We start from the raw sequence: 72,089 nt of genomic DNA, 5'->3' as shown, positions 1-72,089 counted from the left end.
TAATTAAATTAATTGAAAATTTTGATTTGATTAATTATTAAAAAAATTTAATTTGATTTTAATCGAATTAGACATTTCAACATCACTTGAAATACTTGTAATCACACCGAGTGTTATAAAAAAACTATAAAATTATGGAAAAAATCAAAATAAATTTTAAGACATAACACATTCTCTTTTTAAGGTTTTTTATAAGTTTAGGATACAACAAAATAATCTTAATATGTTTAAATAGATTAATAAAATAGTCAATTAAGAGCTACTTTTAACAGACAATGTACAACTACTTCTAAACGTCATGCCTTTTTGGAACAAAATTGTGTCAACTTTCGTTAAGGTGCTATTTAGAAAGTTATCTAATAATTGAATTTAAGTGTAATTATTTGTAATTATACAAGGGTGGTATGTTTATATAACTAGTGTAATTGGCGGGTCTCATCGAATTGGATATAATTAGAGCACCCAAATTACACTTTTCATTTCTTAGGAGAAATGTGAGAATTGAAGTAATTACATAAGTAATTACACCTAGATTCAGTTTTTTTAAATCATACAAATTATATTATAAGCATGAACACGTATAAATGTTTAGGATAATTATGACAAAAAATTCTTTTATTATAAATTCTAAAAATAATTATATTATAAAAATAATTTTTATATTTTATAAAGTTATAACAAAAAATATTATTTAAATCCTAAAAATTCTAAAGTTATGGTAAAAAATTATTATTTTAAAAAGAATTTACATGTTGTAAAAGTGATATATTTATTTAAAAAATATTATGGTTAAGAAGTACGAACATAACTTATTTAAACCAGATTATATATTATAAAATAATACACTTATTTATAAAAAAATTCCTAAAGTAATGACAAATATAAGAAGTGCTATGAAAGTCTTGGACAATTTTAAAATTTTTTTGTAAATGTTATATTATTTTTACTTAATTTATTTATGTATTATGAAAATGGACACAACCTACCATAAATCTTTTTCCAAATTAAGTTTATATAAGTTTTTATAATTAAAGCTACAAACTATTTAGACTATGAACTCAAATATTATAAGGTCGATGCTAATTATGTAAATAGAAAAAAATTCTTGCACCTTATCGTAGGGAATAATAGTATTTAAGAGAATGATGTTAGACACAAGTACCAAAGATAGCTCGTGAACTTTTTAATTTAAGACATTTAAGGTTTCGAAATGCGGTAGAGAAAACAATTTTGTTCCAAAAAGTATTTCTCGTATTAACAACATCACCTTAATATAACATAAAAAAAGAGATTAGATTGTACTAGTATGTTGCATATTTCATAACTTCAATCATAGGTGGAGTTTCAAAGAGTATATGGAAGAAGGAGATCTTGATAATTTTAATAATACATATTCAAATTCGAGGATGATAAACTCGATCAAGGACCAAAGATGATAATAAGGAGTATGTTAAATATTAAAGAGGAATAATCCTACAAATATGCACTAGAAAAAATAGATAAATTGAATATGTTTTTTTTTGCTATTTTTATTAGTAGTTGTATTATAACTACTTTTCTAGACTAATATAATACATATGATGATTTGATTTTAACTTTTATTACTTGCTTAAAAATTATGTTTATCATACTAATAACTTTTTTATAGTAATTAATATTTTTAAAATTATAAATTATGTAATTGTGTAATTACAATTTATACTACCAAATATGATATAGGAAATTACGATATAATTACACTCTGTTAGTCAAACACATCTAAAAAATTACAATTCTTTGTAATTACAAGAGAACGTAATTACTAGAATTACTCTATGCTGTCTAGACAGACCATATACTTATGTCACGGGCTACAGTTCAAAGCCCGTGACCGTCGCACCAACTGTATCCGATGGAGGTCTATCGTGTAGATGGGGATCATTTGGCCCGCAAGAATTGGCCTGACTCGGTAACTTGTTGGAGAAGCCTGTCAGATTGAAGCCTGGTTGGCCCGATAATGAAGATATGACAACTTAGGCTATTTTGGTGTCTAATCTTAAAAGGTTGATAGAATTATATATTGTAAAGATTAGATTAGATTTGATATGACATATATTGTAAATCTCATGATTTAAGGGATATAGTTAATCTCGTCCGTCGATGTAAATGTATCTTGACTGTCGGTTTTGGGGGAGCTCAACTATAAATAGAGAGCCTCTCTCTCATTTGTACTCACTCCATTTATTGTTTCATTATTCTTTGTTAATAAGAGAATATAGAGAGTATTTACTCAAATACCTTGTGTGCATTCTTTCGATTGTTCTTTTGTTGCTTCTTTTGGCATAAATCGTTTCCGCTATACAAATTGGTGCCTTGGAGGAATTCTAAAGGAATCTTCACTTGAGTAAAGGTTTACTTAGGCGAGTTTGGACGAATGGATCGCAAAAGGTCACACAGATCGTGAGACGAAAGATCTAGCCTCATAACACTTAAATGACACAATTATTTAAAGTGTTGTGTCATTCCAACACAATTATTGTAATGTAAATATATTCTAAAAAATATAAATAAAATATTATTCAAAATAAAATAGTTAAACTAGAAATATCAAATTCAATTCCCATTTTTGACATATAACATATATAAAAAACCCCACTAAATAAGTTTAATCTAGTGAGCTTAGTACTTAACTTATTTGTTTATTTAGAAAGAATAACTTTTCTATATTATTTATGAAAATTTTGTAGTGGAATTTAATATTTCATTTTCTGCATACCATAGTTTAAGGTTAGATTTGGATCAGCGGTGTGTTTGCTCGTGGTTAGTTTCAAAATATCGATGGCAGTGAAATTAAATACTATAACGATATTACAGCCTGAAACAAAAAATAAGCTAAACACATTGCACTGTCCATTCAAACCCACCCTAAACCTTGCCAAAATAAGAAAAAAGCAATAAAAATTCTCAATCCAAGTTCAAATCAGCTGTTATTTGGTTAATTGTTTAGCAAAAAAGGAAAAAAGAAAAAACAGTATTACTTGCAATTATTATGAACATTTTTTTGGAAAGGAAAACGTTTGGTCAAACTCCATGATCTAATTCGGTATCCAATATTCTGGCTTTTGCCAGATTATTTACCATTCAAACTCATCAATGTCCTAATTTTAGCAACAACCTATATAATTCACTTTTGTCATAAATTTAACTGTCATGTTTGTTTCAAGACATAAACTTATCTGTCCTTTGCACTCATTATAGATCAACCACCTTCTATTTTCTTCTATCTTCCATGAAAATACATACGTATAAAGGAACCCCAAGCTTTCCACAATTGATTCAATAAACATTTCCATAGCTCAATACAAGTTTCCAAGTAATTTCTTTTGCTGCAAAAAAAAAAAGGAGAGATGGCCAAGGATATCAGATACATGCAAGAATTGGGAGAAGTGGCGCCTTCCCTTGTGATATATCACCACAAATCTTCGAGTTGTCCAAGATTGGAGCCTATAGCCGAAGAGGAATGTGGCAACGTAGAGGTGTTGAAGAAGAGGGTGTTTGTTCTTCTTCCTGTTTTGCTTTCTTTGTCTGTCTCTGTGTTTTTGTATAGGTAGAGAAATTGTTTTTGTTTTTCACCAATATTATGTTTTATTTGTACACTTGGTTTGAAACTCAATAAAGTTTCAATTTTTTTTATATGAATAAATTACTAAGCCGAGATAGTTCTGGAAACCTCATCATTGGCAAGTATCTTGAACGTATTTGTGTCGATAAAATACAATACCATACTCTAGGTATTGCAGCTGAGCACCAAGCAAAAATACTCAAACTTTCCTAGATCCCTCGGTGAAAATGTTGCATTTAACTGATAAATCAGATTATCAACTTCTTTGTCATTATCATATATAAATTTGCTGAACTTGTGCTCTACTTAAGTTGCAACTAAATGAATTTACTATTAGTTATAAAATAGAGATTAACATTCAAAGAGTAATACATTATAAATCAACAAGTAAAAGAAGTAATTTAAGTTCAATTCACTCACAAAATTATAATTTTGCTTCTACACTTCAATCAATATCACTCTTAATTAGTTGTAAACTGATAAACAAGAACGACCCACTTGCAAAATATGCATTTAAAATAAGTCTTCAAATGGACAAGTTAAGTGCTCTCACATCAAATTGAAAGTTTTGATATAATTCCTACTTGGCTTGATTCTTATCGAAAATTCTTTAATAATGTGCCGTTAAAAATATTTAAAGATAGATAATTAAAATCTTAAATGATTTTGATTAAAATATACCAATTAAATAAAATAAGTTATAATGACCTGCTAAATGTTTATTAAATTGCAACTCACATTATATTATAAAGATAAAGAATATTACATCCCGTAAAAGCCTTATACAAGACATTATACACGGGGTGACAAACTCTCTTATGCCAAATTTCAGTTGGTACATTGGAAGAGACATTATGACATATAATATCAGTTGAGCTAGTAGTAGCAATAAATAGGCAACAAAAATTCTCTGTCTTTGTACTTGGAAAAGCATTAATAATAGCACCTGGACCTAACTGGTACAGTCCATTATGCTCAAAACCTTGTAGTAGCACCTTTCTTAAAGTTAAATCCTTGACTCCACAACGAGTTAGATAGAACTAAAAAACACTTGATTGTCCTGTGCAAATTAAGAGATAGAAAACAAATGTTTAGTTATTTAGTAACACATAGTGTTGATTAACAAAAATTTAGCCCAATGATTGTTTGTATTTGCACTAACAAAAATAGTCCATTGAGCATTGAGCATAGCATAACAAGAGTATCAAATTCTAGAAATAACTTATGCATCAATTCTTTATAGAACAAACTTTGATTAAGATGACCCCATTCACGTCGAGACAGTGGCAAGTGAAAAGGACACCTCAAACAATAAGACAATTGTCAATAAGCCTAAAGGTCATCCATAAGCCCCTTTTAAAGACGACCTTTGAACAAGCATATATCATCTGCCATCTGGGTCCCTAAACTTCATTGAGAACATAAAATTGTTGGTCACCAAATATCATGTAGATTCAACTACTTTATACTAGAGGTGTCCATAGTCGGGCTGCCTGCCCGCCCGACAACACTGCCCGCCTGACTGACAACACTTGAAATATGGGAGGGTTCGGATAAAAATATAGGCCTAAAATATGAGTTTGGGCAAAAAACAAGGCCCGTTTAGAAGCCGGGCCTCGGGCACCACTTTTTTGGCCCGGGCCCAGCCCGAATATAATTAATATATATTTTTTATTTTTATTTTTTAATTTTAAAATATTTTTAAAATACTTTTATTTTTATTTTTTTTATTTTTAAAATATTTTTTTGGTGTTTATTAAAAAAATGGGCCAGGCCAGGCCAAGCCGGGCTCGGGCTTAGGATTTTTCTCGGGCCGGGCTTGGACAAAATTTTAGGCCCATATTTTGGGCCGGACTGGGACCGAGCTTAGGAGGCAGGACGAAATTTTTTTCTGGGCCCGGCCCGGCCCATGGACACCTCTACTCTATACCATCAAGTCAGGATAAATGGCAGAATCTGTCCCATCACAAGCATCCTCGTCCTATCCAAGACATCCACCTCACGCATTCCTTGATGATGGTTGTAGCAGGCCAATTTTGCCCAGCCTGCCAAACCAAACAAAATAAATAAAAAACCAAATACAACAATCCATTTACAAAAGAGGCCCAAAATACAAAAATCCTAGCCCAAAAATTACAAGCCCACAACCTAAGTTAACTCAAAAACCTTGAAACCCTAAGGTTCTCATGTGCTCTGCACCCTTCCTTTCGCTCGTGCCACGTCAGCGCTCCTCATCCCGAGGCCTGACACCCTTTCTGCCACCGTTTCACCAAAGTAGCAAAAGATCTGCTTCTCTCCTCCGTTGACCGAGTGCCGAACCTGCAAGAGATGACCAAAAAAAGGAACACAGAAACAACAAGAGAAACAGTAGCAGAAACAAAAGCAAACAGTAAAAAAATAGTAAATATAGCATGTATCATTCGGCTATAAAAGCCAGCATAATGTATCTTTGTTTACATACGAAAATTGAATACAAAAAAAAAACAGAGATTGAATAATTGAAAGGAGATTCTTTTATGATTCTTATTTTTTTATTCTTTGAATATGTTTTTTTTTACTTGTAAAAAAATAGAAATAAAAAGAAAAGAAAAAGAAAAAATGACCTGGCGCTCGGCCTTCTAAGGTCGCGGGCGGTGAAGCTTCCGTCACCAAAAAGGAAAGAAAATCGAAAGGTTTTCTCTATTTCTAGAAGGTCGGGTTTTGGCTTTGGCATTTTTTACTCCAAAATCGAGGTTCTGCGTTAAAAAAGTAAAAGGGGAATTTTTGGGTCTTTTCGGCCATCGTGGATGGTACCGCCGTCGCCGGTGACCGACGACCGTCACGGTGGTCCGACGGCCGGAGTAGGGGTGTTGTTTTAGAGAAAAATGAGACTTTTAGTTTTTTTTTAGAGAAAGGCAGAAATGAGTTTTTTTTTAAAAAATTTGGTTTAAATAGATGTATGAAACGACACCGTTTTGGGTCGGTGCTCATTGACGCCAAGAGATGTCATAAGCGCCAAATTTAAGGAGACAAAATTCACGTGCCTCCTTCACATTTTCATGTTATGACTTCTCCATGGCCTTTCTCTATGTGGGGCATAGATGCCATTGGGCAGATCTCACCAAAAGCTTCCAATGGGCATCGATTCATCTTTATGGTCATCGATTACTTTACCAAGTGGGTAGAGGCCACTTCTTATGCCAATTCACGAAGTCGGCAGTCAGTAAATTCTTGAGAAAGAAATCATATGTCGGTATGGAATGCCAAAAAAGATCATATTTGACAATGGATTAAACTTGAACAACAGTACGATAGCGGAGGTCTGCAGTCAATTCAAGATTAAACACCACAACTCGTCACCATATCGCTCAAAAATGAATGGTGCGGCAGATGCAGCCAATAAGAACATTAAGAAGATCGTGGGGAAAATGACTGAGACTTATAAAAATTGGCATGAGAAGTTACCATTTACCCTTTATGCTTATCAAACGTCTGTCAGGACCTCCACTGGGGCAACGCCTTTCTCATTAGTTTATGGAATGGAGGCAGTTTTGCCCATTGAAGTCGAGATTCGTTCTCTCCGAGTTTTGTCAGAGTTGAAGTTGGATGAAGCAGAATGGATCAAATTCCGATATGATCAGCTGAAATTGATTGAAGAGAAGAGGTTGAAAGCTATCCGTCATGGTCAAATGTATCAAAAACAAAAGATGCGAGCTTACAACAAAAATGTTCACTCCAGAGAATTCCATGAGGGGGACCTGGTATTGAAAAAGATCTTTCCCATACAAAAAGACTTCAGAGGAAAGTGGATGCCAAACTGGGAATGACCTTATGTGGTAAAAAATGTCTTTTTTGGAGTAGCGTTGATTTTGACCGAGATGGATGACAAAAACCTACCTAATCCTATTAGTTCAGATTCAGTAAAGAAATACTTCACTTAAAAAAAAAGGCGCATTGAGACCAAAGGGGTTTTGAGTTGAAAACTCAAGAAAGGACAATTCAAATTTTGATCGAAGACGGGGCATGTGGTAGTCTTGTCCTCTCCGAATTAACAATAACGAGGGATGTTACATCTTGGGGCGTCAACAAAGTACTTTAGGTCTTCTAAATGCGTATCAAATTCAAAGGCTCCTCGAGAAGTTAGTGCGAAGAAGTTCATGACATGATATCTGGGGCACTTATTTTCATCTTACTTATTTTGTATTTTAGCAATATTTGCTATTTTGATTAATCCATTCATTTCGAGCTTTGCTCCCAATAAATTTCAATCCTATCCATTGTTACAATCTTTTTCAAGAATTTTTACATTGAAATAACGATTAATTGACTAATAATATTCAAGTAAAAGGAGTTCTTCATATTGTTCTAAAAGTTTTCTAAATAGTACAAGGACTCGAAATAGGACCACTAGTTAGAACTAACCAAATTTAAGAGTTGGAAACATTTGGGAAATAGTAGTCTAAATTGTGATTATTTCCTCAGATTTTCTGTCAAAATACCAGCTGAACAAGAAGGCAGGGTAATATGTCAGTGATAAAACCTTGATGAACAACGAAGAATGTCAACCTAAGCATTAAAAGGGGATCATCCTTGAAAAATGACATTCTGCATTCATGCAAATATCATCCATACACATTTAGTTAGGAGTATTTGATTCATTCTAATCAGGACATCCTAATCGTTTGGAATAAATTGGCCCATGAAATGGATTCTACAGGTTATGTTTCCTAGAGAATGGTGTAACAGATCAGTGAAACCTAATCTTATCTCCCTAAAGTTGCAGTGTAACAGATTAAAGATAGCGAATCTTATTTCCCTGAAGTTGCAGTGTAACACCCCTTACCCGTATCCAATACTGGAATAGGGTACGAGGCATTACCAGAACACATACACTTGTAAACGTATTTAACCGAGTTATAAAATTTCATCTAAATTAAAACTTTCAAAATTATTAACATGATTTTATAACTCTTCACAATATATCCTCAAAATATTATAATCTTAATAAATATGGCCTACGAAACCCGATACATACTCATGCAATTCAATGCTTCATTTCCATTTTATTCAATTCGCAATTTCTCATACTCATGCAATCATATCACTAGCAATTTCCATTTAATTCACATACAATTCAATGTCCTTAAGTTTAACACTAATACGTATTTACCATTTAACTTAATGTTTATCGATTATACCATTCATTAACACATTTATGAAATTCTCAATTTTGCAATGAAAATATCACTTTAGCTTAAATAACAACATCATCCTGGTATAAATACACTACCACATATCCATTTACTTTAATTCTTTTAGGCCCATTTGTCACTTACCATCCTTAATCAAATTAAGGAACAGTTATGGAAAATTGAGTACTTCACTTCCACTTTTCCATAGTATAACTATGGTCTTGCATATGATCACTTATCACTTTCCGAAGCCATAGCACTGCCACGGTCTTACACGGATCACATTTATCACTTGTCACTTGTCCCTGATCAGATAAGTGTAGCTAAAGCTATCACTTATCACTTGTTACTTGTCACTGATCAGATAAGTGTAGCTAAAGCTACCACTTATCACTTGTCACTTGTCACTTGTCACTGGTCAGATAAGTGTAGCTAAAGCTACTACTTATCACTTGTCACTTGTCACTGATCAGATAAGTGTAGCTGAAGCTACTACTTATCACTTGTCACTGATCAGATAAGTGTAGCTGAAGCTACTACTTATCACTTGTCACTTGTAACAGCCCGGTTTTGAGTCTAGTCGGAATAGTGGTTTTTGGACCATAAATCTGACGAGGAAAAATATAATGGCCTAAATTTTCAGAGGTGTCGGAACGGTGATTCGAGAGCACTAAATTTGACAAATGGGTAGAAAATATTATTAATTTAGTGAGTATAAGTTAAATGTGAAGTTAGAAAAATTTTTGAAATAGTGAATAGTGCACTAGAAATAAATATTAAAATAATTAGAATAAAAAGCGAGGTATCGAGACCTCAGAGATTTTAAACCGATCCATTAATATTTTTATAAATATTTATGGAGTGTTAAAAAGTTAGTATTAAAGTTTCGTTAAGAAATTTTAAAGTTCCGATAATTAATTGAACAAAAAGGACTAAATTGTAATAAATGAAAAATTATGGGAAATGATTAAATAGCTTAAATGATAAAAGGAAGAGGGCTTAAAAGGCAAATAGACCCAACGTCTATTTGGGCTGGACGGCAAAGGCATGAAATCAGCAACAAAGTCAGGAGAATTAAGGGCAAATTTGGAATATTGCAAAATTTACTTAATAAAGTTAGGACCAAAGTGGAATTATCTAGATTTCTCTTTCTTACCATAAAATTTTTAGAATTTTTGGTTCAGCTAAATAGTACAGTTTATTCTTTAAATTTTCCCCTGTTTCACTGTCTGATAGTTCCGATCACTCTTCACTAAAAATGAATTATCTAATTGTACAGAATTCAGATGATGTTTCCGTTTGTTTCCTTTGAAAATAGACTCATTAAGGATTCTAAGAATATAAATTATAACTCATAATTATTTTTCTTAAATTTTTGATGATATTTCAAAGTCATAACAGGGGAACCCAAAATCATTCTGATATTGTCTCGCAAAATTTATTATATCTCATAATTTACAATTTCCTTACTTACATCGTTTCTTCTATGAGAAACTAGACTCAATAAGATTTAATTTCATATTTTATTCACCCTCTAATTCAATTCCCACAATTTTTGGTGATTTTTCAAAGTTAAACCACTGTTGCTGTCCAAAACTACTTTAGTGCAAAATATTGATTTCCATTTTGCCCCAAATTTCACAGTTCATACAATTCACTCCTTGCTCAATTAACCCCTCAATTAGGCTAATTTTTCTCAATTATTACTTTACCTAGACATTATAAGTTATTTCACAAATATTGAAATTCAGAATTTCCACATATAACCCTAACTTCAAACTCTTTTACTATTAGGTCCCAAACATTAACTTTCTATTCAATTCTTTCAATAAAATCAGCATATGAACAATTTAAAGCTCTAATTCCATGCTAAATCATCATATACTTCCAGCACATATTCATAGCAACCTTCAACTTCTTTCATAGAATCAAAAACTAATGAATACAACAAGTGGGCCTAGTTGTAAAAGTCACAAAAACACAAAAATTTCAAGAAATAATCAAGAATTGAACTTTCTTGCAGTAAAAATATGAAGAAACAGCTTAAGGAAACCCTTCTATGGTGTTTTAGCTGATGAGAATGCAGAAAAATAAAGAGAAATCTAGATAATTCCACTTCAATCCTAGCTTTATTAAGTAAATTTTGCAATATTCCAAATTTACCCTTAATTCTCCTTATTTCCTTGCTGATTTTGTACTTTTGCCGTCCAGCCCAAATAGACCTTGGGTCTATTTGCCTTTTAAGCCCTCTTCCTTTTATCATTTAAGCTATTTAATCATTTCCCATAATTTTGCATTTATTACAATTTAGTCCTTTTTGTTCAATTAATTATCGGAACTTTAAAATTTCTTAACGAAACTTTAATACTAAATTTTTAACACTCCATAAATATTTATAAAAATATTAATGGCTCGGTTTAAAATCTCCGAGGTCTCGATACCTCGTTTTTTATTCTAATTATTTTAATATTTATTTCTAGTGCACTATTCATTATTTCAAAAATTTTCCTAACTTCACATCTAACTTATACTCACTAAATTAATAATATTTTCTACTCATTTGTCAAATTTAGTGATCTCGAATCACCGTTCGACACCTCTGAAAATTTAGGCCATTATATTTTTCCTCGTCAGATTTATGGTCCAAAAACCATTATTCCGACTAGACTCAAAATCGGGCTGTTACATGCAGTGGAACAGATTAAAGCTATAAGTTACAAATATTATCTCCCTGAAGTGGCAGTGGAGTAGATTGAAGATACAAATCTTATCTCCCTGAAGTTGCAGTGGAGCAGATTGAAGATAGCAAATCTTATCTCTCTGAAATTGTAGTAGAGCAGATTAAAGCTATAAATCTTATCTCCATGAAGTTGCAGTAGAAAATATTGAAGATAGCAAATATTATCTCTCTGAAATTGCAGTAGAGCAGATTAAAGCTATAAATCTTATCTCCATGAAGTTGCAGTAGAAAATATTGAAGATAGCAAATCTTATCTCTCTGAAGTTGCAGTAGAGCTAGGATCCACGTGTTTTTGGAGACTAGAGTATAATTGCAACCCTAGTCCTTCCGCTTTTCAGGCGGTTCCCAATGTGGTCCTGTCCCATTTTTTTTGATATGACCATTTTATTTTATTTTGTTTTCACTTTGGTCTTTAGACCAGTTTTAAAAATGATGCTTGAAACGATGTAGTTCCGGGCAAACCCGATCCAACCTGACCTGACCCGGTAGGTCCTCATGTTTTCTTTTAAATGGTCTATTTGCGTTTTCAATCCTTCCACCTTTTATTTATTTTTTAATCTAATCATATCTATTTTTTATATTTAAAATTTTACCATACAATTTTATCTTTGCTTTATTTTGGTCCCCCTGAGAAACGGTGTGCATAAGGACAGGGAATATTTCCCCGTTTGGTCCTCTTTCATTCGTGTGTTGCAATTTAGTCTCATATTCTTTTTTTATCCCGATTTCTCCCATAAAAATTTATTTAAGTTTCAATTTAGTCCTTATTATATAGCTTCGACCCTTCCTAGATTATTTATTTTTATTTTATTTAGTTATTACTTCTTTGTTTTTAATATTTTAAATTTTTTATTCTTTCTTTTGTCGTGTATTCATTTTTATTTTTTATTTTTCTTTTTGCCTTTATTATTATTAGTTTTATTTTATTTATTATTATTTTATTATCATCAATATATTTAATTTTTTTACACATACTTATTATACACATGCTTTTATTGGCACATTTTATTATTATTGTCATTGTTATTTTTTATTTTTTATGTTCTTGTTATTTTACTATCTCTTTTATTATTTTCGATATTTTCATGTTACGTCCATTTATTTTGTAAACATGCATCTCCCATTTTATTCCTATGATATGATTATTATTATGATTATATTATTATAGTCCTCCTTCATTTACTTATTATTTATTATTCCAATATTTTACTCACCTAGCCATTTCATATTGTTTCATTATCATTATACCATACGTTATATTTAAACGTTTATCCATTTTTATATTATGCTCGAATAAGTAAAATGCCTATCGTTAGTGTTATGTTCGTTTTTTAGCGCGATGCATAAAAAGGAAAATTTAAACTGAGGCTAATGTTCATTATTTGGGAATTAGAAAAGTCATGTTCATAACTTACGGAATATGACTTCTTTCTAAAACCGAGATAGTTGAATATCTATTAAAAAAATATTTTAGTGCTTGTCCTCGTTCACGAGGATTTAAGGCATTGTATCCTAACTTACGGGACATGATATCATTTCTTCTCGATTAACTTGAAATAAGTCATTTTTCATAAAAATGAATTTAGTGATGTTTTAATAAAAGATCGTATTTTAAATCTCTTCAAATTTTTAATTTTCGACACGAAAGACATTAATTAATCAACTAGGCACCAATTTTGGGCATTACGAGGGTGCTAATCCTTCCTCGTGCGTAACTGACTCCTGAACCCAATTCTTGAATTTCGTAGACCAAAAATTGTTGTCTTAATCAAACCATTTATTAAAACGATCAAGTTACGAGGTGACCCGATCACACCTCATAAAAAAAGATAGGTGGCGACTCTCATTTTCATTTTTAAATAAAAAGTTGACTTTCAAAAAAAAGGTTTCAACAATGGCTTAATAGCAAGTCCAACATATTAATGGGAATCCTCGCTTATAAATACCTTTAGGAACGAGGAATAAATGATCAATTCTTCTAATATACTAAATTTACATTCTGTCAACTTATCTTCAACTCTCAACTTTAGTAGATCTCTTCACCTTAACTCTCTATAACCTACAGCTTTCTATCTCGACACAGTGAACCGACATCCACAACCACTACTTTTTCCTCCATATTTTCTCGTTATTGTATTATTGTATCAACAATAATCTTATCAATTGGACTTCAATTGTAAATCAAACGAGTTTAGAGACAAATTCTTAAAATTAAAAATTGAATGTAAATATAACTAAACCTATTTGTTTTGATTTGTTTAATAGACACCGTTTGTGCTTCAGTTTTAAACTTTTCTTTAGCTGTTTAAGGTTTATTTTTAGATGATTGGACCATCTGTTTCTTTGTTAATTCCCAGTTTAATAAAGCTAATTAGCAGTAAATTAAACGTCGCAACCGTCCTACCCAAATGGATTAGTCACTGCTTTTACCATGGCTGTTAACATGGGTTTTTTATATACAAAATTAATTGTATTAAATGTGTAAAATGAACGAAGTTGGGTTGAGCGTAGAGGTGTTCATGGTCTAAGCTTAAGCATGATATTAACATACTTTATATTTATTCAAACCCCATCTGGCTTGAAATATGGGCTTAAAATTTTGTCAACTTTTGTCTATATTTACAAAAGATTAACTCAAGCCTATTTTAGGCCCACTCATTATTTTTAAAATATATATTTATTTTATTGTTTATATTAGAGTAGTATTATATATTCAGTATATGTTTATTTTTTTAATGTGTTCTAAATTATATAATAAAATAATATAAACTTAAAAACGGGTCAGGCCGGATTGGGCTCGAACTTCCCAACCCATATTTTAAACAGGTCTAATTTGTTTGCTCAAACCCATTTTTCAGGTCTAATATTTTTATCCAAACCTTCTCAAATTTCGGATAAATCTTCGGGCCTATACCCATAAACAAGTTTAATTGAGAGCACTGTAGTGTAGAGATAGAATTAATTAAAAAAATAAAAATAAATTTAATTAATTTGATCTTGTTAGTATAAAACACATCCAAGATATGAAACCAATATTGGCATTCAATAAACTAGAGTGAAACTTGATTCAATCCTAATTTGTACCAAAATTGTGGAACAAAACTATTATTGGCATTTAATATACTTTTAAGTAAATATTATTAATGGCCAAAATGTCAAAAATAAAGGCTTATAAATCAGAAAGTCTCAAAAAACTAGAGACCATGAGAGATTTGGATTGGTTAAATGAAAACATAATTTACAAATTTGGAACATTCCAAAGAAAGTTTACCCAAAATCATTGACCAAACACTACCCATTCTCACATATTACAATGCTCTATAGAACTTATTCATCATTTATCTCCCCTTCCATAATCATTGAATTCTTTTCATCTTTTTTGCTTGTCGATTTCAACGCTTCTAGGAATGAGCTCAAAATTCTTAAACCTTTCGAAGCCTCAGAGAAGCAAAGCAAATTAGAAGCACAGGGTCTGAAACTCCATTTTTCAAGCAACGAATACGCATTGGAGAAGGTTCATAGCAAGAAATAGAAAACTGTGGACAACACCACGGGAAGGTAAAGGAAGATTTTCTTAGTGAAAACTGACTCATTTTCACACCCTTCTTCAACAATGGTCTCTAGCCTCGGATAAGTTGAAGATTTTCTTATCGAAACGTGGCGTGCAGGTGCCACTGCACCCCGGTTTTGCTTGCATCCCTTCTCTTTCATCATCTATAAAACTTGATTAAAAAAGAAAAGCTGTTTTTGACTATGGGCTTTGATGGTTGAAGGAGAATATTGTTAAGGATCTCACGAGGATACTGATTCGAGGAATTGAGGTGTGGAGAGCTTGGAGATCAAAGTATGGATTATATAGGGAAGGGGGTTAAGGGGTGTTACGGTGCTTAAAATAAGGAAAGATCAACGAGCAAAAAAAAGACTGGCAGTTTGTTGGCAATAATTTAGACCAGAACAGACACCAATGTTTAAAGATGGAGATTAACCCACGTTAGCAAACCATGTACATTCTAAAGTTGACCCTTGTTTTTTTCCTCTTGTTATAGCAAACAGTCTTTTCTAATTTTCCAAAAGACATTGAAAAAATATCATTTCGTACTTGGCACTTCTAATAATCACGAGATACAGATTGGATTTTTCTCACCAAAGTTAATATAAATGTATATAAAAATTACTTATTATGACCAGACAAGACAAGACATGGAAAATTCCCTATGGAAGAGGCAATTGGATGCCTTACTTCCGCCATAAGATCACTGGTCCATCCCCCTGTGATTGTGAAGACCAATCAACCAAATTTCGGCCTATAACTTATGGATAAGGATTAAGAAGATAAAAAATGGAATTTGAAAGTAAAAATATATGGTTTATACTTAAGAGTTCATAGATATTGAGCAAAGCATTTCGCCTATAAAGATTATTACCTATCAATAAACCGTCAACAAATTTGTTCTAGCTACGGTCCACATTGCCTTGGCCTGGCCTAGCAAATTTCGACCGAAAAAGTCATAAAACAGTCTTTTCAAGTTTCAACGCGGTACGACTGACAAGTCTTATCAAGTTTCAACGCGGTCTGAATGAGACAAACAAATTCGGACGGAGGCAAATGCAGTGTATACAACTGCACGTGTCTAGACAATGTGGTTAATTCTGGTCTCTTTCAAGGGCTATATACAAGTAAAGATGATAATAAAATAATAAGTCAGACAAATGAAACGCAATCTTGTTATTGGATAAGGCCATTGTCAACTTAACCTGAGTCCTCTTCTACCGGAAAAAAGGGCTATTTTAACGTTATTGTATTCAATGTAAAGGAAGATTCAAAGAGAGTTATCTATTTTGCATTCACTTGTCACAACATATAGCACTGTCCTGAAAATATTCCTTTTATTGATCTATTAACATGTATAACAAGCTTCTTTGTAACTAATTCAGAAAGGGAATAGCCTAAATGATTTACCGGATTATGGTTTGAAATCACTAGCTGTTTTGGAGTTTAGAATGTCAGTCGGAATTTCATCAGTCGAATCACCCTGAATGGTTTGTTCAGTTCCATGGTAAATAACACGTGTCTTCTTAATGCCTGCACGTTATAAAAGCGATGTGTCATACAACATTTCCAGAAATCTGAAAACAAGGGAATATCCAGGGAGTCGAATTGGCAGCTCTTTAACATTTGGTAAAAGGAAAAAGAATGCTAGATAATAGTACTTGGATGAAAGTGTAGAGAATTCGAAGTTTTTGTTTATTACTTGTTGAGCTTTTACCTTTGAGACAGTAGATGTAGAAGCGTGAAAACAACGGCAATGGTAACCGAAGAAGAACCGATAAAGACATATGCAAGACCAAGGAAGTCATTCTTTCCCCCCAACCAGCTTGTTGTTGAAAGAACTAGCTTCTTTTTACCACCAAAACTGTATGTGTTGTAGTTGTTCATTAGGTGGACCACTACAACATCATCCACATCTAAATCCTTTTCGATTCTCCCATACAATTTTCGGAAGCTAGGGAGGGCAGATGTACGCATCCATACAATAAGATCCTCCTGATCGCTTAGCTACAATGCATTCATTCACCGGCATCAAAAGAAAGTGCAAGAAAACCAAAAGCCAAAAGATTATTTCATATCTCAAGCTCTAGCTGAATACTTTACTCAAACCAAATACTGTATTAACATAATGAAAAGAAGAAAGCTTGTTATTGAAAGATATTTGCTAGTTGGTTGTATTCGAACAGGTATGTCAAGTACTGAATAAATAATTTCGGGCTAGACAAAAGAATCTGCAAGACCACAGTAGAATGTCTCAGGAAAGAGCTAATACTTACAGGAATTCTTGGGTTCAGCTTCCCACCACCAATCAGTGTACCATTTTGGAAATTGAAAGGATATACATTCTTTCCAAATTTGTGTTCCCGGTCACTCTTCCAGGCAATGTTCTTCCTGTTGACCTTCAGTTCTGCTCTATTACGGATAAATGTAAATGTATCATTAAATAAACTCCATGCTATTAACCCACAAGGAATGATAGGCCGATCATTGTTGACCTCTACAGGTTGACATGAACTTATGCCATGTTGGTTCTGTCCGTGTAAGAGTTGCTTGTCGCTTCTGCTTTTGACATACCTGGCAAATGTTTAGACCAGTGAAGTGCAAACAGGAAAAATAATGAAGATTAAAGCAAGAAAATTTTGATATTTGAATAACTTGTAAATAACAAATAAGTAAACAACTAAGGTAAAAAGGGAAAAATAGTAAGCAGGGCCTCAACCATGAATAGTTATTTTAAGGTCAAAAGTAAAAGGCAACAAGCCCCTATATAGTTCATTTAAACAATATGAGGGAAATGGATCAATTTATCAATGTTGATCAAGCCAAAGCTTTAAACCCATCAAGTGAAAGATTCGCACCGACGGTGGTTCTGATAATAATTATCAAGCTGATAGTAAATGTAAATTGGAGCTTTCATGTACTTGGGCACCTACAAAGAAATGTTTGATGCAAAATAAGGGTTAAAAAAGGCAGTCATATGCAGCTTAATAACGACCTGTATTCAACTAAGAATAATGCACCTATGCTAGCACTGATTAGATGTTTCTCTCAGCATTCCACAAAAAAAAATCGACTCACAAAGTATATGGAACAGAAAGAAATACTATGTAATAGTTCAATTTCCCTTCCTTTCCAACGGACTCCACTTCCACAGATAAACTGGTTTTAGTTCCCAGTAAATTTCAAAGTCCAGTGACACAAAATTTCACTTTTCCTGGAACTAGACACTTAATTCATGATAGTCTGTGCTGCAGTATAATGCATTGTGATCACATAGAATGAATGGTTGAAGGTATAGCTTGGCTAGATTTTCATTTTTCACGGTGAAGGTATAGTCAATGCAGAAACGAAGTATCACCTTGAAAGAAAGAGAACAATTCTTGGGAATTGAGTCATCCTGGATATATGAAACCTTATTGATTCTAAATGGCTCAGGTACACATCCTATATCATATCGTTCCACGATTTCAACAACCTACCAACCAAGAAAAGAAGTATAATATATAGCCAGATGAGATAACAAGAGCTAAAGAATGGGCAATTACACTATGAGAAGCTCGCAGAGTAACAAGGCCAACAGGAATGAAAATGAAACCTATAAACAAAAATGTCATAAAGACCTGCAGAAATGAAGATGAAACCCATAAATAAAGCTAGGTAATAATCAACATTAATAAAAGTTAACATCATAAAATGCAAGTTAAAATATCAACCAGAGATTAAGGAAATTTTTGGATGCTAAAGAGTGTAGTCGTGCTCTCACCCATTCTGGAGTAAGGACAGGTTTGCAAGCTGGAAGATTCTGCTGAGTGAACAGGTAAAAAGCTACACAACAACCATAACAAGACCAACAAAATATTAATGAGAGAAAGATTTGATTGCTTGGTGGACTAAACAGGTAAAAAGCTGAAAAACAACCATAAAAAGATGATTGTGGACAACTTTGCTACCACTTCATAAAATGGAGTACTTCTTATACGAAGTCAAAGTTGTAATGCAAGGCAGACCAAGACTTATTCTCATCTACATATCATTCAACCCTCCGCAATTAGCATAACAATCGATGCATAACGCATTTCAGATGTGCTTCAACCGCGAATAGTCTAGCATATGACTATAATTTTTAGCTTAATGGCAATTATGGAGAAACAATTCAAAGGACACACCATCATTCCACCTGCTGCTCTCACTGCCACAACTCCCCAAGAAGAAACTCAAGTATGCGAGGAGAGCCGGTAGTGCACATACAGAGACGGCCACTTGGATCGTCACATTTCTTTCTTCTGCTTGCAACTATTTGTAGACAATTGCTAACAATGCAGGTAGTAGATATATGCAACGAACAAATGAACTAGTATTTTGTATCAGCTATGTTTATATTTATTCATATGTACTTGAAGCTTGAGCAGATAAATGAAAGATAGGCAGGCATGTGCAAGTACAGATCTCTCTCTCTCTCTCTCTCTCTCTATGCATGTGTGTATGTATGATTTAAATAAAACCAAAAGCAACACATTTTAAAAGTAAAAGCTTCAAATACCAATAAAAGAAAACAAGAGTTAAAATAGCCAGAAAACCTGAATCCCTGTCTCTTTGTGTTCCTCTATCGGTGTCTGTCATTTCCGAATCTCCACGGTGATGCTCTACTACCACAATCCTTCCAGCAACCTTTGAAGTTTGAATTCCTATATGGCATCAAAACAATAAAACCAGTAAAGCACGAACCTTTCACAAGCCAAACCAAAATTCAGAAACCTCGTTTCTAATTGCGTTATATGCACTTTCATTAAAACTCAGTATTAGACAAAAGGTAATTTGAACTATATTCAACATTCATCATCTTGATTGTTCATTTCAGTAGCAACCTTTCTCTGAGCACATACCTTATACCAGTATTAAATGTTAATTCCCACATTCTATTTTCCTTCTTTTTTTAAGTTTCCTTGCCTAAGTCACCAACCCTTAAGTATTTCTCTAATTAAACTCAAATAGATACTAATATTATCTTAGCCCCTAATCTAATATCTCTTATACGACAATTTCCAAGCAACCAAACGGAGCATAAAGTTACAATTGGTAATCAGATAGCTTCACCAATCCTCAAAATCGAAAACTCCACAGTAAAGGATAAATGAATAAATAAGAAAACTCATCTTTTAAACTACATTATGCTTTATTCAGTAGGAATTCATTTGCACCAACGTTTTGTGCAAGAGCTAAGTAGTAAACAATAAAAAAAACATTAACTTGTTTTCACATTCCTTTCCCTTGCATTTTCTCGTTAACCAAACAGGAAAACAGAAAAATCGTACCGAGAGAGTCAACTAGAGAGAAGTGGCGGCAATGTCGATAAGCCCAAAAGAATGAGCTTGAAAATAAGGAGGGAAGATTGAATTATACGAAAATTAAAGCGAAAATTTTCATTATTCTTTAATTGAAGCGGAAGGTGAAAGATTGCTTTGATGAGGGAACTGGAATCTTTTCAATCAAACATTGTGTTTTACAACATTCACGAGGGAAAAAGCGACAGTACCAAGCAACCGAAAACTAATATAAATAAGGTTAAACTATAATCAATGTCATTAAACTATTAGTAAATTTGTGTTTTGGTCACTCGACTTTAAAATTTACAAAATGATCACTAAACTATTTAAAAGTTCTTATTTAACTTATTAGACTGTTAAAACCGTTGCCATATGACATTATCTGTTCACACTTTCTACACCAATCGAAACTTATCTTTCCTCTTCTCTTCTACAATTTAGTTTTTTTTCATGAAACAATTTTAAACGTCATGAATCTGTGAATTAAAATTCACACAACTTTATTTTTTTATGTTCAACACTAGCTATCAATCAATTGGATTTAATAAATGTTATTTTACTAGTCAATGGGTACTGATCATTAAATTATTACTTGGAGCTCATTAGTAAGACTTTTGAAAAAAAAAACTTAATTGCCTTGTGACTTAAATAAATTTTTTTGAATAGATCCGTGACTTAAAAAAAAGCTTCCGGATGGTTTAGTGATCATTTTATAATTTTTTAAGTTGAGTAACTGAAATATAGACTTATTAATAATTTAGTAATTCTAAGGTAGTTTATCTATAAATAAAGGGAGGGAGGTGAAAATAAAAATAAAAAAATGATTTTAAAAATATTCTATGCAACATAAAATATGATTGAAGGTGTGTTAATGAGATTGCTATGCATGGGGAAGTAAAGAAAATTTTGTTAGGAATCAAAATTTTTATTATTTTTAGGGGTTAGAATGTAATTTTATTTTTATTAACTTAAAATTTTAAAACAACTAAATAAAAAATTTTCAATTTTAACGTGCACGGGCCTGCCAGCCACCTATATACGCCACTGGCCATAAAGCCGCCAAATGCTCTGTAGTTAAAGATGCTTTCCGCTCAATGATCAATATATTTTCTTAGTTCTTTCCCTCTCCAATTACCACACATTCTGATCACCCAAACAAGGCATTTCGGCAGCATCTTCTCCTCTTCTGTTAAACCTATCCCAGAAACGTCATCTCCAGTCTCCACAAATCCATGCAAGGTTCATACTCCATGACCTCCACCAGAACCCAACAGTTTCCTCTCATCTTATCGATTCCTATGCCAACGTTGGCCTCCTCAGCCTCTCTTTAGTTCTAACAGCTTGTTCTTGTTAGCCGGAAGCCGAGTGCGGGAAAATGGTTCATGGGCTAGGAAGCACCGACACGGGGAAAATCCCCTCGTACTCGTACCAGTGTCGTACTGGTGTCCGACACGGACACGCCGCCGACACGGCCGGATACGTACCAGACACACCTTGAAGCGTGTCAAAAAAGGACACTCCCGGACTTTACTTTGGCCTGAATCAGAAACAGAAGAAAAAAAACCCATATACAAGAATAGAACTTTAGTAAACAGATAAAAAGAACTTTAACATTTAATCGTGATAATTTATGGGATTTTTAACATACCTGTCTTCTTTGGAGTCGATTCGCTTATACGAAGATGATGATGCTGGGGTTTTTTGCAGAGAATGAAATACTGAGGCAAAGGTAAGGACGGTAAATGAGAAGGGAAAAAAGGGGTAAATGGGGAAGAAAATAAAGGGTATGTGAGTGTCTACGTAAAAAAGAAAAAAATAGTTAATGTATTATATAGTTATAAATTTATAATGGGGTAAGAAAGTAAAAACAAATTATAATAATATAAAAATAGTGAAATTAAGTATAATAAAAATATATGAGACCCATATAAATTAGATTTAAAATATTTTTAAAAACTAATTTTAATTATAAATTAGTAAATATATGTGTGATCCAAATTCTTGTTAAATAAAATAAGATATTGTTTATAAATCAAGTTAAACAAAATATATTTTTTCTAGAAGATGTAGTATTTATTAATATAATATATTTTAACATAAAATATATATATAAATAATAAAAATATTTTTTTTATTGTTGCATCTTACCGTACCCGTGTCCTCATTTTTTAAAAATTACCATATCATCGTATCGTGTCGTACCCGAATTATATGTCCGTGTCCATGCTTCATCGTTCATGTGCAGTTGGCAATATTGGGTTCATTTGAGGTTGTTGGTGATGCTTTGGTGGAGTTTTAATGGGGAGTTGGTGAGTTTGAGCATAAGGTGGTTGATGAAAAGCCTGTTAAGGATTTGGGTTGGAAAAATTTGATTTTGAAGCTTCTCAAAGAGGAAGTGTGGTCTCTATTATTAATTTGTTGAGGGCAGGTGTTGATTTGCATTCATTGAGTGCAAGAAAAGCTGTTCATTGTTGGGTTCTAGTTAGTGATTTAAGTAAGGATTTATCTGTGAATACCGCTCTGTTTTCAATGTACTCAAAACTTGGTAGTCTCGAAGATGCAAGGTTGTTATTTGAAAAGATGGCAGAGAAGGACCTTGTACTATTATACATAGTACCATTTTAGTCCTTAAACTATTAATAAAAGGAATTAACAAGAACTAAACTTTAAAAGAGTTACTATTAATTATTTTAAAAAAAATGAAACTTGTTTATTTTATTTGCACTTTTAACTCCAAACAAAAAATTTATAAATTTCAACTTGAAACAATAAACAAGATTCGAACGATATAAAAATACATATTCTAACCGTTAAGATATCGATTCAAACGATAGCCAAGTATATAATTTGATTAACAATTTAATGCATTAATTCGATAGTTTTCTAGTTGCGCACTTCTGAGCAACAACTTAATATTTATTCTTAGTAAATATAATATTTATTTTCAGACAATAATTAAACATGCAATTTCGAGCAACATTTTAATACATTTATTCGGATCACCGCATTATGCACAGAATGGACTACCCTGTTTATACACATCGAACAACATCATATCTTCAAAATAAGACAACATTAATACTACATATAACATCAAATTGGATAGCTTACACGACATATGACATTTTTTAAATAGTAATTGTTAAATTTATTAAAATTTATATTTTTAATTTTTTAATGATTTAAAGGTTAAATTACATAAATTAATTTAATATAATACTTATAATAAAGGTTACTAGCAAGTAAAAATAATGTATGCTTATGTGATGAGAAATGATTTAAACCATAAAATGTTTGTTCATAATTCTCGAGTGTGATCATTTTATTGTTTAACTTATGCACAAAAGATAATGTTATGTATAATGATATTAATTATTTGATTGCTATTATTTTATTATATTAAGTGATAATATAATAAAATAATAAATGACGAACTCATGTATAATATATATATATATATTAGTGACAAAATTATCTCTCACTAAATACTTATTAAGTAGTAATGTTTCATGTTATCATCATTAATGTCATGATTTTATTATATTAGATGATTATATAATATGTCATTTAACACTCTTACAATATAGCTTCCGTTATTTCATCATTGACTACAATGACGATTTTTATATAATTTGATAATGCCACAAGTTGTCACTAAATACTAACTATTAGATGACGTTATAAGTTATCGTCATCATATTCTCAATAATATATGATGAAAAATTATACATTGTCACTATTAATCTTTACCGTCACACCTAATGTACTATTTTGTGTCACAAAATATAAATAATAACATAAATATAATTTGCAATAACAATATTTTAGGCACTACTAATAAGTAAATTTGTTATAGTGGCTCTCTCAAACCATCGATCTTTGTGAATTTTCACACCATCCACGGTGTGAATTGCCCTCACTCTAGTGGCTCTTCGTACCCCTCATGGGGTGAACCACAAACACATTGTTTAACTTTAGTTGTAACAAGTTGTAATTGGATGAACAATTGAAAGAATAAACATAAAAGTTGGTTAGGTAGTTAAATAAATATTATTGGCTTGCAATTCTTCAATCAGTATGAATTAGTATTTATTTGAATTGTGCTTAAATAAATCTTTAATAAGCAATCAAATAGGCAAAGATCTTTAAGAAATAGGCTTCTATAAGAACTAAGTATCTTTATTTAAGGTAACATGACTGCACATAAATTCTTCAAAAAAAAAAAGTCATTACTTGATTGATATTTAACATGATCTAATCCATTAAATAGCTGCTTATAATCCTTAGAGATATATAGAAGAAAACAAGATTTTTTAGTCAAAAGAATGTCGAATGTCAAAATATGTCAAGTTGTCCAACAATCCACTTGCAAAGCGAGTTAAACTAGCTTTGTATATGAAACATGCAACTAACAACAAAGACAAATACAAGAGGGCAGGCAAGGGGTTTAGCCCTAAAAAATGAAAACTCACATTTTAATTCTTTTATAAACGATGAAATTAGAAAGTTATATATATATATATATATATATGATAAAAGTGCATTTTACCCCTCAAAAAAATAATTCCTTCAAAAACGATGAAATATAAGTTAATATATAATAAAATTATACTTTGATCTTTAAAAAATTTTATAATTGATTTTATTCTCTAAAATATTTTAGATTTGCTCCTATCTAACAAATTATATAGGAGTCAACTATCTAAACCATTTCAAAAATGGTACCCAGTTTTCAATTGGGTTTGCATAAAAAAAAAATTGTGATGATACCATTATTGGCATTCAATATAATTTTTAAGTAAATATTATAAATCGGAAACTTTCATAAACTAGACTAACGAGACGTTTGGATTGGTTTAATGAAAACATAACTACAAAATTTGGAACATTCCACAGAAGGTTTGCCAAAAATCATTGAGCGAACACTACTAATTGTCACAGATTACAATGCTTTATGAACTTATTCATCATTGATCTCTCCTTAAGCATTGGATTCTTTTTTTTTTTTTTTTATCTCTTTTGCTTGTTGATTTCAATGCTTCAGGAAATTAGCCCAAAACTCTTAAATCTTTCAAAGCCTCGGTGAAGCAAAGCAAACTAGAGCCACAGGTTCATGCAATAAAACCGCATTGGAGTTGGAGAAGGCTCATGCACAACGCGTCACATCCTTGTATAGCAAGAAATAGAAAACCGTGGACAACACCACGGGAAGGTAAAGGAAGATTTTCTTAGTGAAAATTGATTCATTTTCACACCCTTCTTCAACAATGGTCTCTAGCATTGGACAAGTTGAAGATTTTCTTGTCGAAACGAGACGTGCAGGTGCCACTGCACCCCAGTTTTGCTTGCTTCGCATCTCTTTCATCATCTCTAAAAGTTTATTGAAAAAAAAAGAGCTGTTTTTGAGTGGTTTTTGAGTATGGGTTTTGGTGGTTGAAGGATAATATTGTTAAGGATAGAGGAATTGGGGGTCTGGCGAGGTTGGAGAGCGAAGGAGGGATTTATAGAGGAAGGAGAATAAGGGGTGCTACAGTGCTTAAAATAAGGAAAGATGAAAGAAAAGACTGGCAGTTTGTTGGCAATAATTTAGACCAGAACAGACACCAATGTTTAAAGATGGAGGTTAACCCACGTTAGCAAACAATATACATTCTAAAGTTTTGACTCTTGTTTTTTTTCCCCTTGTTATAGCAAACAGTCTTTTCTAATTTTTCAAGAGACAGATTGAAATATATCATTTCATACTTGGCACTTCTAATAATCCATGAGATATAGATTGGATTTTTCTCACCAAAGTTAATATAAATATATATATATATATAAAGATTACTTATCATGACCAGATAAGACAATACATGGAAAATTCCCTAAGGAAGAGGCAACTGGATGCCTTACTACCGTCATTAGATCACTGGTCCATCCCCCTGTGATTGTGAAGGCCAACCAACCACATTTAGGCCTATAATTTATGGATAAGGATTAAGAAGAAAAAAAAATGGAATTTGCAAGTAAAATTATATGGTTAAGAGTTCATAGATATTGAGCAATGTATTTCACCTATCAACACACGGTCGACAAATTTGTTCTATCTACAATCCACATTGCCTTGGCCTTGCCTAGCAAACATCGACTGGAAAGGTCGGAAAACAGTACAATACTGATCGGTCTTTTCAAGTTTCAATGCAGTCTGACTGAAACAAAAAAATTCGGACAGAGGCACATGCAGTGGATACAACTGCACGTGTTTGGACAATGTGGTTGATTCTCTTCTCTTTCAAGGGCTATATACGAGTAAAGACGATAATAATAAACCAGGCAAATGAAACACAGTCCTGTTTTTGGATAAGAACATTGTCAACTTAACCTGTGTCCTCTTGTACTAGGAAAAAAAGGGGTTTTTTAACGTTATTGTATTCAATGTACAGGAAGCTATTCAAAGAGAAAGTTATCTACTTTGCATTCATTTGTCACAACATATAGCATTGTCCTGAAAATATTCCTTTCGTTGATCTATTAGCATGTATAACAAGCTTGTTTGTAAATAATTCAGAAAGGGAATAGCCTAAATGATTTACTGGATTATGGTTTGATATCACAGGCGAATCACACTGAAAGGCTTTTCCGGTTCCAGGTAAATAATTTGTGTCTACTAACACCTGCACAGAAAAGTATACAAAAGCAATGTGTCATACAACACTTCCAGAAATCTGAAAAGAAGGGAATATATCCAGGGGTGGAATTTGCAGTAGATTAACTGTTGGGGATGAGGAGGAGCAAAGGAAGAAAACAGAGAACACAGAACAATGAAGCAAGATGCAAGAAATATTTTTACTTGCTCACAAATGTGCAGCAAGGGAGCTTATGGCTGATAGCTCATTTTGCTCATTCATTCAACTAGAAAAACAATACATTTATAGCCAAATACATCACCAAATACTACCTACTACCACTAATCATACTTTGAAACTAGTAAACTTAACTTGCACACAAGCTGAATATGTCAATCAGCACCTAAAAATATCAAAACAGTACCAACTTAGTTCATTTTCAACTAAGTAGCTTAACAAAGTAACTAAACAACCTTGCTGTTACAGCAAGCATACATGCTGCAGCATGTTTACAAGCTGCATGCACTTAACCAAAAATATAACAGCAGCATGGTTGGCCAATTTTCAACACTCCTCCTTGGACTCCATGCCGCAAATACCAATCATTCATCAAGTTTTTTGAACTTGGCAGTCCTTAGATGCTTTGTTTCAAGCTGACTCTGCTCAAGCAATTCATTTTCAACCTTGGCTTCATTCTCAACCAAATCTGACTTACACGCTTGACTATTCGAGTCTTTTGTGCCAAAGATTTGTTCATCAAATGGAGTCTTCTCCTCCTTCACAGCCTTGGTTGACAACTTGCCTTCAAACACATCTTGCCTTGTTTCTTTGTTCATTACTGTCCTGTTTCTTCTTGCACATACTCCCTCCTGCTGTAGAGTGTCTTCAGGCACATACTCCATCAACTCCTCCTCAGCTTATCCCAAGCTTGTTTGGGAGTCTCACAGGGGTGAGATGTTGCTGTCTTTTTTACAAGCAGTCCTCAAAGATGACAGGCTTTTAACAGCTTCTTGTCTTTCTTAACAAGCAGCAGAAGCAAAAACAAGCCCTCAAAGACTTGGGCTCATGATACCATTTGTTGGGGATGTGGAGGAGCAAAGGAAGAAAACAGAGAGCACAGAACAATGAAGCAAGATGCAAGAAATATTTTTACTTGCTCACAAATGTGCAGCAAGGGAGCTTATGGCCGATTGCTCATTTTGCTCATTCATTCAACTAGAAAAACAATACATTTATAGCCAAATACATCACCAAATACTACCTACTACCACTAATCATACTTTGAAACAAGTAAAACTTAACTTGCACACAAGCTGATTATGTCAATCAGCACCTAAAAACACCAAAACAATACCGACTTAGTTCATTTTCAACTAAGTAGCTTAACAAAGTAACTAACCCCTTGCTGTTACAGCAAGCATACGTGCTGCAGCATGTTTACAAGCAGCAGGCACTTAACCAAAAATATAACAGCAGCATGGTTGGCCAATTTTCAACATTAACATTTGGTAAAAGTAAAATGAATGCAAGATAATAGTATTTGGATGGAAGTGTAGAGAATTAGAAGTTTTTGTTTATTACTTGTTGAGCTTTTACCTTGGAGACAGTAGATGTAGGAGCGTGATAACAACGGCAACGGTTACCGAAGAAGAACCGATAAAGACATATGCAAGACCAAGGAAGTCATTCTTTCCCCCCAACCAGCTTGTCGTTGAAAGAACAAGCTTCTTTTTGCCACCAAAACTGAATGTGTTGTAGTTGTTCATTAGGTGGACCACTACAACATCATCCACATCTAAATCCGTTTCGATTCTCCCATACAATTTTTGGAAGCTAGGGAGGGCAGATGTATGCATCCATACAATAAGATCCTCCTGATCGCTCAGCTACAATGCATTCATTCACCAGCGTCAAAAGAAAGTGCAGAAAACCAAAAACCAAAAGATTATTTCATATCTCAAGCTCTAGCTGAATACATTATTCAAACTGAATAGACTGTATTAACATAATGAAAAGAAGAAAACTTGTTATTGAAAGATATATGCTAGTTGGTTGTACTGGATAAGTAATTTCTTGCTAGACAAAAGAATCGGAGAAAGGACAGTAGAAAGCCTCTAGAAAGAGACAATACTTACTGGAATTCTTGGTTTCAGCTTCCCACCGCCAATCACTGTACCATTTTGGAAATTGAAAGGATATACATTCTTTCCGAATTTGTGTTCCCAGTCACTCTTCCAGGCAATGTTCTTCCTGTTGACCTTGAGTTCTTCTCTATCACTAATAAATGTAAATGTATCATTAAATAAACTCTATGCTATTAACCCCCAAGGAAGGATATGCTGATCATTGCTGAACTCTACAGGATGACATGTAATGGTGTCATGATACTTACGTCCACGTAATAGTTGCTGATCACTTCTGCTTTTGATGTACCTGGAAAATGTTTAGACCGGTGAAGTGTAAACTGAAGAAACAATGAAGATTAAACCAAGAAAATTTTGAAATTTGAATCAAATGTAAATAAAAAATAAGTAAACAACTAAGGTAAAAAGGGAAATATTGTAAGCAAGGCCTCAACCATGAATAGTTATTTTAAGGTCAAAAGACTGCCAAATGTAAAAGTAAGGCAACAAGCCACTTGATAATTCATTTAAACACTCTGGTGGCAATGGATCACTTTATCATTGCTGATCAAGCCAAAACTTTAAACTCATCAAATGAAAGACTCCGCACCGTCGGTGGTTCTGATAATAATTATCAAGCTGATAGTAGATGTCAATAGGAGCTTTCATGTACTTGGGCACCTACAAAGAAATGTTCGATGCAAAATAAGTGTTACGAAAAAACAGTGATATGCAGCTTAATAAGGACCTGTGTTCTACTAAAAATAATGCACCTATGCTAGCATTGAATAGATGTTTCTCTCGACATTGCACAAAATAAAATTGACTCACAAAGGATTATGGAAAAAGGATAGAAAGAAATACTATGTAACAGTTCAGTTACCCTTCCAATTAACTCAAATTCCACAGATAATAACTGGTTTTACTTCATAGTAAATTTCAAAGCCACGTGATGCAAATTTGCACTTTAACTAGAAATAGACACTCAATTCCTCATAGTCTGTACTGCAATGTAAGCACTGTAATCACAGAGAAAGAATGGTTGAAGATATAGCTTTGCTAGACAAAGATTGAAATATATGAAACATTTCCGTATTAACTATACGTCGAACTTACTACACCAACTTAAAGTTATATTTGAACACTTTAAAAGGAAGCAAGATTTTCACACTGAAGACATGGTTGATGAAGAAAAGATGTATCACCTTGAAGGACAGAGAACAGTTCTTGGGAATAGAGTCATCCTGGATATATGAAACCTTATTGATTCTAAATGGCTTAGGTACACATCCTATATCATATCGTTTCACAATTTCAACAACCTACCAAACAAACAAAAATGCTTATTCACATGTTCTAAATATATCAATGGATGTTTGGAAAAGAAGTATAATATATAGCCACATGAGATTACAAGAGCTAAAGAATGGGCAATTGCACTATGAGAAGCTCGCAGAGTAACAAGGCCAACAGGAATGAAAATGACACCTATAAACAAAAATATCAGAATGACCTGCAGAAATGAAGATGAAACACATAAATAAAGTTAGGAAATAATCAGCATTAATAAATAATAACAGTTAACATCATAAAATGCAAGTTAAAATATGCGCTAGAGATGAATGAGAATTTCTGGTACTAAGAATGTTGTCATTGTCATGCTCTCACCCATGCTGGACTAAGGACAGGTTTGCTGAGTAAACAGGTAAAAAGCTGTAAAACAACCATAACAAGGTCAACAAAATATTAATAAGGCAATATTGATTGCTTAGTGGACTAAATAGCAAGTCACCAGAAACCAAAAAAGAAATTAATCCTAAATAAGAAAATAGAAGATGATTGTAGACAGCTTTGCTACCACTTCATATAATTTTAATTTTTAGTTTAATGATGATTATGGAGGAACAATTCAAAGAATACACCATCATCCACCTGCTGCTCTCACTGCCACAAATCCCCAAGAAGAAAAGACTCAAGTTTACATGCATAGAAGGGGAGCCACTAGTGCAAGTGCAGAGACAGCCACATGGATGAACACATTTGCTTACCTTTGCTTGCAAATATTCACAGACAAATGCTAACAATGCAGGTAGTAGACATACGTAAAGACACAATAGACTAGTATTTTGTATCAGTTCTGTATGTTTATATGACTTCACATGTACTTGGAGCTCAAACGCATAAATGAAAGATAGGCAGGCATGTGATTTCATCCCTCCGCATCCATCTAGGTGATAGCACATAAGGATCCGTGTATGTATGTATGTATGTATGATTTAAATAAGACTAAAAGCCAAAGGAAAACAAGAGTTAAAAGTACAGACATGAAACCTGATTCCCTGTCTCGGGATCTTCCTCTATCAGTGTCCGTCATTTCTAAATCTCCACGGTGATGTTCTACTACCGCAATCTTTCCAGCAACCTCTAAAGTTGCAATTCCTATTTAACAACACAACAAAAAAAGCAGTAAATCACAACCCTTTCTATGTGTTATATATGCACTTTTACTTAAAACTCAGCATTGAATCTCCACTATAATAAAAGATAATTCATTTCACTTGCAATCTTTCCATTTTCTTTCTATTCCTAGATCACAAACTCATAAGTACTGCTCCAATTGAACTCGAATAGACATTAATCTTAGCTTAGCTTCTTAACTAATATCTCTTATTCTGCAATTTCTAAGCAACCAAACAGAGCATAAAGTTACAAATGGTAGTATCTATAATAACTTCAGCAACTCTCAATCTAAATCTCCATCCTAAAAGGATAAATGAATAAATATAGAAAAAAAATCATCTTATAAATTACATTAACCTTTTTCAGTAGAAATTCTTTTGCACCACTAATTTGTGCAAGAGCTAAGTAAAAATCCAATTTCAAAAAAAAAAACAAAAAACATTAACTTGTTTTCACATTCCTTTCCCTCCCATTTTCTCGTTAACCAAACAGGAAAATAGAAAAAAAAACTCGCACCGAAAGAGTCAACTTGAGAGAACTGGCGGCATTCTCGATAAGCTAAAAAGAATGAGCTTGAATACAAGGAAGGAAGATTGAATTGGAATCTTTTGATTCAACAAAATGAAGGAGAAAATGTGTTTTACAACATTCACGTGGGAAAGCGACGCTACCAAGCAACCAAAAACATAAATAAATAAAGGATTTTGGTCAAGTTTCATTTCCTTTTTCAATATTCTTCCATTATTTATTAGTTCCATTTAGTTTAGAAAACTTAAAGAGTAGCTTTTGAAATTTTCAAAAAAAAAAAGGATTTTGATTTTAAATAATATTCTAAATAATCTTATCTTATGTTAATAAGATGGCCATATAGCCGCCAAATGCTCTGCAGTTAAGGATGCTTTCTGCTCAACGATCAAGACATTTTCTTAGCTCTTTCCCTCTCCAATTTCCACACTTTCTGGCCACCCAAACAAGGCTTTTCAGCAGAATCTTCTCCTCTCTGTTAAACCTATGCAAGGAACAACGCCATCTCCCACAAATCCACGCAAGGTTCATCCTCCATGGCCTCCACCAGAACCCAACAGTTTCCTCTCATCTCATCGATTCCTATGCCAACTTTGGCCTCCTCAACCTCTCTTTACAACTCTTTGATTCCATCACCAACCCAAGTTCACACCTTTACAACACGATGTTAAGAAATTTAGTGACTTCGGGTGAATATAAAAGGACTCTGTTGGTTTACAAGGACATGGTGGTAAAAAAGTCCATCTGCCCTGATGAGAAGTCTTACCCTTTAGTTATAAGAGCTTGTTCTTGTTTGTCAGAAGCTGATTATGGGAAAATGGTTCATGGGCAGTTGGCAAAATTGGGTTTTGATTCATTTGAGGTTGTTGGTGATGCTTTGGTGGAGTTTTATTGGGGATTGGGTGAGTTTGAGCATAAGGTGGTTGATGAAAAGCCTGTTAAGGATTTGGGTTATTGGAAAGATTTGATTGCTGAAGCTTCTCAAAGTGGTAATGTGGCCTCTATTATTAATTTATTGAGGACAAGTGTTGATTTAGGTTCATTGGGTATAGGAAAAGCTGTTCATTGTTGGGTTCTAGTTAGTGGTTTAATTAATGATTTGTCTGTGAATACTGCTTTGTTGTCAATGTATTCAAAACTAGGTAGTCTGACAAATGCAAGATTGTTATTTGAAACTATGCTGGAGAAGGACCTTGTTGTGTGGAATATAATGGTCTCTGCATATTCTCAAAATGGAAAACCAAAGGAATCACTTGAGAATTTGAGGTGCATGGCAAATTTTGGGATTAAAGCTGATATGTTTACTGCTATTCCTACTATTTCCTCTATCAGGCAGTTGAAATCTATTGAGTGGGGCAAACAAATGCATGCTTATGTGACAAGAAATGGTTTGGACTATCAAGTGTCTGTTCACAATTCTCTTATTGATATGTACTGCGAATGTGATTGTTTAATTTATGCGCGTAAGATTTTTGACACTCTAACAAACAAGACTGTGGTTTCATGGAGCTCAATAATCAAAGGATATGTAAACCATGATCAGAATCTTGATGCTCTTTCTCTTTTCTCCAGGATGAAAACAGATGGCATTAAAGCAGATTTCATTACAGTTATCAACATCTTGCCTGCATGTGTGAATATAGGAGCACTTGAACAAGTGAAATGCCTTCATGGATACTCTTTGAAGTTCGGTCTGAATTTGCTGTCATCTGTTAATTCTGCACTTCTTATCAGTTACGCAAAATGTGGATGCATAGTTTTTGCTAGAAAGCTTTTTGACGAAGAAAAAATTGATGGTAAGGATGTCATAACTTGGAACTCAATGATCAGTGCATATGCCAAGCATGGGAACTGGTCAGAATGTTTTGAGTTGTATAACCAGATGAAGCCGTTGAATCTGAAATTGGATCAAGTTACTTTTCTTGGCTTGTTGACTGCTTGTGTCAATTCAGGCCTTGTTAAAGAAGGTCGAGCGGTTTTTAAGGAGATGAGAGAAATCTATGGTTGCCAACCCAGCCAAGAACACTATGCCTGCATGGTAGATTTGCTAGGGCGAGCAGGACATATCAATGAAGCTAGAGAAGTTGTTAAAGAAATGCCATTCAAGCCAGATACTCGAGTGTGGGGGCCATTGTTGAGTGCCTGTAAGTTGCATTCCCAAACCAAATTTGCGGAGTCTGCTGCTGAGAAACTATTAACAATGGAACCAGAAAATGCTGGAAATTATGTTTTACTCTCGAACATATATGCGGCTGCTGGAAAGTGGGATAAATTTGCTAAAATGAGGAGACTTCTTAAAGAGAAAGGTTTAAAGAAGACCCCTGGCTGTAGTTGGCTACAAATAAATGGACACGTACACGAGTTTCGTGTTGCTGATAAATCTCATCCAAAAGCAAATGACATATATGCTTTACTTGGAATCCTAGAGTTTTCAATCAAGGAGGCCAAGGAGCAGACTGCAGAGAAAGTATCCTAAGTGCTTATTTCGTTCACCAGGGAATTGACAATAGAAAGTGATTAACGTTTATTACATTGAAGATACTGCTAAAACAGGCCAGATACACTGAAGAAGATGATGCAGTAAGCAGCTCAACTCATCAGCTCGCATTTGTGGCACCTTCTGTTTTGAGCTACCTAAGATAACAGATTATTCTGTTTGCAAGCCAACTAGAAATATTTAGGATGTGACTTGCCGTGATTGATGCTGCTCCAAATATCAAACATCTGTGGCAGCGAACCATTTCATAGAACTAAAATGAGCATGCCTGAAGCTCTTCTAAAAGTGTTTAGCATCACATGCATTTGTCTTTTTTCTATTAGTACTTTCAGTACTAGTTTTGGCATTGATTTATTTCTTTATTGCCTGTATAAGTACCAACTTCTTCCAAATTTTATCATGCCAACTTTCTGAGGATTCTACATATAGATCTAAAGGGGGTTGAATTGTGTACTTGTTAAGTTTCTATATTGGTTTAACCTGACAGCATGGGGTAACCGCTTCAATCCTGAGAACAACTGACCTGTATTATTTGTCTCAGGTTACATTTTAGTCACTTATATTTGAAATATTACGTTTTAGTCACTTATATTATCATGTTGTAACATTTTAGTCACTGAGCCTTAATTGTCATTAAGGGTATAACGGTAAGTTGATGTGGCACATTAAATTAATTTAAATTATAAAATTGGTCCATATATTTTTTTCATTTTGAGCTCTTTTTTTTCTTTTATGTTCTTTAAATTTTCCTATTTTTTCTTTATTTTTCATTCTCTTCTCCTTCTCCTTCTCCTTCTCCTTCTCCTTCTCCTTCTCCTTCTATTTTCCTCCTTCTCTATTTTTAAAACTAGTCCCTATACTTTTATTTTTTTGAATCATTTAAATTGGGTAGATCAATCAAAGAGAGGAAAAGCATAAGAGAATGAAAAAGAGTTAAAAGAACGTAAAAGAAAAAAATTAAATTGCTCAAAATAAAAAATATGGGGACCAATTATATAATTTAACCTAAAATTTTGTTTGAAATAATAATTTAACGTTACAACATGTTAACATAAGTGACTAAAACGTAATATTTCAAATATAAGTGACTAAAATATAACATCAAGTAAATAAAAATGACTATTTTGATAGTTTACCCTAGATGGATTCTATTTGAATATAATAAGGGGACCAAAATCATAATTTCACCTTGTTTTCTATTGGTTCTTCGTTTGCATTCTTAAACCCGAACTAAAACCCTTTCCTCAAACTCTTCCTTCCAACTCAAAAATCTCCGCCGTTGCCGTCGCCATGTCCCTTATAGCGGGTTCCTACGAACGTTTCATTTGGGGCTTCAAACTGAAACCCCTAACTCATGACTCCCCTTCTCAATCTCTCACTCTTACCCAAATCTTCTCTTACCCATCCCACATCGCCCCCATAACCACCGTGGCCGCCGCTGGTCCAGCCGCTGCTTCTGGCTCTTCAGATGACACCATCCACATCTACGACCTCTCATCCGCCGCTTCCCTCGGTCCTCTTCACCACTTCTCCTCCTCCATCACTTCCCTCTCTTTCTACTGCCCTCCAAACCTCTCCTTCCCTCGTAATCTCCTCTCCGCCGCTGCTGATGGCACCATATCCATCTTTGACACGGAACCCTTTGTTCTTCTCAAGTCCTTTAGGTCCCATAAAAAGTGTATCAATGATTTGGCTGTTCATCCTTCTGGGAAGCTTGCTTTGAGTGTTTCTCGTGATGGGTGTTTGGCTATGTCGAATTTGATGAGAGGAAAAAGGAGCTTTTGTTGTAGGCTGGGAAAAGAAGCGACGATTGTTAAATTTGATGGGAGTGGAGAGAGGTTTTTTATGGCTTCCGAGGAGAAAATTGGTGTTCATTTAGCGGAAGATGCTAGGTTATTGTTTGAGTTGGATAATCAAAAACGAGTTCTTTGTGCTGCTCCTGGAGAGGTTAGTTTCTCTCTCTCTAATTTTAATAAAAAAGTAAATCTTTTTTAATATAGCTAGTAGCTTTGTTTCTTGAAGGAATAATTGTTGGAATATGAAACATTTTTGGTAAAAGAGCCACTGCTTTAAAATGTCTAGAGATTTGATTTTTATAGGCATGTAAGTTAAGGTTGGCTGCCTGAGATTGTAAATTGTGTTATGAATTGAATAATTTGGTGTGGGGATGTTAGTATATAGATTTTCTATTTTGGTTGATTGATTTGAGTATGTGCTAGTGATGTTCTGCTTAAAGTTTAATAGAAAATAGAGCTAAAAGGTCAGAAGCTAGAAGCTCAACTCATTCACCATGTAGCTGACCCATCTTTTGGTATGAATCTACTGTTTGTTGGCGCCGTAGAAGATGGAATAAGGTCATTTTGATGGGGGGTATTGTTTTGTTTCAAAGATAGGGTGTTCTTCGAGATGTCAGCATCTTCCAAAGCTCGGATATTTAACACATAAAGAAACATGTTATAGTGGATGAAGTTCTAGGATCCCAATGTTGTGGCAGTCTTCTAGTACTCTTAGGCTACTTGTTTCATGATGCACGATTCTTGTTTTCTCGTCATTTATAATTTGAATTTCTAAAGGCATATTGTGATTTTGCCAGGGTGGAATTTTATTTACTGGTGGTGAGAGCCGTAGTATTACAGCATGGGACACAAACAGCGGTAAGGTTGCTTATTGCATCGAAGATGCACATTCTACCCGTCTAAAAGGTGTTGTTGTGCTTACCAAAGATGGTGGTAGTGATGATGAACCATATTTACTGGCATCTGCATCATCCGATGGGTTTATACGTGTTTGGGATGTTCGGATGGCTGCCAAGGAGAAGCCAAATCCATTGGCCGAGGCTAATACGAAGTCCAGGCTGACTTGTCTTGCTGGATCATCTCTCAAATGTGAGTATTCAGCTTGTTCTTATACCTACTGACTCGTCTGTCTAGTAAACTTATGGCCATATTGATGTCTTTCATTGCCATCAATATAACCATTCTAATTGTTTCCATGTGCTGTTAAATGATGGAAAACTCTTGCCTGAAATTATTATGGGAACTTCTTTTGATGTGCATTATTTGTGGTTCTTTCACCTCACAGTAACTTGTTTTGCTGACAATACTAAACGATTATGACATAACCCGATTTTTTATTATTTTTCTTCTCGGAGATTATTATATGAAATTGTAGGCATTCTGAATCTCATGTGCTTGATTTATTGTGAATTGTAACTGCTATTCATTGATTCAATATATCTCTCTTTCACAGCTTCTAAACGACCTCGGATTGGGAAGAGTACTCCTAAAGAAGAGGATGTGGCAGAAGTATAAGAAAATTTGCCAGTGAGCTTGAACTATGTAGAAGGGGTTTTGAGAGCACTCTCATGGTTGCTGAAAAAAATCCTGTTTCTTGATTCGCAACTGATAATTCTGTTCATATTGATTTTGACTGTTGAGTTGTATCATTTTATTTAAAATTTATTACTTAAATTGAGATTCTCATAAAATTTTCCATTATGTGTATGGACATAATTGAATGTCAAACTTTAGAAGCTCAGGTTAAAATCCAATTCTTAGAAGAAGAGGGGTAAGAAGTGAGAATCTTTAGGGTGAGGAAATATCAAATATCAGCCCCCAAACTTTTACCACATCTGGTTTTAAAACTAAAATGATACAAACTGTATTGTTGATTATATTTGGTATTTTTATGCAAGGTTTTCAAAACTGATCATGCTATTGGTTGTTTGGTTTGATTAAATCAATCATTAAAAATAAAAATGTATTAAAAATTCAATTCAAACAGTCGGTTCAATTAAATTTTCTGTTCGGTTTAATCTATCCATATCAAATTTTGAGTTAATTAGTTCAATGGCCTCTAAACTGATATTTTAATTGGTTTTTAGTCCAATCAATTCAATTGGTCGATTTGGTCCAATTAACTTGCCTTGTGAACGGGTGTTTTGTGATTCGGTCCGGTTAACTTACCTTGTTCAATAAGTTGATTTGGTCAGATTAACTTGCCTTGTGAAGGGTTGTTTTGTACCCCAAAAGACGTAATATAATTAGGGTAAACTAGTAAAATAGTCACTTTTATTTACATTATGTTACATTTTAGTTATTTATGTTTGAAATGTTACATTTTAGTCACTTATGTTTGAGATGATGATTTAACGTGCCACGTAAGCTTATTGTTATACCATTAATGATAATTAACATTCAGTGACTAAAATATTGTAACATAATAATGCAAGTGACTAAAACATAACATTTCAAACATAAATGACTAAAATATAATTTAAAACTAATAAAAGTAACTATTTTTGTAATTTACCCTTTATTTTAACATTGGGTAAACTACACCTGTGGTCACTTTTGTTTATCTTAGGTTACGTTTCAGTCACTTATGTTTGAAATGTTACGTTTTAGTCACTTACGTTATCGTGTTGTAACATTTTAATCACTGAGCCGTTAATTGTCGTTAATGGTGTAATGGTAAGCTAACGTGGCACGTTAAATCATCATTTCAAACAAAAACTTTAGGTTAAATTATACAATTGGTCCCCATAATTTTTCGTTTTGAGCAATTTAATTCTTTTATGTTCTTTTAACTTTCTTTCTTCTTCTTTTTTCCATTCTCTTCTGCTTCTCCCTCTGTTTTTCTACTTTCTTTATTTCTTTTAACATACCAGGAAGTCGAATTGGTAGTGAAGAAAGAAGCATGGTATGAGTTTATGGGTTTTGGTTATAGGCAAATGATGAAAGTCGACTTCTTACTTTTTTCATTGACAATTCGACTTCCTAATATGTTAAAAGAAATGGGAAAGGTATGAAAACAAAGGGAGAAACAAAAGAGAATGGAAAAAAAGATGAAAGTTTAAAGAACATAAAAGAAAAAAATTAAATTACTTAAAACGAAAAAAATATGGGGATCAATTGTATAATTTAACCTAAAATTTTGTTTGAAATGATGATTTAACGTGCCACGTCAGCTTACCGTTACACCATTAACGACGATTAATGGCTCAGTGACTAAAATGTTACAACATGATAACGTAAATGACTAAAACGTAACATTTCAAACATAAGTGACTAAAACGTAACCTAAGGTAAACAAAAGTGACCATGGGTGTAGTTTACCCTTTAACATTCGAAAGCTCTATCATAGATATTTCCCAGCTGAAACAGGAACCAGGGCATAGAGTCGGAAAACAAATGTGGACTTCAACGAGAAGGCCGACAAAAACCCAGTTTTGGTTTCTTTGTGTACGTACCATCAACAATGTAGCGCAATTTAAGATATATAAAATCAAAATCCTGAAACCATGTGCCCTCTCCATTGTAATAACAAAAGAATGATTAGACTGGGTTATCTCTGACAGTTGTTTATCATTCTAAGGCATACCCCCCCACCCCCCCCCCCAAAAAAAGAATCTTCTAGAGTCCCAAGCCATGAGCCAAGAACAGAACCAACCTTCTCCTGCTGCTGCTCAGCCAGATCGGCGTCCTCCATTCGATCCCAGTCGAAGTACCCTTTTTCCTCTGTTATTTTTGCTTTCTGGTTTTTCTTTGTTTTTCCGTTTAAGGGTTTTTATCTCTGTGCTTAATGTTTTCTTCTCTGTTTCTCTTTTTGTAAATTTGGGTTTTTATTGGTTTATGCTCTTTGATTAAAGAAGAGTGATCTTTATAGGTATCGCTTGGTAAGATTTTTTTTTTGTTGGAAAAGTTTTGGGTTCAAAGAGCTGTGTAATCAATTGTGAATTGCGTTTACTATGTGAAAGACTAAATTCTATTGCTTTAACCTAGATATTGATCTCTGTCTGCCTGGTTTTTTCTATTTGAGAAACTATCATTCAGTGCCTTCAAATTTATGCGAGGCACTCTTAGCCTTTTTTAAGAAGTTGCTTTAACTTGAAAGTATCTCAGTTACTTCAATATTCAAATGGTTATGGCTATTACAGTGTTGATGAGAGGGAGGGTTATGGTTTACTATGTTACTTGGACTTCATTTTTGTTGCTTTACCTGTGGCTAACGCATATCTAAACACTGGTTTGGATATATGATCTAATAAGGATCTTCTAATTTCACTCACATCCGAGTCCGACTAATTTAGACGGTTTAACCTTACCTTCAGTTCACCAATGTGGTAGCTTTGTCGATAGATTTAGGATTTTTTTAGCCGGGGATCTTTGAAGACCTTTTATGAAATTCTTCTGTAAACCTCGAAATCTCTTTGTTTCACCATCTCTTAAAACGTATGCATGTTTATGCAGTGATTGGCATTATTAAGAGGAAGGCATTAATAAAAGAATTAGCTGCTGTATACCATGGTGAATGCCTTGCATACTGTCAAGAACTTCTTGAGCTTCAGAAAAAGTGGAATGAGGTATTTCATTTATGTATATCTATTGAGTAACATTTTCAGTCTAAACTTCTAAATATGTAATTATGATTATCTTTGGTCTCACTACAATTAATTAATTCTAGTTGCATATATACCTCTTCCTGCATTCTATAATACAAGGAATCTGTTCTATGAAGCCACAGCCCGGTGTTGTTATATTTTCCAATATCTAATCATATATGAACTATTTAGAAGTGCTGTTAATTGTAGTTGGCCTTCTAGAACTGTCTGGAAATTGTACTTGAACATGTTCTTAGAACTGCCGTTATCCTAATCTTTGTGTTCATTGAGAGCCATGGATGGTTTTCTCATTGCTGCTGTTAAGAACCTATAACATTCTATATTTTTCCCGCTATGGTATTCATTTTCTCACTATTTACAGCCCTTTATTGATGATAAAAGCCCTGATGATTCGAGGAAGAAAATGAAGCCTCCAAAACGGCTAAAGAAGTCTCGCTAACCAGACGGTAAGGTTCAAGTCTAATCTTACACGCAAATGTTATATCTATCAATGTTGTTTCTTTATATGCAGCTGAATTTATAAAAGCTAGTCCAAGGTTCATCGTGTTGCCCAATTTACAGTTTGTTGAGTGGCCAGCAATACCAATCCCTTGTTTTTGGCTAGTGGTCAAATATTAATCATGTTGCCCAATTTACAGTTTGCAGATAATGTAATGGCTCTGAGATTTCATCACTTCCGTTCATCCACATAAGAAACATCTATCTAGATGCCTAATGAGTAAGTGGAGCCTGGAAAAGATCAATCAGGATTTCTAGTTTCCATCATATTTCTGTATTATAGGTAACATATTAACACATGATTACTTGTCTAAGACAATCACAATTATGGTGTTTTTATACACTTGCTTGATCCAACTACCATGTCATCGAGCATCGGATAGTAGTTAGAAGCTCCCGGGTCATTGAACTTTATCTGCTTCGGCAACATTTGCTTGTATTGTGGTTCGGATTTGGGAGCTTGTCCCAGAGTTTGTTTCTACAACGTGCATAAGATCAGATTGCAGATGGTTCTTTCTGGATGTGATTTAGAATTAATTTATTTTTTTTGTGATCTAACTCACTTTGTGTAATTGATTTCAACCGCGGGAAGATATATCGATTTTTCAACATTTGCAAACAAATCCATAATAAGGTATTCAGATAAATTTTTTTTTTTTTAAAAAGCAGAATCTTATTAAATAGACATTTTACATGGTATCTATTTAATGGGATTTTGTGAACCTTTTTAAAATCAAAGGTGGAAATAAAAAGGAGAAAAAGAAACATCAATCCATCATGGATCATGTCATAAGAAATATGAATTTATTTTTTAATCAACTCAACTGGTTTCAACATTACCGAAGGAGAGAATTTGATTTCTATAGAAAATCAATGTATTCGGTAATTTGTTTAACAAGTTCTAGATCACTAGCACAGTTTTTTAATCTTTGACGTGGTTTGATCAAATGGCTAGTCTTTTCATTCATGTGTTTTAACCACAATTGTTGATTTAAAAAGGATCTTACAATATCCTGTTAAAATAAGATATCACCTTAAACATTGTCAACATTTTAAGGGTTGCAATGTATGTGTTTGTTGCACGTAAAATGACTTACGAAAAATATTTTTTGTATTTTCTTGTATTTGTTTTATGGAAAACAACTTGGTCAATAGAAAATGACTTTCAATTCAATGGAAAATAAGCCCATTTTAGTGTAAATTGACTTACATTTTAAAAGGTACAAATCATTTTTGAAAAAAACTTTTTATAAGTAATTGTATTTTTATATAAAAAAATAGCTTGAATCAAGTCTAATATTATCATTATAATAATTTTTATTTTAATTTTTAAAAGTACTAAGATATTAATATCAAATATTATAATGTTTAATATTATTAAACATATATATTCAATTATTTATATTTAATAACATAATAACTTATTATAATTAATAAAATTTATTATTTTAATAAATTATTTAATATTAAAAGTATATTTTACCATTTATAAATATTTAATAATAAATATTTATAGTAAAAATATGAATATTTTAATTATATAAATATGAGTATTTATTTAATTTATTCTTTGCTTCATTTATTCCTTCAAAATCTAATGTGTCATTATCCACTCTCAGATATGTATTATATGTAATTTAAATTAAGTTTCAATAAGGCATTGTTTATCATTAATTTTATATATATATGATCTTAATTATTATAAAATATCATCTTATTATAAAATAAATTTTGATTGTCAAAAGGAAATACAACTATAATAATTTGTACCAAATATATTTATGTTGTGTTTGGTTCACTAAGAACAACGTTTAAAAAATGATTTTAAAAAAATTTGGCAAAAAAAATTTATTTTACACAAAATCATTCAACTACAAAAAAATATTAACTTTATAAAAAAATCAATTTATTCCTTAAAAATCGCTGTAATAGGGCCCAATTGACCCAGGTCCAAACAAAATTAAAAAACAGTCCAACAATGTAACACCCCTTACCCGAGACCATGGCCGGAGTCGAGCATGAGGCGTTACTTGACTTAACTTAAAAGTTCGGGGCATAAAATTTACTTTCAAATTTAATTTCATCATTCATAATAAAGCTGTCCTCCTGTACAGTAGTCACTAAAATAATTATAATTCAAGCTACGAAACTCGAAATTTAGATCCGTAAATTTTCCATAAAACTAGACTCATATATCTATTCACCATAAATTTTTCAGAATTTTTTCTTTAGCCAATTAGTACAGTTTATTAGTTGAAGTCTCCCCTGTTTCACTAATCGACTATCCTAACCACTCATCACTAAAATTTAATTATCTCTTATTAAAGGCTTCATATGGTGATTAAACTTATTTCTACTGAAAATAGACTCATTAAGGAGTCTATACATATAAATTATAACTCAAAATTCCTTCTGTACAATTTTAATGAATTTCTAAAGTCAGAACAGGGACTTCAAAAACATTCTTGCCCTGTTTCACTAAAATTCAAATATCTAAAAGTATATAATTCTTTTGCTTACTCCACTTCTTTCCTATGAAAGTAGACTCTTTCAGCTTTAATTTCATATCTCACTCAACTTCTAATTCTATTTCCACTATTTTTGGTGATTTTTAAAAGTTACATCAATGCTGCTGTCCAAGAACTGCTCCATTGCAATTTTTTTTTAAAAATTCAATATAACCCCTTTATAATTGTCTAACCTTCCCTGCAAATTTCAAATCACAACCAATTCCAGTATTTCATCTACTTCATTTAAATACTAATGAAGTTCAACCAATCAACCATTTCAAACTAAAAACATGTATATATTTCGATATCTAACGCAACCATAACATTCAAATTTACTTTTTACTTCAATTCCCTATACATGCCATATAAATCCAAAAAGTTGCTTAACATAAACTACCGGAGTATATCTGGGTAGTGTGATTCTTGATGTAGATCCGATCCTCCGAATGTATAAATCGTTAATCTACAAAACAATAAACACACACATGTAAGCTTATAGAAAAGCTTAGTAAGTTCATAGGCATAAAACATAAATCTTACCAAACACTTGTACACTTATACAATATACACCATTACTAAATTTACCTGTCAACCACAATCTTTGGTGAGTTCCTTGGTATAAACTCACTACTACTTATTCTTTTACCATAATTCCTTTGGGCCCATTTGTCACTTACCATCCTTGATCAAAATTAAGGAACGGTTATGGAAATTTGAGTACTTCACTTTCACTTTGCCATATGACCTCTTATCACTTGTCCTTGATCAGATAAGTGTAGCTAGGCTACCACTTATCACTTTACCACTTGATCAGATAAGTGTAGCTGAAGCTACCACTTATCACTTTATCACTTGATCAGATAAGTGTAGCCACTTATCACTTTGTTTCTTGATCAGATAAGTGTAGCTAAAACTACCACTTATCACTTTGTCACTTGATCAGAAGTACTCAAATCCGACGTTCCACTTAATTTGATCATTTATTCGATTTTCACATTTTTATTTTATTCTCATTTCAACAATAAATACATTTCACCATACATTGTATAATTCATGAAATTAACATTTAATCATTAAATTTCAGCCATATGAACTTACGGATCGATTTGCGAATTTGTAAAAGTCCGAGGACTAATAAACTACTTTTCTTTTCCTCGACTTGTTTTGGTTCTCGATCTAAAATGCAAATTTATTCATTCATCAGCATTTAATTCAATTCTAATTCATTTCACAATTTATGCCCTTTAATTTTCGAAGTTACACTTTTACCCTAAACTTTACAGTTTTACAATTTGATCCCTACTCAATTAACCCCTCAATTGATCTAATTTTTCTCAATTAACACCTTTTCCAACTATTTTAGACTACTACATAGCCTTTCATACTCAAAACCGCAACACCAAACCTTAATTCCCAACTTTTTCACAATTAGGTCCCTAAAATCAATTTCTATCAAAATTACTTAATAAAATCATCATATAACAAAATTAAAGCTTCAATTTCATGTTTATTCATCATAAAAATCCAACACTAATCAATGGTAACTTTCAAAATCAGCCATGGAATCAAAAACTAATGAAATAATTAGTTGGACCTAATCGTAAAAGTATCAAAATCACAAAATTAGAAGAAATAATCAAGAATTAAACTTACATGATTCAAAAATATGAAAAACCAGCTTATTCCAGACCTCCTATGGCGTTTTTGCTGATAAATTGTGAAGAGATCTCTAGATTTTTACTTTTGTCTTTGTTTTAAATGTTTAATTTGTTAAGTTTCCAATTTTGCCCTGTTTCTCCTTACATTCTGCTGATTTTCTTACCCAACCGTCCAGCCCATATAATTTGGGCCTAATAGCCTTTTAAATCCCTCCACTTTAGTCACTTAAGCTATTTAATCACAATTTAACAAATTTTACACTATTCCCAATTTAGTCCTTTTAGTTAATTAACTATCCAAACGTTAAAATTTTCTAACGAAACTTTAATACCAACTCAATGACACTCTATAAATATTTCTAAAAATATTTATGGCTCGGTTTAAAATCTTCGAGGTCTCGATACCTCGTTTTTTTTTTTAATTATTTTAATATTTATTCCTAGTACACTATTCACTGTTTCAAAAATTTTCCTAACTTCACATTTAACTTATACTTACTAAATTTATAATATTTTCTACTCGTTTGTCAGATTTAGTGATCTCGAATCACCATTCCGACATCACTAAAAATTCAGGCTATTACAAACAAATACAGGCCCAAAACTAACCTAAGCCCCAAATCATTAAACCAAACCCCAAAACAACCCTGGCCCAAAGAAAAAGAAAGAACCCTAGCCCTAAGGAGCGCCGCAGCAAGCCTTCAGGTGCGCCCAGCAGCCTCGCGTCGCGCCTAACGCCCAGTCGCCGCACAACTCGGAGGTCGACCCTCTCCACGACGTCACTGCTGAAAACACGGACTTAGAGAGTCCCAGAGAGAAGAAGCAGCAAAAAACAGCATTTAGATTATTTTATTTTCTTTATTTTCGGCCTATAAAAGGTCTATCAAATCTGTAAAAGGGGCGGGGAAAAATACAGAGAGATAGACAAAAAAAAATTGAAAGAAAAGCAGAGAATACACTGTTTTAAGGTGAATCGGGTTTTTTTATATATTTATGTTTTCTTTTTCTTTTTTTTTTTGCGTTTTTTTAAAAAACAAATAATAACAAAGAAAAGGGGAAAAATCTTACCCCATTCACCGAGGACGCCGGACCGGTGGCCGTTTCCGTCGTGATCGGAGCGCCGGCGTGGGCCGAGGGTGGCGCGAGGACGCTAGGGTCCCAAGCCCTAGCAGAGCACCAGAGAAACGTTTTATTTTTTTATTTTATTTTTTTCTTTCATTCGGCTTCAAATGACTTTTGAGGGGAAAATTTTGTTTTAAATAACGTTCAAAACGGCGTCGTTTCGCCCTGGTGTAACCCGCGCGGTGACCCGACCCGAAGGGGAGGATCCGCGCGCTCTGACGTCACTTGGGCTATTTGCGCAATTGGCCCCTCCTGTTTGCAGCGCAATTCAATTAGACTTGTTTTGTTTTCTTAGAAATTGGGCCGCACATTTAATTTTTGTTTCAATTTGGCCCCTTTGCTGCGCAGTGTTTTGGAAGGACGGGATAATTTCCCTTTTAGTCCCCCATAGTTGCGCGCGTGTTCAAGTGGGCCCTTTCTTTTAAAATTTTATTCAAAATTCGCCCCATTTTTTGTTTTTAAGTTCAATTTAGCCCAATTCAGCTATTTTTCTCGTTTTTTTTAAATATTTATTATTGTTATATTATTTATTATTATGATTATTATTATTATTTCTATATTCTTATACGTATATATATATATATATTTTTAAATATATACATTTTTTTTGTATATGTATTTTTAAACTTTTGAATAACTTGCATACCTTTTATACATACGTTTTATATATATATATGTATATATATATATATTTTATATTTTAAAAAAACTTTTATATGCTTTATATTTTATGTATATACTTATACATTTTTTTATTTTGTAAATATATACACATATACATTTTTTTATCTTTATTTTATTTTCATAATTTTCATATACATATATACATATACATGCATTTTATTAGTTTTTTTGGGGCTTGATGTATTTCGTTCCTTCTTTTTTTGTTTGTAAATTTACTTGTATATTGTATTTGTATATATTTGTAAATATTTATCCATTTATGTTTGAAATTAGGTATCTCATTCCATGTTTTACCTTAACCCTTTTCAGCTTCCATTTTAAAAATATTTTTTGATTTTCTCAAGGAATTTAAATCATTCATTTTATAATTTTAAATATTTGGTATTCATAATTATCGTGAAAGATCGTGTCCTAACTTACTGGATCGCGATTATTTTTCGATGAATTTAGGAAGCCAAGTATTTGTTTTGCAACAAATTCACAAATTTTAAATAAAAGCTTATTCTCGGGAATTCAGAATGTTGGGTCCTAACTTACTGGTCATGACATTTTCTTCTCGAAATAAGAATTTTCAAAAACAAAAGGCAATATTCGGGTATTTTGAAGATTTAAAACATTGTGTCCTAACTTACTGGGTGTGGTGTTTTATTTCTTTGAAATAAGGATTGTCTTATTATTTTAATCCATTCATAAAATAAAAAGTTTCCTTTTAAAATCTTTTCAAATTTTCGACACCAAGGCATTTAAAAAAATCAATTTGGTACCAATTTTGGGCGTTACGAGGTGCTAATCCTTCCTCTAAACGTGAATCGACTCGAACTGTTTTCTCAAATTTCGCAGACCAAAATTATTTTTAATGTGGGCCGATCACACTTTAAAAAAGGATCGGTGGCGACTCCAGTTTTGTTTTTAAGTCGATAACTAAAATTTTTGTTTTCAAAAAAGCGGTTTCGACAGTTTGACGACTCCACTGGGGACATAAAGAGTCGAGCCATAAACTGATCATATTTGTTTTTGTGTCGAAAATCAAAAAGTTTTTAAAAATTTTCCCTTTGCACTCATTGATATTTTATCATGGAACTTTGGCAACTTTGCATTTGCATTTTGCATTTTACCCTTAAGTGGGAGCGAGAAACTAGTCCTTCGTGAGGTTTTCACCTCCGTGCAGGATGGTGGACCGCTTCCGGGATACATCCGTACCTATGTCTTCGTGAGATTTTCATCTCCGTGCAGCCATAGGGAAATGTGTCCCCCTGAACTGAACTCGATCTGTATGAACCTATAATGGGTGAGGATCGAGGAATCTACTGGTTCGGGAACCCTTACTCTTGAAACTAAACTTCATATAGTGACCTTTAGGAACTTGCCCTAGGTAGAACTATACCGAACCCTAGTAGATTCCTAAATAAGTGTTCTTGTTATTTTATATTAGATTATATTTTTATATGTGATACTGACTTGGGTTTCTTTTGTTTTGATTGCATGACATCATAATTGCATGACATTTCATTATAAAGGCGTTGGTTCATATTCGGTTGCTATATAGAAAGTTTATCATGGGAAATGGGTTTCTTGATAGAGTGGAAGACAATGCGGCTGTCCGAACCTGGTCTGAGAAGATACAGCATGAAAAAGGTGATAGTTTGGTCGTGGGATACGTATCAGAGTTATGGGACTTCACTCGTGTTAGCGTAGCTCAGAACAACTTGCAGGAGTTGAAGGAGATTTGGGATCAATGGGATAATGAGGTTAGACAGTTATTCTATTTTAATTGTGGGGACTTGCCTTATTTACTTGACATGAAGGTAGATAAGCGTCTGTTTCGAGCTCTTGCCCAGTTTTGGAACCCGGCTTACAGTTGCTTCACATTCGAAAAGGTTGATTTCGTGCCTACGATAGAGGAGTACACAGCTTTACTTTGGTGTTCGAAGGTTCAAGTGGACCGAATTTATTTGAAAGTGATAAATGTACCGACTTTCTTGAAGAAGCTGATAAATATAACGGGGATGGGCGAGCAGTGGGTTACAGCTCGGATTAAGCAAAAAGGGGATAGTAGGTGTATTCCTTGGAAAAGTTTGAGGGACCTCCTTTTAGCACACCCGGATGTGAGGAAGAAAGTAGACGTCTTCGCTTTGTGCATATATGGCTTAATGGTGTTTCCTAAGGTTTTGGGGCATATCGACGAGGCGGTTACTGATTTGTTTGATCGGCTTGATAAGGGAGTTACGCCGGTTCCAGTGATTTTGGCAGAAACATTTAGGTCATTGAATGCATGTCGAAGAACCGGAGAGGGCAGGTTTATTGGATGTGCACAGCTATTACTTGGGTGGTTCCATAGCCACTTTTGGAAGGTTGATAAGGTTTCATATCAGGCCTTCTCTGAGAATTATTCACCATTGAAAGAGATAGTGGCTACGTTAAGGAGAGATGATATTACAGAGGAGAAATGGATGGCAATCTTTCAGAATCTGCAGGAGGAGAACGTCGAGTGGAGAGCTCCGTGGTTGATTCCAGATGAGATCTTATATCGGTGTGGGGATTTCGACTGGGTTCCGTTGATTGGGATTTGGGGAACCGTTGGTTATGCCCCATTGTTAGTACTAAGACAATACATGTCAAGACAGTTTGTGCCTGCCACTTAGGGATTAGTTGAGTGTGAATTCTCATACAAGGATGATGGCTACAAAAAGAAGGCCCGTGAGATGGCCAACGCATGGAATCAGACTCGCCGAATGAAGAGATTGGCTATGGGTCCATTGACAACACCCGAGTACGGCGAATGGCGTGCTAGGAAGGTTAATGACAACATTCCTGGACCAAGTCTAGAAAACGGCCAGACGATAGAGGAGCATTTGCGCGTCGTCCCCACTGAGCTGGAAATCATAAAGCAAGACTTCGAAAGGAGGAATGCTGAATTAGAGAAGAAAATAGAACAAATGGAGGTAGAAAAGGTAAATTTAAGGTTGGACATAGACGTTCAGAAGCTGGAAACCGAAGGCCTGAGAAAAGGGAAGCGCAAAGTCGAGGAAGATTTGGATAGCTTGAAGACTGATTATAAGAAGCTGCGTTTATCAGCGAGAACTGCAGGGTTGGGAAAGACCTCAGAGCAGTGGCGTCAAGAGGTTCGAGAAGAAAAGGCCAAGACTGATAGCTGGGAGAGAAGGTTTCAGGAAGTCCAGATGCAAAATAGATCGCTTGAAAAGAGCTTGTTAGAAAATCAAGATGAAAGGGATAAGCTAAAGGCTAGAGTGGCTGAACTTGAGAAGATTGTTCATCAATACCGAAATCGTAATTCAGTGGTAGAACTGCAAGCAAGTTTAAGCAAGATTAAGCAAATGAAGAAGACTATAGAAGAATTAGATATAGCATTGCAGAGTAGTAAAGCCAGGATTGAGTATTTGGAGGCAAACAAAAACCATCAAAACGAACAACTTCACTATCTCCAAAATCAGGTCAGAAGCAGGGTTCGTGTTATGGGACAAGCCTTGGTTCAGATTCGAGAAGTAGCTGATCACTTACAAACCTTGGCAGTACAAGCTGACACGTTGAGCGTAAAGTATGAATTAGAGTCAGACCGGGGACGAGAGCTAGCCTCGTTGCTTCAAAAAATCAAGGTCTTAAGTATTAGGGCGAAGTCGTATTTGTAGTCTATTCTATGTAAAGAGATTTGTTTTCTAATAAAGTTTTCCAAGTGGAATTGAATCATAATTAACGCCTTTCTTGCATTCATCTCATGCATCGCATCATATGCATTAGCATCACATCATATGCATTAAGGACCTTTATTAAATCCTAATAAGTTAAAATTATTGCTCAGTTAACCTGGAAACCAACCAACCAATCCAACACCGATACGACACTCGAGCAAAGACAAGAGATATGGATCAGAGATTAGAAAAGCTCGAACAATACCAGGAGGAGATGCAGGACCAGCTTCAGCTACAAATGCAGGAGCGGTTAGACAAGATGAAGTAAGATATGTCTGAGAAGATGCGGGAATGTCAAGAGGATATAGTGGCAAAGCTAACCCGACTGATAACTAAGGGAGATGACAAAGGAAATGGCCACATGGCAGATGTCGATGAGGGAAATGATGATGAACTTTTCTATCCTCCAGGTTTCACCCCTCCACATGAGCGAACTCAAGCTGAATACCCGCGCAAATCTACTGTCACCATCATGCCTCAGCAATTTCGAGCTGGTGTTTCGAACCTCCAAACTGGGCCGGGTTTTAATCCCGAAAATAATCCTATTAACTCGCCATTCGACTTTGATGAAGTGGTTGAGAAGGAAAGAGTGAAGGAGGAGTTCTGAGGCAGTTGGAAGAGAGATGCAAGTGGCTTGAGGAGAAGTTCAAAGCGATGGAAGTTCTTGAAAGCTATCGAGGTATTGACATAAAAGAGTGAGTTTAGTGCCAAATCTTGTTCTCCTCATAAGTTTAAGATGCTGAATTTGAGAAGTACAATGGGACGACTTGCCCGAGGCTCATATCACCATGTTCTGCAGCGAATGGTGCATCGTTAATAATGACCAGCTATTAATACATTGCTTCCAAGACAGCCTTGCAGGGGCAGCATCCAAGTGGTACAATCAGTTGAGTCGAGCTACGATCGGTTCATGGAGGGACTTGGCGCAAGCATTCATGAAACAATATAGTTATGTGACAGACATGGCTCCTGATAGAATCACCCTCCAGAACATGGAGAAGAAGCCGAGCGAAAGCTTTAGGCAGTACATGCAGAGATGGAAGGAGGTCGCGGTTCAAGTTCAGCCGCCGCTCTTGAAAAAGGAAATGACTATGTTGTTTATTAACACCCTGAAGGCACCATTCATTACACATATGTTAGGAAGTGCCACAAAAAGCTTCCCTGACATAGTCATGAACGGTGAGATGATCGAGAATGCCATTAGGAGTGGGAAGATCGATTCTGGAGAGGGTAACAGAAGATCAGCTTCGAAGAAGAAGAAAAACGAGGTGAACAACGCGAGCATGTACAACAAGGGTTACTCGAAGTCAGTAACAATGAGTCAGCCAGGAAAGGCGGCTGCCAATCAGCAAAGCTCGTCGAGACAGGAGGTCGGTACAAGGCGAAATACGGAGAGGCCCCAATTCACACCAATTCCTATGTCGTACAGGGAATTATACCGAAACTTATTCGACGCACATGTAGTTTCCCCTTTCTATCTGAAGCCCTTACAGCCCCGTACCCCAAATGGTACGACGTAAATGCACAGTGCGACTATCATGCGGAATCACGGGGCATTCCATAGAAAACTGTACTGCCTTCAAGAAGTTGGTTGAAAGGCTCATCGGTATGGGTGTCGTTAAATTTGATGAAGCCACCAAAGCAGAAAATCCATTACCAAACCATACTGACAGTGGAATAAACATGATGGATGAGGACAGAAAAGTTAAGGCAGACATTGCGGACGTGAAGACTCCTTTGAGATGGGTCTGGAAAAAGATGATGAAAAGAGGGCTAATTACTTCAGAAGAAAGCTATGAGAAGAGGGGGAACTACTGTGAGTTCCACTGTGAAATGGGGCATGAAATCCAAGAGTGTACGGAGTTCAGAGCCGTGGTACAGGGTATGATGGATAATAAGGAGATGGAATTTTGTGAAGGAATTCAGAAGGAGAATCATGTATGTACGTCAGAGTTGGCATTGGGAGTTCCAAAGGCTAACCATCCTGTGGTCATCATCTCACGACCTAAGAATAGTGAAATTTGGAGCGAGTAGCACCAAAGGTCATTATTCAAAACCGACCGTGTTTACTTACAAGGATAACGGAGGGTTCCTTGGAATTACAATTGTAATGTGACAATCCAGAGAAGGAGGATGTAATTAATAAAAAGGACCATGATGAAGGAGGGTATGACGAGCGGTGAAGGCTCGAGTAGAGCCAATAAGAGAAGAAACTTCGATTGGAAAGAAGAAGAAAGCGGTCGAACTCGAATTGGTGGTCAATGAACCAATCAAGGAGGAGGAAGCTAGAGAGTTCTTGAAGTTAATAAAACATAGCGAGTCTGACGTTGTGGGCATTGCACAAACAACCAGCTCGTATATCTGTGCTAGCTTTACTCCTAAACTCGGAGGGACATCGAAATGCACTACTGAAGGTGCTAAATGAAACTTATGTGGCCGACGATATCTCTGTTAACAAGTTGGATCGACTGGTCGGCAATATAAGCGCTGATAACTTCATCTCTTTCAGCGATGACGAAATACCACCTGGGGGTATGGGATCTACTAGAGCTTTACACATCACTGCAAATGTGTAAAGGGTGCATATTACCGGGAGTTTTGGTAGACAACGGGTCGGCATTAAACGTATTGCCTCTATCCACGCTCAATAGGCTACTTATGGATAGTTCACATATGAAATCGTGTCAGAATATGGTGAGAGCATTTGATGGCACCGAGAGGAAAGTCATGGGAAGAATTGACATACCCTTGTTAATCGGCCCAACTGTCTATGAGGTAGACTTCTTGGTTATGGATATCAAACCTTCTTATAGTTGCCTATTAGGAAGGCCGTGGATTCATTCAGCAGGTGTGGTACCGTCATCGTTACAACAAAAACTGAAGCTGGTGTCAGAAGGCAGGGTTGTGACGATAGATGCTGAAGAAGATATCATTGCATCTGTGACCAATGATGCGCCTTATCTAGAAACGAGCGATGATGCAATCGAATGCTCTTTTCGTTCCTTGGAGTTCGTAAATGCAACATTCATCCGCGAGGGAAACAAGATCCTGATGCCGAGAATATCCAGGACCACAGAGATGGGTCTGCAGTTGACTGTTGGAAAATGAGCTTTACCGAGAAGAGGATTGGGGAGATATCTTCAGGGCCGAGTTGAGGCTCCAGTGTTGAAAAACAAGCAGGACCGTTTTGGCTTAGGATACAAGCCAGATGCTAGGCAGAAGAGAATAGAGCAGGAAAAGAAGCGAGTGAGGAGAAAGGCTCGCTTGACAGGTGGTGAAGTTGAATGAGAACCCATGACCTTTCCTCACCTATCCAAGACTTTTGTATCGGAAGGATTTGTCTATCCAGGAATGCTAGGGGTTAGAAGTATTAACACGGAGCTAGGGAGTATTCATGCCGTGTATGAAGAAGCGACGCGAGGAAGAGCTTTGCCAGATATTCGTCCTTACGAGTCGGAAAATGAGCTAAATAACTAGACTGCAGAAGAAATACCTGTAGTATTTAGGATTTCCTCAGAGTAATGTCCAGAACACCCTTATTGCTTTTTAGCCTAGAAGTGATAAGGATTCCCTTGTGAAATAGGCTCATGTCCAGAAAATCGTTATTTTAATAAAGTTCATGTTTGCAATCATTTTTGGAGCAAATCTTTCTTTCCATAAGAGCAGTTATTTTAAGTTTCTCTTAAACTACACCTGTATTTCATTCATGACCATATTGCACCAAACAAATTCCTGAATCCATATTGTTTTTCATACTTATAACAGGTTCCATGATATCAATGATGCGAATGTCACTCTTACAAATTTAGAGTCTCATTTTGAACGAAACATGTGTTTAGAGGAATCGCATGATTTTGAAGACAACGGAGACTGTGGTTTGCCTCCTGACTTGTTAAAGATGGCAGAAAGGGCCGAGAAACAAATCCTACTTCACAGGGAATCAATAGAAGTCGTGAGCTTAGAAGAGGGTAAATAGGTGAAGATCGGATCAGATATCTCTGCAAAGACAAGACAGGACCTCATTGAATTACTCCGAGAGTTCAAGGGCGTGTTTGCATGGTCATACCGAGGATATCTTGGGGTTGAATCTTGGCGTAGTAGTCCATCGTCTCCCTATAAGAGAAGATTGCAAGCCGGTCTGACAAAAACTCGAAGGATGAGGCGATATCGTGTTGAAGATAAATGAGGAGGTCCAAAAGCGGTTTGATCTGGGATTTACGCAAGAAGTCAGGTATTCTGAGTGGGTGGCTAACATCGTACCAGTTCCAAAGAAAGATGGAAAAGTACGAATGTGTGTGGATTATCGGGATTTGAACAAGGCTAGTCCAAAGGATAACTTCCCATTACCCCACATCGACACATTGGTAGACAATACTGCGGGCTTTTCATTGTTTTCCTTCATGGATGGTTTCTGGGTATAATCAGATAAAGATGCATCCCGAGGACATGAGAAAGACTACGTTCATTACGTTATGGGGGACGTTTTATTATAAAGTGATGCCGTTTGGATTAAAGAATGCGGGAGCGACATATCAAAGAGCTATGGTAGCCTTGTTCCATGATATGATGCACAGTGAGATAAAAGTTTATGTTGACGATATGATCGCAAAGTCCAGAACGGAAGAGGAACATGTGCAGGTTTTGAGAAAATTATTCTTAAGATTGAGAAAGTTCCAGCTCAAGCTTAATCCAGCGAAGTGCACTTTCAGGGCCAGGTCAGGAAAATTGCTAGGCTTTGTGGTCAGTGAAAAGGGAATCGAGATCGACCCAGACAAAGTGAAGGCAATACGGGATTTACCTTCACCCCGTACTCAGAAAGAAGTTCGAGGATTCCTCGGAAGACTGAACTACATTGCTAGGTTCATTTCGCAACTAACCGAGAAATGTGACCCTATATTTCGTCTTCTGAAGAAACATAATCCTAGTACTTGGGATGAAGAATGCGAAGAAGCCTTTAACAAGGTGAAGCAGTATTTGTCTAATACTCCAGTGCTGTCACCACCTAACCCGGATAGGCCTCTGATATTGTATCTAACGGTATTTGACAATTCCATGGGGTGTGTGTTAGGTCAACATGATGAAACGGGGAGGAAAGAAAGAACGATATATTATCTCAGCAAGAAATTCACTGATTGTGAAATGAGATATTCGCCTATTGAGAAATTATGTTGTGCCTTGATTTGGACAACCCGAAGATTAAGGCAGTACATGTTATACCATACGACTTGGCTGATCTCAAAGTTAGACCCGTTAAAGTATATGATGGAGTCAGCTGCTTTGAATGGGAGAATGGCCCGATGGCAGATTTTATTGTCTGAATTTGATATTGTCTATGTGAGCCAAAAAGCTGTAAAAGGGAGCGCAATAGCTGACTTTCTGGCTAGTAGGGCTTTGGAAGATTACGAACCGTTAAGTTTTGATTTTCCAAATGAAGACTTGTTGTGTATAGCCGCTACTGAAGAAAATCCCCAAAAAGGCCACAGTTGGAAGCTAAACTTTGATGGAGACTCGAATGCTGTGGGCAATGGAATTGGTGCAGTCTTAGTATCCTCGAATGGTGATCATTATCCTTTCACTTGCAAATTGGATTTTGATTGCACAAACAATATAGCAGAATACGAAGCGTCCATCATGAGTATTCGTGCAGCCATAGAGCGAGGAATCAAAGTATTAGAAGTCTATAGAGACTCGGCATTGGTTATATATCAGCTCAGGGGTGAGTGGGAAACGAGAGATCCCAAATTAGTCAGCTATTGAAAGTTGGTCCTTGAATTGATTAAAGAGTTTTAGGACATCACTTTTTGCTATCTCCCACGAGATGAGAACCAGATGGCCGATGCACTAGCTACTTTAGCTTCCATGATCAAGGTGAACAGATATGAGGATATGAAGCCAATCCAAATGAGTATCTATGAAGACCCGGCTCATTGTTACAATATTGAAGAAGGAGAAATCAATGATAGTCCTTGGTATCAAGATATACTACGATATGTAAAAAATCGTGAGTATCCTGCCAAGCAACAGAGAATGAAAAGAAAACTCTGAGAAGACTAGCTATTGATTACGTCTTAGATGGGGAGATCTTATACAAGAAGGGAAAAGATCAGGTTCTGTTAAGATGTGTGGACGCTGTGGAAGCAAAAAAAATCCTGAAGGAAGTCCATGAGGGCATCTGTGGAACGCATTCCAGTGGGTTCACAATGGTTAGACAGATTATGAGATTCGGGTATTACTGGTCCACCATGGAAGGGGATTGCATGAATTATTCCAAAAAGTGCCATAAATGTCAAATCTATGGTGATAAAATGCATGCACCTCCTTCACCTCTTCATGTCATGACTTCTCCATGGCCTTTCTCCATGTGGGGTATGGATGTCATCGGGCCAATATCGCCGAGGGCTTCAAATGGGCATCGTTTCATATTCGTGGTTATTGACTACTTCACCAAATGGGTAGAGGCTGCTTCGTATGCTAACGTTACAAAGTCATCAGTCAGCAAGTTCTTGAAGAGAGAGATCATATGTCGATATGGAATGCCTGAAAGAATCATATCCGACAATGCGTTGAACTTGAACAACAGCTCCATAGCAGAAGTCTGTAGTCAATTCAAGATCAGACATCACAATTCGTCACCGTATCGCCCAAAAATGAATGGTGCAGTGGAAGCGGCCAATAAGAATATAAAGAAGATTGTGGGGAAGATGATTGAGACTTACAGGGACTGGCACGAGAAATTACCGTTTGCCCTTCTTGCTTATCAAACGTCAATCAGGACTTCCACCGGGGCAACGCCTTTCTCCTTAGTTTATGGCATGGAGGCAGTTTTGCCCATCGAAGTTGAAATCCCTTCTCTCCGGGTTTTGTCTGAGCTACAATTGGATGAAGCAGAATGGGTTCAATCTCGATACGATCAGCTGAACTTGATAGAGGGAAAGAGGCTAAAGGCTATTGAGCATGGTCAGATGTACCGGAAAAGAATGATGCGAGCCTACAACAAGAAAGTCCGACCCAGAGAATTTCACGAGGGGGACCTGGTGTTGAGAAAAATTCTTCCTCTACAAAAGGATTTTAGGGGGAAATGGATGTCGAATTGGGAAGGTCCTTATGTTGTAAAAAAGGCCTTTTCTGGAGGAGCCCTGATCCTGGCTGAAATGGATGGAAAAAACTTGCCTAATCCGATAAATTCAGATTCGGTCAAGAGATACTTTTCTTAAAGAGGGGAAAGAACCAAGGTGAAAACCCGCAAAGGGCGCTTTGATTCCAAAAAAAACAAACGGAGAGGCTAAGGTGAAAACCCGCAAAGGGCACCTTAAGACCAAAGGGGATTTGAGTTGAAAACCCGAAAAGGGCAGCTCAAATTTTGATTGGCACGTGGTAGTCTTGCTGTACCTAAATCGGCAGAAAGGAATAGACGACATCTTTGGGCATCAACAAACTACTGTGAATCTCCTAAACACGTGTTGAATTTAGAAGAGTCTTCGAAAAGTTGTATAGAGAAATTCAGGCAGAGATATCTGGGGCACCTGGACATAATATTTATATTGAATTCGTTGTTTTAGAATATTTCATTCTTTTTCAATATAAATGTCCCCAGACAATTCCTCTATCCTTGACAATCCATTGTGAGCTATGCTCCCAAATTAACTTTGTTTTATTCATCGTTGTGATCTTTTCGCAAGCATGTTGCATCAGAATGACGATTAATGGACTAGTAAAACTTTCACAAGGGAAGTTTTTCATATTACTCTAGAAATCTTTAAATAGCTCAGGAACCTGAAACAGGACTATTGTTTAGACCTTCACTGGGTTAAAATGTCGGAGATATCTAGGAGTTAAGAGTCAAAATTGAAATTTTCAAGTGTTGACGAAGCATTGTTGTCACAAAGGAAGCCTTAATGAGCAATAATGACTTTAAACATTCAATATGCATTTTTCATGACATAACATTCAAATGTCATTCATACACGCCTAGTTAGGAGCATTCGATTCATTTGATCATGACATCCTAATCATTAGGCATAATTAGGCTCACGGAGTGAGTCATACAGGTCATGTTCCACAGAGAGCAGATCGGTGAAATCATAAAGCCTTATCTCCCTGAGTAATAATGGAGCAGGTTGAAAACTGAAAAGATTGAAGCCACAACGGCAGATCTTACTTCTTTAGCAATGCAGCGGAACAGATTGAAGCTACGACGGCGGATCTGGTTTCCCTGATATTGCGATTTAAAAGATTGAAGCCACAACGGCGGATCTTACTTCCTTACCAGTGCAGCGGAGCAGGTTGAAGCCACGACGGCGGATCTGGTTTCCCTGATCTTGCGATTTAAAAGATTAAAGCCACGACGGCGGATCTTACTTCCCTGACGGTGTGGTGGAACAGATTGAAGCTACGACGGCGGATCTGGTTTCCCCAACATTGCAGTTGAACAAATTGAAGATTACAGATCTTGCCTCCCTGAGCAGTAGTGGAGCAGATCGAAGATGGCGGATTTTATCTCCCTGAAGTTACAGTGGAGTATATTGAAGCCAGTAATTCTATCTCCCCATACTAGTGGTGGAGTAGATTGAAGAAAGCAGATCTTGTCTTCACCTACTGGCGTGAAGTAGATCAAAGAAAGCAGATCTTGTCTTCCCATACTGGTGGTGAAGTAGATCGAAGATACAAGTCTTATCTCCCTGAAGTTGCAGTGGAGCAGACAAAAGTAACCAATCCTATCTCCTTGAAGTTGCAATGGAGTGGATTAAAACCGCAGATCTCATCTCTCTGAAGTTGCAGTAGAGCAGATCACATCAGATTTACCCTTAAGTCGTAACAAAACAAATTGAAGCTATAAGTCTTATCTCCCTGAAGTTGCAGTGGAGCAGATTAAAGATAGCAGATTTTGTTTTTTTGAGAAGATACAACATATGAATCCTATCTCCCCGACATTCCAGTGGGGTGGACTGGAGCGCCAGTTCCTATACCTCTGAAGGTGCAGTAGGAAGGAACGAGGTTACTTAAAGAAGAGAAGCATTAAAGAAGTTGAGGCTCAATAAGACTGGGCACAATTGGGCCTTGTAGTCTTTGCTCTATTCCCGTTATACGACAATGAGCAAAGATCGGCAGCAGTAATAGGGCCCAATTGACCCAGGTCCAAACAAAATTAAAAAACAGTCCAACAAATACAGGCCCAAAACTAACCTAAGCCCCAAATCATTAAACCAAACCCCAAAACAACCCTGGCCCAGAGAAAAAGAAACCCTAGCCCTAAGGAGCGCCGCAGCAAGCCTTCAGGTGCGCCCAGCAGCCTCGCGTCGCGCCTAACGCCCAGTCGCCGCACAACTCGGAGGTCGACCCCTCTCCACGCACATCACCTGCGAAAACACGGACTTAGAGAGTCCCAGAGAGAAGAAGCAGCAAAAAACAGCATTTAGATTATTTTATTTTCTTTATTTTCGGCCTATAAAAGGCCTATCAAATCTGTAAAAGGGGTGGGGAAAAATACAGAGAGATAGACAAAAAAATTGAAAGAAAAGCAGAGAATACACAGTTTTAAGGTGAATCGGGTTTTTTTTATATATTTATGTTTTCTTTTTCTTTTTTTTGCGTTTTTTAAAAAAAACAAATAATAACAAAGAAAAGGGGAAAAATCTTACCCCATTCACCGAGGACGCTGGACCGGTGGCCGTTTCCGTCGTGATCGGAGCGCCGGCGTGGGCGGAGGGTGGCACGAGGACGCTAGGGTCCCAAGCCCTAGCAGAGCACCAGAGAAACGTTTTATTTTTTTTCTTTTATTTTTTTCTTTCATTCGGCTTCAAATGACTTTTGAGGGGAAAATTTTGTTTTAAATAACGTTCAAAACGGCGTCGTTTCGCCCTGGTGTAACCCGCGCGGTGACTCGACCCGAAGGGGAGGATCTGCGCGCTCTGATGTCACTTGGGCTATTTGCGCAATTGGCCCCTCCTGTTTGCAGCGCAATTCAATTAGACTTGTTTTGTTTTCTTAGAAATTGGGCCGCACATTTAATTTTTGTTTCAATTTGGCCCCTTTGCTGCGCAGTGTTTTGGAAGGACGGGATAATTTCCCTTTTAGTCCCCCATAGTTGCGCGCGTGTTCAAGTGGGCCCTTTCTTTTAAAATTTTATTCAAAATTCGCCCCATTTTTTGTTTTTAAGTTCAATTTAGCCCAATTCAGCTATTTTTCTCGTTTTTTTAAAATATTTATTATTGTTATATTATTTATTATTATGATTATTATTATTATTTCTATATTCTTATACGTATATATATATTTTTAAATATATACATTTTTTTATATATGTATTTTAAACTTTTGAATAACTTGCATACCTTTTATACATACGTTTTATATATATATATATATGTATATATATATATTTTATATTTAAAAAAACTTTTATATGCTTTATATTTTATGTATATACTTATACATTTTTTTATTTTGTAAATATATACATATACATTTTTTATCTTTATTTTATTTTCATAATTTTCATATACATATATACATATACATGCATTTTATTAGTTTTTTTGGGGCTTGATGTATTTCGTTCCTTCTTTTTTTGTTTGTAAATTTACTTGTATATTGTATTTGTATATATTTGTAAATATTTATCCATTTATGTTTGAAATTAGGGTATCTGTTCCATGTTTTACCTTAACCCTTTTCAGCATCCATTTTAAAAATATTTTTTTGATTTTCTCAAGGAATTTAAATCATCCTGTTTTATAATTTTAAATATTTGGTATTCATAATTCTCGTGAAAGATCCTGTCCTAACTTACTGGATCGCGATTATTTTTCGATGAATTTAGGAAGCCAAGTATTTGTTTTGCAATAAATTCACAAATTTTAAATAAAAGCTTATTCTCGGGAATTCAGAATGTTGGGTCCTAACTTACTGGTCATGACATTTTCTTCTCGAAATAAGAATTTTCAAAAACAAAAGGCAATATTCGGGTATTTTGAAGATTTAAAAACATTGTGTCCTAACTTACTGGGTGTGGTGTTTTATTTCTTTGAAATAAGGATTGTCTTATTATTTTAATCCATTCATAAAATAAAAAGTTTCCTTTTAAAATCTTTTCAAATTTTCGACACCAAGGCATTTAAAAAAATCAATTTGGTACCAATTTTGGGCGTTACGAGGGTGCTAATCCTTCCTAAATGCAATCGACTCGAACTGTTTTCTCAAATTTCGCAGACCAAATTTATTTTTAAAGTGGGCCGATCACACTTTAAAAAAGGATCGGTGGCGACTCCAGTTTTGTTTTTAAGTCGATAACTAAAATTTTTGTTTTCAAAAAAGCGGTTTCGACAATCATTTTCTGAAAATGTTTTAAGTCAAACAAACACACTCTTTTATTTTCAATAAATGGTAATTAATGGCTTCAACGAGTTCTCCCATAACACTTAAAATGTCAGTAATATATAGTGCATAAATTTACAAATTAATAATGAACGATCAAATATTATTTATAAAAATATAATTATTAATATATCATTTAAAATTTATATTTTGAAAGGATTTTTGTTGGTAGGATACAGAAGTCTTCCATCCAATAATATAAAAAAATCAAACTTTTATAATATTAGGGGTGAAGTTAGAAAATATTTTTAGGGTACGATAGTAAAATGTAATTTTACCATTTGAATAGCCTATATTTTTATAATTTTAAAGGATTAAATTAAAATTTTATAATTTTAAGGAGATTAAAGTACAATTTTACTTTTATTAATTTAAAATTTTAAATAATTTAAATGAAAACTGACACCGGTGGTTGCCTATACACAGCTGTGTGGAATATAATTATAAATCCGAAAAACTCTAAAAAGTAAACAGTCAACTATTTATCATAAGATGATAAAATATACGACTCTCCCATCGCTATAAATGGTTTCATAAGCAATTTTTGTACACTCTAGAATCCTGAAATATGTTTGATTTCACCTATATGTGTTCATTTCATCTCCGACAATCATTCTATCGTGTGTCCCGGCAGCTTTGTAATCTAAGAACTAGGAATAATTATCGAATATTAGAAGATTATTCAAATTTATTTTCTTCCTTGGATGATGATCTCAAGTCAGGGATTTCTACAAACAGGAATTTAGTAACTAAGAGTAATGTTTGCTGAAGACAAGAAACGATGAAATAGTCTAGATACGTATTTTGATGCTCAAGACAAAGAAGCTGACAAGTAAGAAACAAGGTCCGTCATTATTGATACGCTATACGGAAACCCTAGCTACCTAGTTACTATGGGTGTTATAAGAGAAAATCATATCATTAGAGCCAAAGTGCACCAGCATCTTTGAGGAGAGGGATCAACGTGCCATTGATGTGGGAAGCGATGAGGGTTTCAATGCCACCAAGGAACTTACCACCAACAAACACGGCAGGGATAGGCTGTCGACTGCCATCTGCGGCGAGCCGAGAGAGGACAGCTTGAATGTCGGGACCTGCAACATGGTGGTCAAGCTCGATGGTAATGGGGGCAACGCCAAGGCCTAAGAGGAGTCGTTTGGCCACGGTGCACATGCAATCGTTGCCACTCGTACTGAAAAGGACAACTGCGTTGCTTGAAGCTAGCTGCTTCACTATCTCGTATGGATACTCAAGGTTCATTCTGTAAAGATCAGAGGCAGTTGCAGAAGAGTGAAGATGAAGTGAAAAGTGAAAAAGGAGTGTTAAATGGAAAGGGTTGTTTACAGGTATATATTTCCATGAAAAAGATGAGAACAAAGCAGTAACGCAGAGAAAATTACAGTAAAGAAATCATTTTTACATTAATGTATAATGTATGATACTCACTGCTCAGTAACCACAAGAATAAGAAAGAGAGAAATGGTAACTCCAACTGAAACTGAGAAACGCCGCCAAAACCTGCCCAATTCGCTCCTAATCATTCACTACCAAAAAAAAAAAAAAGGACTTTTTTGTGTAATTAATGTAGTTTTCTTTATCATAAAGCCTTTCTAATAGCTTATTGAATTTATGTAAAATCATGATTCTTTTGTCTTTTTATTTACCATTCCTGTTTGTCTTTTGGCAAAAAGTTTCAGACCATGACAAATTGAAGTCACGTCATTTTTTGGTGTGTTTGGTTCAACTTCTGCAAAATGTTTCACCTTTTCTGTACGAAAAGATAAAAATGGGGTTAATTACAATTGCATATGGTATAATTTGTGTTTCTCGTATTGGAATAAAAATATTAAATTTAAAAAATAAGTTTAAATAAAAAATTAAATTTATTTTAAATATGACTGAACTCGAAAGGTCCGAGTTTGTTTTAAATTTATAAAACTTTATATTATGTAATTTAGAATAAATTAAAAAATAAAACTATACTAAATATATAATACTATTCTAATGTAAATATTAAAATAATGTTAAAATTACTATATAAAAAATTCAACAAATAAAAATGTATAAAATTATTAAATATTAAAATAATATAATATAAATATTTTTAAAAAATTAAAAATAATATGGGTGGGCCTAAAATGGGTTTAAATTAATTTTTTTTTTAAATATGGACTGATTTGGTAAAATTTTAGACCCAGATTTTGGGACAAACTGGGCTTCAGTGAGTATAAAATATATTAATATCATGTTTAAGCCCAACCTGACCCAGCCTATGAATCTCTATTTGGGATTTCAATCCTAAATTTAAATTTAAGTTTATAAATTTTAATTTGATATAATTTAATATTTTATTTTTTAACCTTAATAATCTTATATGTTAAGTTTAAATATGTGTTAGCACTATTTTGAAATTTAAAATTTAGTACATATATTTTAATTTTGAGACATCAAGTCTCTACTCTTTTTAATTTAAAATCTTGGTCCTTCCTTCGATTTTTCCATTAGAAATGTTGATTTGACTATTATAAAAAAGTAAAATAACTTAGTTAGTCCTTAACATTTACATTTTATTAATTTGATCCTTACTCTCTATAAGTACATAAACAATTACGAAAATATTTTAAAAATAAAATAAAATGTAAAAAGTTTTTTATATATAAAAATACGAAAAATAAAATTTCCTTAAATTTTAAAAATAAAAACAAGTTTTTCATTTAAAATGAAATTAATTATATATCAAAACATTTCTATGTAAATCTAATTATAAAGTATATAACATATTAGTATAAAATAATTTTAAATAACAATACAAACCCTGAATGGATTCGGATTAAATTTAATATTTGTTGTACAAAATACAGAATTTTATATAAAAATGGATCTCATTCTGGAAAATACACAGATAACAAATTAAGTCTTAAAACTTTTATATAGTGTATTTTAAATAAAAATTTACACAAGTCGGGCCAGCCCAAGATTGGATGGAGAATCTTATTATATTGGGCTACAGCTTAAGTAGGATCAACATTTAGGATTTATTACGTTCCATGAAAAGCACAAACACAAATACGTGAGCAAGTAAAAATCAGTTGGAAGTTCATGAGTCAATTTCCAGTTTTTCTTTTCATAAATCGCCTTATTCTCATGGTACTCAGAGTACTTTAAGTTGGTTCCTTGGGCAAGTTTTGGAATTCATTGTTTTGTATAATCAACTCTCACACTGCTTTGTGGTAGCAAACCCTTCATCCAATCTCATCAACGCATGAAGCCTCTAGTGTTCAGTAATGGCATCGATACTCTCTTGCATAACCAAAGTATTTTGTTGCAATTGTTGATTGGCTAAAGGGTTTGACATGGAAGCCTAGAGAGCTTGCACAAGAGTTGTACATAATAGATGAAGTAACCCTTCTTCCTTTTAATTTTAGACAAAGTATTACAACTTTCATTGGTTGGTAGATCAATTTTGGGCGTTCCATGAAAGCACAAAACAAATAAGTAAAAACCAGTTGGAAGTTCATGATCAATTTCTTTTTCTTTTTTATCATAAACATTCCTACTCCCATTGTATTCATAGTACTTTAAGTTGGTTCCTTCGGCAAGTTCTTGAATTCATTATTTTGTATAATCAACTCTCACACTACTTGGTGGTAGCAAACCCTTCATCAACTCTCATCAATGCATGAAGCATATGGCACATAAAGTAGCCCTTCTTCCTTGATATTGAATGTCAAATTCCAATCTTTCATCTTTTAATTTAGACAAAGTACTATAACTTTCATTGGTTGGTAGAACTCTTCTCACTTGACTAGCAGTTATATGACTGTATCTAATTTACATATTTTCCGTGACTGTGGCTTTGCAAGATCCATTAGGAAGAGCTTCATTCGTCCTAGGGAAGAAGCCAACTTCTTTTTCGCTAGCTGATTAGAGCAGTAGTAACTTTTAGAATGATCTTAGTTTTCAAGTATAAGGTAGTGAATGAATTATTTTGTTTTCTACCGCTTGTTGGAGGCTACGGAAAGTACATAATGATTTCATCTTTAATAGGGGACAATTAGGAGTCAGGAACTTGGTGATGGAGTGTCGAGCTTGGGCCTAAAGCATTGTTGAGTCAAGAAGGTCACTTGAATTAGACTCTTTGAGATAACATCCATATGGGAAATGGAAGGAACCAAGATAAAAATGAATCAAAGTGAACTCATATGGTTTGGTCAGTGAAGCTCATGTTTTCGTAGCTGCTGTGGGTGTGATTAGTGACAACGACAGGCGACGGGTGGTTGGATGTAGTTGAAGTCTGGATATTGCCCAGTATTGATAACTGAAGCTTGGGGTAGTCCTCGATGGACTTTAGATAGCTTGAAATATGGGCTATAGGAAGGTGGAAGTTACAACTAATAGCACAGAGCTTCCAAGTTCTAAAAAAGGAATTTAGGAAAGATTGTCATGATACTATCTTGAGACAAATTCAAAAACCGTGCAAAACACAATGGAGAGCGGTCTTTAAACACATGGGTAGAGAGCTCAATAAACCTGCTGACATCAAGGCTAAAAATGTAATCGATGAAAAAACCAAACTTGAGACTCTTTTACAGGGGCATAGAGAAGGGGCAGCGGTCGCCTTGGCCCTCAAAACTGGTAAAATTGCCTTGTAATCCCTTTAAAATTTTAAAATATATATATAAGTTAGTACAGTAATGACTTTGTACTTTAGTACCTAAACTTGAAGAATCAATTAGATCACACAAATTTGAAGAATCAAAATTTCAAAATCCTTTCGACTAGAAAAGAAGTTAGCTAATCATGGAGAAAAGAGAACATAAAAATAAAATAATATTGAATATGGCTATGTATGATTTTAAACCTAAATAAATGTATTTATAGTGCAAATTTTGCACAATGGCTTCTCAAAAGTGCCATTAATGAATTGAAGTAGTTTTTAGGTTTTAATAAATTTGCATTGTAAATTTTATGTCAATTTTGACTATCTTCTTAACATTTTTGTCCTTAAGTCATGAAATAAATTTAGTTAAACCTTTTAACTCATTTTAAAACGATATATTATGTGCCTAAGTCAGAGTTCTACAGCTTAAGATATAGTCAAAATACTTAAAGCAATGATAAGTCGAAAGTCCAAATCACAAAACTTAACAATTAATCTTTAAGTTTATTTTTCTCCAAATCTTTCATCTAATCCATCAAAAATCTTATATAAGTCAAAGTAAAATAATTAAGAATTTAAATGAGATGAAATTTGTGCACTTACCAAAGTGTCATCCTTTAAAAAAAGTTCTGAGTTTCTCAAGAAATTCATCTTCCATTACTAAAAGTATTTCAAAACCTTTGTTTGTAATCAATTATGAAGATTTTGCCTAGCATCCTGTGAAAATGCTACTTTCTCTGATGGAAAAACGATTTGAAGGGATGTAAGAAGTAGCTATATCAATTTTTTGGAAGACATTTTGAAGAGATTTTGGTTTATATAAAATAATCTCCCTAATTTTTGAAATCATGATTTCTTTTGCAGCAATATGTTTGAGAGAGGCCAGGCCAGTGTTACTTTTAGGGATTGAGAGAGTGTCTCAATTCAGTTTTTGATTGGAGACCTAATCTTATTAGGATCTTGCACACCTTAGATTGATAGCCTTCTCAAGTTCTACTTCTTGAAGACATCTCATATCAGGATTTAATGGGTTTGGGAGCTATTTTGGGTTTAGAGGAAGTGTCATCCATTTTTCCTTTACCTTTGTCTCAAAGTTTGGGTATTTTTGAAGAAATTTTTTGGTGAGAAAATCAAGTAAGAATTAACTTTTCTTTTAAGATAATTTAATTTTAAAATTAAATATGCTTAACATTGCTTGCTATTTAGCAAATATATGTTTTACAGCAATATTTTGATTTTTTTTTGAAAAACTTTTATGTATATTTGCAATCAATTAGTAAAAATAAAATAAAATTTGATTCAGTATATCACTTTTTAATGTTGTAATACATAAGCGATTAAAATTCCATAAAGTACCGAATGTGAATCCAACATACTATATATGAAACTTATAACTAGAACTGTTACTAACTAATCTTAAAATAGGTATGTTTAGTTACCTACAAATTTACTTATTTTAGAATTTATTTAAAGGAAACCTTGGAAAAATCCTAATAGAAAAAACTCAGCCTACTTATCATTTTTAAGTTTGGAAGTATAGTTACGCATAGGGACTGATTAGCACCTAGGACACCTGTTCTAAAGTAGCATTGTTCGTCTATTCTAGCTTTATGACATTTTTATTATGATTTTTTTGGTTTCTAATTAACCTAAATTATTTTACACCTAATGGCTCCACTATCCTACAAATTATTTTACACTTAAATTATTTTACACCTAAGAAAGTCTAAATTTCTAAGGCATTGTCAAAATAATCTAAATTCTAAGTAAATATCTAACATGACTAGGAGCTTTATTTCTGTCACTGGCTAAATTCATCTGTGAAGGATGAGGTCATCTGGATCCATGATAAAATGGGGCGCTTCTCTGTAAAGAGATTGTTGAACCCAATGCTAGAGGTTGGTGCTTCATGTTGTGATTTTAGCTTTGGTTGAGTCTAGAAAATGAAGATCCCACCAAAGGTGAAATGTTTGTTTGTGGATGTTGGTGCTTGATAGAGTTCCTACTATTGTCCTTTTAGTTAATAAAGGTATTCATATATGGCCTCACCATGTATTATGCCCATGGTGTAAAAGAGTGGAGGAATAAATCGTTTATTTATTTTGTCTGCATAGTTTTGTGGATGTATTTTGAAAAAAATTGTGAATGGTGGAAAGTTCAGTGATCATATTGTTTTATTAATGGATGTTTTCAGTTAGCTTTGTTGTTATGGGAAGGTCATGGTGATCGATCTTTTGTGTATGACAATGTTATCGTTGTGGTTAGCTTGTAATGAAGTGCTATTCGAAAATAAGTACTCTAATATGGAGGAAATTCTCTTTTTGGTGAAATTGCATTCTCATTATTGGTTGAAGGCTTTGAAGGAGAAGGTTTAAATTTTGGAAGCAACTTGGTTGGAAAATTTGTTGAGGTGTTTTCTCATAAGTGGAAAGTCACATTGCGTGAAGCTGGCAAGTGAGCCCACCGTTGGTTGTATCGTTAAAATTCAACGTTGATGGTGCGATGAATCTATTGATGGGATTCGGTGAATGCGGTGGAGTTTTAAGCGATAATAAGAGAATTATGTTGGCTTTGTTCTCTAGCACTTTGCAAGCATCTGACTCTCATTTTTGCAGAACTATTAACCATTAAAATAACATTTGATGTTTTTGTTAAAACAATGCGACTACATAAAACTGTCTTGTTATCGAATCTTATGCATGTAATGTTATGAGTTGGATTGTTAACAATGGGAATCAAACCTTGGATGTATTGGAATGTTTTTGAGGAGATTGATAAATAAGTGGCAGATATTGGTGTTGTTAGCTTAGTCAATGCATGTAGGAAAGCTAGTAGGATGGTCGATACTTTAACTAAGGCTGGTTTGGAAAAATCTGACATGTTTATGGCCTACTGGAAATGCAATTTAGGTGTTCTTGTGTCTAGGTTGGTGCATTACCTAGATGACACTCCGCTTGGGAACATATATAATATAATATAAAGACTTGGGAAAGTATTGTCTGCTTCTTAGACTTGCATTTTTCTTTTAACGAAATAATCTTCTTCCTATGCTTAATAAAAGAACATTCAGGGTTTACTTAGTAGAGCCAAAGAAAATTGAAAGAACGAAAAATTGGAGGGTAGAACACTAGAGGAATGGAAAACAAAATTTTCTTTCTACATGCTTGGTAGAAAAGATAAAAAATGGGAAGAAAATTATTTTTTCTTTCCGCTCATTGCTTGGTAAAGTTGACATAATATCTCTCTCATTTTCTCTTTTCTTATTATTCTAATTTACATTAGGATGAAAAATGACCATCTTTTATATTATCTTTCCTCTCACTTTTTTTCATAATCAAGCACACTCAAAATTAATTAGTTTTCCACTTCCTCCTCTCATCCTTTCACATTTTCACCCAACCAAGTATACCCTTAATCATTGTTTGATGATTAATATTTTAGTAATTTATTTTTTTCAAATATGTTTGATAATCTATAATATAACCCTGGTAGAATTTTTTCTGTAAAAAGTGTGAAAATTGATAAATAAATAAGAAACAACTTATCATTTATAGTGGAATATTTTTAATTTAATTTTTAGCATTATATTATCTTTTAAAACTTTATATTTAAAATTTAGCTTGAAATAACATGAAATATTAAAAAATAGAGATAAAGTGTAAAATAAAAATTCATATATAATTTAAATTTTACATTTATTATACAATCTACTTATACTCTTTACTTAATTTTAAGTCATTCTCGTATATCAAACATATTTTATAACTTAAATTTTTAGTTTATCAAATAATACCTTAAATAAAATTGAATAAGAAATACATATCTTTTTAATTAAAATCTCAAAATACCCCCATTAAATAGAAAATTGCAGTCTTAGTTGGGGTGGGAAGTTTAAGATTCATTCGTGGACGTCTCTTTTCATTGTATCGATTTCATAAACCTTGAAAACATAAGGGTGGTGTTTGTTTCCTAAGAAAATTGAACTTTCACAGTTTCACTGTGGAGCATAGAGGAAACTAAAAACCTATAATGCTTTCATTTTGCGCTTTTTTTCAAATAACTAAATTATTAAAAATTTATATTTTGATGACTTAACATTAAAAAGTTATAAAATAATTATCAAATTATTCAAAAATATTTATTTAAGTCATTTTTTTTTTTAAGTTTGGCTAGAAAGGTTCAGGCGATGATTTGAAAATTGGCTCGATGGATCAGTACCTACAAGTTGATCTGATGGTTAGTGCTAGAGTTTGGAGTAGAAAGCTATTCAAATTTTTGTTCGCAGATTTGTAATGTTTAAAGTTGTTTTATGAAAAAATTAAATTGTAAAAGAGAAGAGAATGAGAGCTTTCGCTTAATGCAGGTGATGAAAATAAAGAAAGCCATACAGTAGCAATTTTAACAACCCATTGGCTTAAATAAAAATCATAAAATCATCCCTTCATAGTTGTTTTTGGACATGAAGAAAATTTGGATCAATTGCAAGTCATCATGTGGGAAAGAAAATGATGACAATTATATATCTCATGTTCAGTTTTATTTTTTAATTAAATTAAATTATTAAGAAGTAATTAATAATATATATTTTTCCTTTTAAGGTAAATAATAAATAAAATATTCTTCCAACAAAAATAATTTGTGTAGGATGAGGTCAATCCTGTGATTGTATCAAAATAGTAATAAATAAAATATAAATTATTTTAGAATTTTCGGAAATTTCAAGTGTATTTCAAAGTGGATTCAATCATTTAAGATTAAGCCTTGAAAATATTTAAATTGAACTTATTCTTACGGCACAAAGGGAAGGAGATCAAATCTAGAATTTTCAAAAACCTCGAAAATTGATCAAATTATTTTAAATCTAATCATGTTAGA

The 72,089-nt window shown here is 34.2% G+C and overlaps 5 protein-coding genes and 1 pseudogene across 8 annotated transcripts; 3 read left to right on the top strand and 3 right to left on the bottom strand.

Moving 5' to 3' along the window:
- Positions 1–16,331: 16,331 nt before the first annotated feature.
- LOC105777526 (putative ALA-interacting subunit 2) lies at positions 16,332–20,502 on the bottom strand. Of its 3 annotated transcripts, none has more exons than XM_012600856.2 (9): positions 20,375–20,502; positions 19,640–19,747; positions 18,826–18,887; positions 18,608–18,682; positions 18,421–18,537; positions 17,921–17,991; positions 17,339–17,636; positions 16,780–17,069; positions 16,332–16,595 (listed from the first exon to the last, which is right to left on the bottom strand). In XM_012600856.2, exons 2-9 carry the CDS (start codon positions 19,680–19,682, stop codon positions 16,589–16,591), a joined length of 963 nt encoding a protein of 320 aa, XP_012456310.1. In that variant the 5' UTR covers positions 19,683–19,747; positions 20,375–20,502; the 3' UTR covers positions 16,332–16,588. The 3 variants fall into 3 exon arrangements, with proteins under 3 accessions (XP_012456310.1, XP_052477823.1, XP_052477824.1); XM_052621863.1 differs by having other exon boundaries at positions 17,339–17,621; XM_052621864.1 differs by lacking the exon at positions 17,921–17,991 and having other exon boundaries at positions 18,421–18,506.
- A 6,109-nt stretch (positions 20,503–26,611) lies between these two features.
- LOC105777527 (putative ALA-interacting subunit 2) lies at positions 26,612–31,917 on the bottom strand (annotated as a pseudogene).
- A 377-nt stretch (positions 31,918–32,294) lies between these two features.
- Positions 32,295–35,193, top strand: LOC105777525 (pentatricopeptide repeat-containing protein At1g11290, chloroplastic). Its single transcript, XM_012600854.2, has one exon. It carries the CDS (start codon positions 32,473–32,475, stop codon positions 34,576–34,578), a length of 2,106 nt encoding a protein of 701 aa, XP_012456308.1. The 5' UTR covers positions 32,295–32,472; the 3' UTR covers positions 34,579–35,193.
- Positions 35,194–35,799: 606 nt separating this feature from the next.
- Positions 35,800–38,096, top strand: LOC105778166 (uncharacterized). Its single transcript, XM_012601799.2, has 3 exons — positions 35,800–36,546; positions 37,193–37,484; positions 37,849–38,096. The coding sequence occupies exons 1-3, from the start codon at positions 35,890–35,892 to the stop codon at positions 37,908–37,910; spliced, it is 1,011 nt and encodes a 336-aa protein (XP_012457253.1). The 5' UTR covers positions 35,800–35,889; the 3' UTR covers positions 37,911–38,096.
- A 1,678-nt stretch (positions 38,097–39,774) lies between these two features.
- Positions 39,775–42,058, top strand: LOC105778164 (uncharacterized). 2 transcript variants are annotated; one of them, XM_012601794.2, is made up of 4 exons: positions 39,775–40,104; positions 40,851–40,963; positions 41,364–41,448; positions 41,641–42,058. In XM_012601794.2, exons 1-3 carry the CDS (start codon positions 40,029–40,031, stop codon positions 41,439–41,441), a joined length of 267 nt encoding a protein of 88 aa, XP_012457248.1. In that variant the 5' UTR covers positions 39,775–40,028; the 3' UTR covers positions 41,442–41,448; positions 41,641–42,058. The 2 variants fall into 2 exon arrangements, with proteins under 2 accessions (XP_012457248.1, XP_012457247.1); XM_012601793.2 differs by having other exon boundaries at positions 41,564–42,058.
- Positions 42,059–63,188: 21,130 nt separating this feature from the next.
- On the bottom strand, positions 63,189–64,143 carry LOC105777012 (glutaredoxin-C9). The gene is made up of 2 exons (XM_052622950.1): positions 64,001–64,143; positions 63,189–63,815 (listed from the first exon to the last, which is right to left on the bottom strand). Exons 1-2 carry the CDS (start codon positions 64,093–64,095, stop codon positions 63,476–63,478), a joined length of 435 nt encoding a protein of 144 aa, XP_052478910.1. The 5' UTR covers positions 64,096–64,143; the 3' UTR covers positions 63,189–63,475.
- Positions 64,144–72,089: the final 7,946 nt, after the last annotated feature.

The sequence above is a fragment of the Gossypium raimondii genome, chromosome 10 (assembly GCF_025698545.1).
Source record: "Gossypium raimondii isolate GPD5lz chromosome 10, ASM2569854v1, whole genome shotgun sequence".
Lineage (NCBI taxonomy): Eukaryota > Viridiplantae > Streptophyta > Magnoliopsida > Malvales > Malvaceae > Gossypium > Gossypium raimondii.
This window is presented reverse-complemented; position numbering and strand designations above follow the sequence as displayed.

Coding starts and splice junctions, on each gene's coding strand:
- LOC105777526 (XM_012600856.2), bottom strand. CDS start 19,682: ATGACAGACACCGATAGAGGAACACAAAGAGACAGGGATTCAG. Junction 18,888..19,639: donor ACAAAGAGACAGGGATTCAG/GTTTTCTGGCTA, acceptor GTTGTTGTGTAG/CTTTTTACCTGTTCACTCAG. Junction 18,683..18,825: donor CTGTCCTTACTCCAGAATGG/GTGAGAGCACGA, acceptor TCATTTCTGCAG/GTCTTTATGACATTTTTGTT.
- LOC105777525 (XM_012600854.2), top strand. CDS start 32,473: ATGCTTTCTGCTCAACGATCAAGACATTTTCTTAGCTCTTTCCCTCTC.
- LOC105778166 (XM_012601799.2), top strand. CDS start 35,890: ATGTCCCTTATAGCGGGTTCCTACGAACGTTTCATTTGGGGCTTCAAA. Junction 36,547..37,192: donor TTTGTGCTGCTCCTGGAGAG/GTTAGTTTCTCT, acceptor TGATTTTGCCAG/GGTGGAATTTTATTTACTGG. Junction 37,485..37,848: donor TGCTGGATCATCTCTCAAAT/GTGAGTATTCAG, acceptor TCTCTTTCACAG/CTTCTAAACGACCTCGGATT.
- LOC105778164 (XM_012601794.2), top strand. CDS start 40,029: ATGAGCCAAGAACAGAACCAACCTTCTCCTGCTGCTGCTCAGCCAGAT. Junction 40,105..40,850: donor TCCATTCGATCCCAGTCGAA/GTACCCTTTTTC, acceptor ATGTTTATGCAG/TGATTGGCATTATTAAGAGG. Junction 40,964..41,363: donor TTCAGAAAAAGTGGAATGAG/GTATTTCATTTA, acceptor CACTATTTACAG/CCCTTTATTGATGATAAAAG.
- LOC105777012 (XM_052622950.1), bottom strand. CDS start 64,095: ATGATTAGGAGCGAATTGGGCAGGTTTTGGCGGCGTTTCTCAGTTTCA. Junction 63,816..64,000: donor ATTCTTGTGGTTACTGAGCA/GTGAGTATCATA, acceptor TGATCTTTACAG/AATGAACCTTGAGTATCCAT.